The sequence below is a fragment of the Cucumis melo genome, chromosome 1 (genome assembly GCF_025177605.1).
Source record: "Cucumis melo cultivar AY chromosome 1, USDA_Cmelo_AY_1.0, whole genome shotgun sequence".
NCBI classification, from domain to species: domain Eukaryota; kingdom Viridiplantae; phylum Streptophyta; class Magnoliopsida; order Cucurbitales; family Cucurbitaceae; genus Cucumis; species Cucumis melo.
The window spans coordinates 30,694,299-30,766,387 of NC_066857.1; the positions used below are offsets into that span (position 1 = coordinate 30,694,299).

The following is a 72,089-nucleotide window of genomic DNA, read 5'->3' on the forward strand; positions in this document are numbered from 1 at the left end:
CACCTGTTGCTAGACTTGAAGTTGTTCGCCTTCTGCTTGGTATATCTTGTATCCGCAAATTTAAATTGTATCAAATGGATGTCAAGAGCACCTTTCCTGAATGGATACTTGAATGAGGAAGTCTATGTAGCACAACCTAAAGGGTTTGTTGATTCTGAATTTCCTCAGCATGTTTACAAGTTTAATAAAGCCTTGTATAGGCTAAAGCAAGCTCCTAGAGCTTGGTATGAACGCTTAACAATTTATCTGGGTAATAAAGGATATTCTAAAGGTGGGACTGACAAGATATTATTTATTAATAGAACCAGCAGTGATCTCATTGTGGCTCAAATTTATGTTGATGATATTATATTTGGGGGATTTCCTAAAGCACTTGTTGATAACTTCATTAACATCAGAATTCGAAATGAGCATGGGTGGAGAACTATCTTGTTTTGTGGGATTATAGATAAAATAGAGAAGTGAGGGCATATTTATATCTCAAAAGAAGTATGCCAAGAACATAGTCAAGAAATTTGGTCTAGATCAGTCTCAACACAAAAGGACTCTAGTTGCGATGCGATACATGTTAAAATTACCAAGGATATTAATTTGAGTTGATTTATATGATGAGTAATGAAGAGAACGAGATGGTGATTTGCGTAATCACTGTATTCATTAGAAGAGTATGAAGGAGTCGTTGAGGAGATTCACGCATGAAGACAGAGGGAACCTGAAGTAAGACGATATTGAGAAGGGTTACTCACGCATTCAGGGGGGGGTCTGAAGTCTAAAGTTATTTGTCATGTTAAATAGTCATATAGTTGAATAGAGTCTTCTGTTGTATCAATTTATTTCGACTAAGTGTGAATCTTAATAAAATTACTCATTAGGATTGTGCACAGCTCCCTAGACGTAGGCATCATTGGCCGAATTGGGTTAACAAAGTTTCTTGTGTTATCTCTTATGTTATCCCTCTAGCTATTACAACAGTCAATAGCTTTAGTATTAATTGAAGGTTTAACTAATTATCTCACATTGTGTTTTCATATACTTTAATAATTGTCTCATTAAAAACATTGCTAGGAAGATCCAATGGAAAAAACCATAGTTAAGAAAAGAATGTAGTATTTTTACTCTCCCTCGTAAGTACATCACTTGAATTCTCCGAATGTCACATTTCAATGTTGTGCTTAAGCTTTTCAAATGTCGGAGTTGGTAATTGCCTTTGTAAATAAGTCTGCCAGGTTGTCTTTTGAAGAATTTTGTTGAATATTGATGTCATCATTTGATGCTTTGTCTTCACATAAGAAGACTATTGGCTAGTTTTGTACATCATCAATAATGCTGCATGATTTAAAGTAGTTGTTCTTATTTGCTTTATAAGCTGCCGTAATATAAAAAATCTTCTATATGTACTAAGTAACTTGTGTAAGATCTAGCTTGCATGGGTTAGATAACTTGCATCTTCATAATCAACTAGATCACAATTAGATCTATTAGAATAAAATAAATTCACATGAGCTAATAATTTTTAAATTAAACATAACATAGTTTAATTCTACTTCAATATTTTTGGAGAAATGTTTTTTTTATACATAACAAAATTAATAAAGATATTACAACAGGTAGTGTATAAACTAGTAAAGATATAAGTACACTTATTTCTCAAAATCGTGGTTCTTCAAGACCTCAAGTTCTTTATTATCTTTCTGATACCATATGATGTAATTTTTTTTTCACATGGCCAAGTGAATGAACCTCCCTAGGAAAGTTCAATGATATAACTAGTCAGATTTCATTTGCTTTATGGTTTATTTGCAAAAGAAAAAATGTATAATCTCAAATTCTTTCTAGAGAAATTCTTTTGTCTTTGAAATCTCTTCAAAAGTTTCTACTCAAATCATTAAACTGTGATTTCTTTTAAAAGCATATGGACAAATAGAGGTTATTTTTATACCCTCATATCAACAAAAATGTAGTAAGACGATGATACGTCTGGAGTATTTTATAACTCTCTTATTATTCAATCATAGGATTTTATAACCTTTTAATTCTTCAGGGATAGAATTATTAATAGATTCATATAAATGTATAATGACTACATCCATAAGGTGTATGTTAAGCTTTTCATACACAGTAAGATATGTTAGATATCTCATGGTATTGTATCCACTATAGAAGAATATGTACCTCTCATATAACCAATACCAGTTCTTTGCGATAATTATTATGGAACTTGTCCCACTTTCTATTTGTTTTTCTTACAAATACTTTACTTGTATTCTGCATGTTCGACATTCTTTAAATGTCTAACTAGTTCTCACGATTTGAAACATAAGTTTATTTTGATTGGATTGTTTATTTTCACATAAGTCAATCATTTCTATGTTGTTGCGACATTGTTCAATATGTCTAAGAACGTACACTACTAGGAAAATAGGCTTTCTTGACGATTGATTTTTTTCTTGACAGTTTTCGGTAAAAAGGTCAAGAAATGGGTGGTTTAATAGGAAAATTGTTAAGAATTTTGATGAAAAGGCAGAGGGGGGCAATTTTCAGAAATCTTGACGGTTTTAAACCGTCAAGCAATATGAACTTTTTTCTTGACTGTTATAAACTGTCAAGGATTATCTTTTAAATTCTTGACGTTTTTAAAACGTCAAGATTTATTATAAAATCGACATTCTTGACGTTTTTCAAACGTCAAATAATATGTAATTATACTTTACATTTTTAAAAAGTCAATAAATATCGATTAAATACTTGACGTTTTAAAACGTCAAAAATTTTAATGAAAAAGCGGAGACTGAGTAATTTTAAAATTTCTTGACATTTTTAAAACGTCAAGTAAGAGAATTTTCCGTAACGTTTTAGAAACATCAAGATTACTAAATAATCGAAAAAAATAAAAAAATAAAATCTTTTTTTTTTCAAAAAACCTAATTTCTTTTAACTTTTTAAATAAAAAACTAACTTCATTTTTTTAAAAAAAAAACCTAAACCCCCAATTTTCCCTCATGCGCCCCTCACTCCCATTTCTCTCACAAAGACCCAAGCCCTTACACTGTGTCGAACTGTCGAAAACGCCTTCGACGAAAACCCCTCTGCTGAAGAATGCTGTTGACCCACGACTCCTCTGTCGAATAATGCCAAAGAACTCGAAGAACCATGACCCCTCCACCGAAGAACTCAAAGAACGTCGTCGACCCACGACCCCTGGGCCGAAGAACGTCGAAGAACGCCTCTGCCAAAGAACCCCTCCGCCGAATCTGTTGATTCTTCACAACCACGTGTGCCGCCACAATTCCATCTGAAAAGCTTACCCAACGTCGCCAGATTCTGGTAATTTATCATATATATATATATATATATATATATATATATATATATATATATATATATATATATTTTAGGTTGTGTATTTGAGTTTTAATTCGACATGTTTGTAGTACAGTAGCGATTGGCAATATTATTGGATTATGTTGCCACTTACCCTAACATCATTCATCCCTTTCTTCACCTTTTCCTTACTTAAATCTATTTCATTACTCCACAAAATTATTCTCAAACCATAACCTAATTAACACTTAAAAATTTTGATCTATAATTGTAATTACCGTTCAACTTTAGAGGTATTTGTTTTGCAAAATGTCCTCTAAATAATAAAAAGTGTTACATTTGAAATTATGAAAGAAACTAATTAGGTTTGCAGTGTTTAGTCTATTAGCTTGGAAGATGAGGCTCAAAAGTCAATTGTAGCTTTATTGTTTCTGACTTATATGGGATTAGAAAAGTGTAGTAGGTTAGGATAAATGAACTATGATATAGAACAAATATCATTTTGGAGATCTTGTGTGGATATAATAGATCTTGTGTGGATATAATAGATCTTGTGTGGATATAACAGATCTTGTGTGGATATAATAGATTTTGTGTGGATATAATAGACTTAGGGGATAAATGAACTATGGTATAGACAAAAGATATAACGTTTGACATTTTAAATATATTAATCTTTTTTGTTTCGGAGAAAAACAAAAGAGTGAATGAAGATATTTTTGTGAATGAAGATATTTTTGGAAGAGTTTAATGATATATTTTTGTTTGAAGGAGAAAAATAGAAAAGATGCAACAAGAGATGGTTTAGGGGAAAAGCTGACTTAGTTATCCATTTGCAGCAATTAAGCAAAGCAACATTCCTTAGTTCCTATCAGATGATCAATACCAATTGAGACTTGATAGAATTGTAATATGAATTTGATTTATTTCTTCCTTAGATACGTGTCTTAGATTTACTTAAGTATTTTACTGAGTAAAGTGTTTGAATTATTATCCTTGGTGTATTTGTTAGGAAAGGAACTACTTAAGTTGTAGAATTAGTTTGTTCATCCTTATGAATTAGTTGTATTTGTACTCATTATTCCTATTAATTAACCTTTTTTGTTACCACAATTATGTATATAGATTATTTAGTCTTATTAAGCGAATGTTGTTCAATCTCCATATTTGTTTTCTCTTTTAATTATCTCAACAAGACTTTTTCAACTAATTTAATTTACTTTATTTGTCAATAGATTTAAAATTGTGGATAAATCATGGATGCACAAAAGTAGATTATCCAAAGAATATGAGCTGGGTGTGGAAAATTTCATCAAATTTGGATTTTTGAATACAAGTACCTCCTACATTCGTTGTCCTTGTTTGAAATGTGGGAATTGTGAAAAGCATTGTAGAAATATTGTTCGAGATCATTTATATGTTAATGGTATTGATGAAAGTTATAAAATTTGGTTTTGGCATGGTGAAGAACTTCCTAACTCATCTTTCTATGGAGAATCTTCAAAGTTTGACACACATACATGTGAAGAGAATGATTTTGTAAGTGTAAAAGAAATGATTGAAGTTGCTCATAAGGAGTATTCAAAAGACCCAAATGGATTTGAGAAGTTGCTTATTGATGCTGAAAAACCATTGTACGAATGATGCAAAAAGTACACCAAGTTGTCTACTCTAGTTAAATTGTATAATTTAAAAGTTAGGTATGGATGAAGTGATACCAGTTTTTCAAAATTACTTAAAACTTTGAAGGAAATTCTGCCAACTACCAATGAACTTTCAAAGTCATTGTACAAAGCAAAGAAAACATTAGGTGCATTAGGAATGGAATATGAAAAGATTCATGCATGCCCTAATAATTGTTGTCTTTATAGGAAACAATTTGCTAATGCAACTGAATGTCCTGAATGTGGTTAATCGAGGTGGAAAAACGTTAAGGATAGAAATGAAGAGAGAAAACAAATTCCCTCAAAAGTGATATGGTACTTTCCACCCATTCCACGATTCAAAAGGCTATTTAAAAGTATTGAATGTGCTGAAAACCTGATTTGGCATGCTAGTGAAAGAATTGAGGATGGTAAGTTACGACATCCAACAGACTCTCCAACATGGAAGTTAGTAGACTTTAAATAGCCAGACTTTGGTTCTGAACCTAGAAATTTTCGTTTAGCATTGTCAGTTGATGGAGTAAATCCTCACGGTGACATGAGTTCTAAATACAGTTGTTGGTTGATAGTGATGATTATTTATAATCTTCCACCATGGTTGTGTATGAAAAGAAAGTACATGATGCTATCAATGCTAATTTCAGGACCATAACAACCGGGGATGATATAGGCACATACTTAGCACCACTAATTGAAGACTTAAAACTTTTATGGGAAAATGGTGTTGAATGTTATGATGTTTATCGAGAAAAAGTATTCAACTTAAGGTCAGTTTTGTTATGGACAATTAATGATTTTCCTGCATATGGTAACCTCAGTGGATGTTGTGTTAAAGGGTATAAGGCATGCCCAATTTATGGAGATAATACAAATTCTATAAGGTTACGACATGGGAAGAAAATAGCATACCTAGGAAATCGAAGATTTTTAGCAGCGATCTTCCGTACCGACGACAAAAAAAGTCATTCAATGGTAAAAAAGAACTTGGTACAATTCCAGAATCACTTTCTGGGGAGGATGTGTACTTGAAATTGAAAGATCTGGAATTTCCTAAAGGAAAGAAGATACATAAGAACCTATCGATGAACAGAAGTGAAAAGATTTGTTGGAATAGGTTATCTTCCTTTTTTGAGTTGCCATACTGGAAAGATCTTCATGTTAGACATTGTTTAGATGTGATGCACATCGAAAAAAATATTTGCATGAATATCTTAGGTACGCTTCTTGATATTCCTGGTAAAAGTAAGGATGTGTTGAATGCTAAACGCGATTTAGTTGATCTAAAACTTCGACCGGAGCTTGCCCCTATCAGTAGTGAGAAGAAAATATTAATTACTCTTGCGTGTTATACTTTTACAAAGGAAGAAAAACGATGTGTTTTGAAGACTTTGTCAAAAATAAAGGTTCCCAAAGGTTACTCTTCCAATATTAGAAACCTTGTGTCAATGAAAGATTTAAAACTTAATAGTTTAAAATCTCATTATTGTCATGTGCTCATACAACAGTTGTTTCTCATTGCAATAAGATCGGTGCTACCGAAACATGTTCATTATGCAATAACTAGGTTGTGCATCTTTTTCAATTCTGTATGCAACAAGGTGTTAGATGCACAACAATTAGACAAGTTAGAAGAAGATATTGTGGTAACATTGTGTTTATATGAAAAGTATTTTCCCCCTTCATTCTTCACAATCATAATTCATTTCACAGTACATATAGTTAAGGAAGTCAAACTTTGTGGCCTTATATATCTTCGATGGATGTATCCTTTTGAAAGATTCATGAAAGTCATCAAAAACTCTGTGAGGAATAGATATCGTCAAGAAGGTTGTATTGTTGAAAGTTATTTAATAGAAGAAGCTATGGAATTTTGTTATGATTTCATATCTGGAGTAGATCCCAATGGGCTTAGGACTCACAAGTCACAAGATTATTTAGACACTTCAAATATTGGTAGGCCGTTGTCCATAAGAGTTCCATTCAAACCTGAACAAGAACTTCTACATCAAGCTCATCGATATGTCTTGGAAAATACAATTGATGTCCAACCATATATGGAGTAAGTTTATTCATTGCTTTCTTCATTGTTTCATTGACTTTTATATAATTTATCTAACTATATTACAATGTTTGGATGATGACTACAAAGAAAACATATAAAGGCTTTGCAACTACAATATCAGAATAAGTCTAAAAACCATAAATGACTTCAAGAGGAACATAACCGAACGTTTATACATTGGCTACGAGAAGAGGTATAGTGATGAACCTTGTAATTTAGTTATACATGTTATGTGTTGAACTTGAAATAAGAATTCTCATGGTAGGTATCAACTGAGCTTGAAGTTGGAAATACTGAAGTTTTAGATAACTTAAGGTGGATTGCTCATGGCCCTCATCCTTTTGTTATTACATATAGTGGTTATGCAATAAACGAACGTCGCTATTACACAAAATCTTCTGAGAAGGATCGAAGTGTACAAAACAGTGGAGTTAGCTTAGTTGCAAAAACAATGCAAGTGTCTAGTTCTAAAGATAAAAATTCCATCATTGGAGATATGTCATTCTATGGAGTGATACAAGAGATATGGGAACTCAATTGTAATACGTTTAATGTTCCGATGTTTAAATGTGATTGGGTTCAGAATAGTGGTGGTGTTCGAATCAATGAACTTGGTTATATTTTAGTTGATTTAAATAGAGTAGGACACAAGTTAGACTCATTTATACTAGCAAGCCAAGCAAAGCAAGTGCTTTATGTTGAGGATCCAAGTGATGTTAGATGGTCAGTTGTACTCACTCCACCACAAAGAGACTTTAAAAATAGATATAATGACAACGAACTTGGTGATAAAATACTTCGGTATGAAGGAATATTCAATGATATGCCAGATGTCGATTTAAACAATGACTTGGATGACAATATCTCAACGTACGTATGACCAAATTGTGAAGGCACATGGATACCTATATAATATTATAATGGTATGTTTTCAAAATTTCAAACAACTAGACCATAATTTTATTATGTTCATTTATCTCATTTCATTATTTATTGTTTAAAATTTGTATATCATGCTAATTGTTTCTTCATTTTAATTGACAGCCTTCGCATAATATCATATGGACGATTTTAATGAAGAACTTGTTGTCGGAGAGTTGAATGCAACAGTTGAAGAGATTGATACTAGAAATGAAATCCCAAAAGAGTTGAAGTGACGACGAGGACTTACTATTATGTTTGATGTAACTCACATTAGAAGTTTGGGAGACAAGAAGGTAGTGAGGTACAATGAAGACGGAGCACCTATTGGTGAAAATGGAGCCAAGTTAAAGTCTTTCATAAGGTCTGCAACCTATTATCATGTTCCTATCACATATACGTCTTGGAAAAGTGTGCCTACAGAACTGAAAGATAAGATATTCACTACAGTTGAGGTATATATAACTTTAATGTGCTTATTATATTGAGAATGTTCTTGCTGTATGGACACTTGATTAAGTACTTTTAATTATTTAGGCTGCATTCATCATTGATCCAAGATCTAGGAAAAACGTTCTCCAAATTGCAGGTATTTCGTTTCGTCAGTTTAAGAACCGGCTAACAACGAAATTCATCATCCCGCATAAAGATGAACCACAACTGCTTCAAGTTCCACCTGAAAAGAATTCCTTCATTGAGCAAAATCACTGGGAAGAGTTTGTAAGGTCAAGGTTATCTGAGACCTTTCAGGTATGAATAACTTTTATACATGAAAATCATTTGGAAGAATATTTGCTACTTTCTCATTAACAAATACATTTGGATATAGAAAAAAAGACGATTACAACAAGATAGATGATCGAAGAACAAATACAATCATATAATCTCAAGGAAAGAGTACTCCAATCTTAAGGAGGAAATGGTAAGATGTTTAGATGCTTAAGGAGGAAACTCCCATTTTTGTAGTTTGTTCTTTCTTTGTTGCCGAAGAAACTTTATAGAATTTGTTTTAGACCATATCATAAGGGATTAGATTTTTGGGATGTCTGTTTAATATTATTTCCTTCTTGTTTGGTTTGATATCTGGTGTAATGCTCCTATTTGCTTAAGTGGTGGGGTGGGGGGTTGTTTGTTTCTTGTAAGGCTTTGTCATTAGATGGTTTATTTCAAATTTTGTATAGTTTGTGGAGTTTCATAAAAAGTTGTAAGTTTGCTTTATTTGTTTTTGTGGATGCGTTGGCAACTATAGTTGTATAATACAGCCCCTTGATTCTCATGTTCTTTTGTTTGTAATATTAGAAATCTGTGGAATTCTTGTTTCTATAGTTTGTCTCTATAATTTGGTTCATTTGGTTGATGCAAATGTTCTGCTTATTGGGAGCATGTGGGTGACAAATGATCTGATGTCTTTTTTACTTCTCCCCTTCTTCCTTTCTCACATTATGCACTAGTTTTAGAGTTCTATTTGGTTTATTTTGATTAATTAGACTGTTACTTGGAGGATATACTGAACTTGAGTGAATTTTGAATAGATATACATGGCTGGTTTCTGAAAATAGTTTTGAACATACCATGTCTCCATAGAACGGCTGTTGTTTAGCAAGTTGTTGTTACTGTTTGCATTTTTTATTTTTACATAAACAAGTTTGATTCTTTTTCTGGAATCAGTAGCAATATAGCTAAAATGGAATACAAGCTAATATGTTTACCACTTGAACTCCATGTTTTCGAATGAAGAATGAGGGTTCAAATGAAGTTGATATTGATCGAGCTAAAATGTGGAAGAAAGCTTGAGTTAACAAACAAGGACAGTACAACAACGACGACATTCAGCAAGTCGTCCATAAAATAGTAAGTCATTACATGCAAACCACACATTTCAATTATCTATTACATAAGCAAGCATTTCTATAACTTACATTAATTTTGCTATCTTTTTAGGATGAGATATCAATGAATACAGATTCATCGTCTGTGAATAGACACTATTCGAATGATATGTTAACCCAAGCATTGGGTACAAAAAAGCACAATGGTCGTGTGCGTGGGGTTGGTGGATACGTTACTTCGACAACGTACTTTCATTCAGTTAAGAAAACATCAAAAGATGAGGAGAACACTCTAATTGAGAATGAAGAACTTCGAAGGCGAGTTAGTGAATTAAAGGCACAAATTCGCTCAAACTTGTCTACACCATTGTCTGCACACGGGAGTTGTTCAAGGCCAATAATGTTAGAGGGGATTGAAGAGAAGGGTAAGAGAATAGAAGTGGAATCGATCAACAAACCAAAAGAGAATGAAAAGAAAGGGAAAGAGGTGATGAAGATGAATGAACCAGAGTTTGACGTCTTGAAGGTATGTAATCCACTATTAAACTAGAATGTCTAATATTGTACGTCTTACTGAATGTGGATGTTCTTGAATTAGGAGAAAGACTTAATAAAAATGCCTATGAAAAAAGAAGTTGTATGTGGTCGACATCAACTTTGCCATTAGCGTTGAAGTCGATTCTCAGATATGCTGAGAAGGTAATGGAGAAAGATTCCAGCATCACTTTTTCACTACCCGCTGACATTTGGCATTAGTCAAAAGAGTTCTGTGCTTCGAGAGGATATCATTGATCTTTGTAACATGAACGAAGTCAAAACGTTTACATTGGTGACCTATATGATGTAAGTCAATTTTATTTCTTTGCATCTAAATTTATGTATCTCTTTTACGAATTTATATATTTTGTAGATACTTGTATTCATCTGTTCTTGGTTCGAAAGAAAATGTGCAGTATGTCTTCGAGATCCATCCCCAATCTCTTCTGGAAACACACAAGAATCTCGAATTCGAAACTTATGTAGTAGATTGATGGTGTCAAAAGCAAACCCAGTAGTTCTTGCTCCTTTTAATCCCGAGTAAGTTCAATTAGGGTATTGGTTGCATTGACAATAAAATAGTACTTACATTTTTGTATAATTAGGGGTCATTGGGCACTGCTTGCCATAAATGCGTATGAGGATACAGTGTTTTACCTTGACTCTCTAAGGACGACATCCAAAGCAACTACAAGATATGTAACTGACACGTAAGTTTCATCTTCTATATCATGTAGTGCTGTTAATTCTATTGCATGTACAATATTCTAAGATGTGTGCAATCTTATCTTGGCAAAACAGAGGAATAGCGATAAATCACTCGCAAAAGAATATTAATAAAAGCAGGAAACAATCTTTATGGCGAATAGTAAAGGCAAGTATAAATATTTAAATTCATTGTATTTTCTAGATTACTAGCAATTAAGATTAGTCTGTTATTCTAATTTGTTGTTTTTATAGTGTCCACTACAAGTCGGGAGCACTGCGTGTGGATATGTCATGAAGTATATGAGAGAAATTGTAAATAGGGGAAGCATTGTCATCTCGAATTCGGTATGTCATATATGAAACTATTTCTTTTGTGGGTATAATAATTTTCATGAATACTCATTCATTTATTTTGCATGTCTACAGATTGATACACGAAAACCATACTCACAGACCGAGTTAGATGAGGTGCGGGTTAAGTTGGCTGAGTTTTTGGGTTCGTACATATGATCTAGGACTTATTTGTCATCTCTGAAACACGAAACTTTATTTTTTGTGGCTGATTTTTTGAAATGTTCATATGGAGGGAGAGGGAGAGGGGGGTTGATTGATATACTTTTAAGACTTTGTTGAGGTATAGGGTTTAGGTGAATTGTTGATAGGTGAATTGTTCATATGTAGGGGGTTGCCATTATGAAACTTTATGTATTGGGGATGATATACTTTTGGGCTAGGTTAGTTAATTAGATGATGTTTAGTTCAATTCTTAGAAATTTACTGAAATTGTTTATATATATATTGGTTTTGTAAATGATATATGAATATGATGCAAAGTTTTGGAAATGATATGAATAGATGATGTTGAGTTGCCATTTGATGAATATTTGTCGTTTTTATGTAGTTGAATTCTTGAACCAATGGGAGCATAATACAAGAACAATAACATAAATAAATTAAAATTAAAAAAAATGGAAAATTTCTTGACGGTTCTGAAATGTCATGAACAATAAATTTCTTGACGGTTTGCAAATGTCATAAACAACGAAATTCTTGACGGTTTCCAAATGTCATTAAAAAGTATACTCTCGACAGTTCCCCAATGTCATGAAAAAGAATACTCTTGACGAATACAAAATGTCATAAACAATCACTTTAGTGACGGTTAATAAATGTCATGAAAAAATACACTCTTGACGATTTTAAAATGTCGTGAATATTTGTATTGTTGACGGTTTTTGTCATTCATACTCACGTTCTTGACGGTTCTGAACTGTCATTAAAACTTATACTCTTGACGGTTCTAAACTGTCATGAAAAATTGAATACTTGACGGTTATAAACTGTAAACGTTCACAATTCTTGTTGTTTTTTACAACTGTCAAGAAATTTGCCTTTCTTAACATTGATTTCAACGACAGTTTTAAAACTGTCAAGAATAATCATTCTTATTCTTGACAGTTTAAAACCATCAAGAGAGTCAGTTTTTGTAGTAGTGATATTACTTATTTTCATAAACAATATCGTGAGCAACTTTGAAAAACAGTAAAAGATAATCAAGGACCCTTCAGTTATGACTACAGCTAATAATATACGTGATAACTAGTGAGACAGCATAAGAGAATAACACATGAGACTTTGGTAACCCAGTTCGGCCAATATTGCCTACGTCTAAGGAGCTGCGAACAGCTCATATGAGTAATTTTATTAATAGTCACCATAAACATCAAAACATCAGTATAGCTTAAGTATATCCCAATACTATAACTATATGACTTGTGAATTAACATCAGACTCCAGGCTCCCCCTAGAATAAAAAAGACTCCCGTCGACAGCGTCTGATGGTCAGGCTCCTCCTTTCGTTTCAGTCGCAGCCGCTTCAATCACCAATCAGAAGATCAGTCTTCGTAATCAGCACCCAAGCCTTTTTTCTCTATCTTTTCGCACACGTTTCAATCCTCTTCAGAGAACATATATAACCCAACTTGTATCTTCTAAAATATATAAGATCCCTAAAGAAGATGAACTTATTTTATATCTTGGAGATAAATAGAGGGATTCCATAAATGTAGGAGAATCAAATATTCATTGATTATCTTCTCTTAAATATATCATTCTTTTAATTTAAAAGATATTCTTTTAGACAAACTACACTTCAACAGTGATATACTTATTTAAAATTGTCAAGAGAGTCAGTTTTTGTAGTAGTGATATTACTTATTTTCATAAACAATATCGTAGCAACTTTATATGCAAAAATGTTGTCAATTTATTTAAGTATGGTTCCATTTCTTGTCATGACATATAATTTTATCGAGATCTCTTTACCATCCTTTTTTTACTTTAAGATTCTTATGAGTACTTATATTCAGGATTTCTTCTAGAATATCCATGTTCTTAGTTGATCATTGATTGACTATTTCTTCTTCAAGGATCTTTCTCTTTGGAACTCACATTTGCTTATCACACTTCAAGCGCGTAGTATTGACAATTTGTTGCAGTAGGATATCATTCTTAGATGGTATCTTTGTAACCACTATAACTCGATCACTTTCTTACAATTAGAAATGTTCTGTAAATGCATCTACGTTTGATTTGATATCATTTTATTCCAAATGAGATATCTTTTGAACTCCTAGTTCAAAGTAATCTGTATGATGATCAAAATGAGACAATACTTATGCATTTTATTTAATTTATTTTTCCAACATTTTCTTAATTTCTCCCCCTAATGTTGGAAAAATTGTCTCATTAATGACAACTACCAAATTGCATAGTAAATATATCATCCATCAGGAGTTTAATTATTCCATCATCTTAAACATGATCTCATACAGATTTAGAAGCTTTTCTATTCAAACATAAGCTACAAGATGTTTGTTCACTTGTCTCAATCAATTATCAAATGTTTGGGATGCAAATTCACTAGCATTCTTAAAACAAAATAATAAGTATATCTATGACCATTAATAAGATGCACCAACAAGAATTAATAAGCCATGAATCTCTTCCAAAAGCATGAGAGTTTCAATTTCAAATTTTGTTAGTGAGAGTTTGATAATTAACTTGTTGAGAACAAGAGACCCTTGACAATTTATTACATGAAATGATCTTCTAGTTCTTCAATGGATGTCAATCTATATTTTCAATCTTTCTTTATTAACCCAAAATGAGTCTCATGTCAAATAAAATTATATTTGGATCAATGAACTTCAAGTTAATTGTTGCATATATATCAATTACACGAATGTGTGTGTAATATAATTGAGAAGTAAAAGTAGATAAATTTTTTATATATCTACCCACAGAAGATTATATATAATATATGCATATCATGTATTATTCTTATAATCAATCTCTCTAAATATGATATCGATTGCAACATATACCTTTCCAATTTACTAAACTTCTCTTTGATAAATTTACAAAGATAGTAAAGTATATCAAGATTATCAATTAAGACTATCAAATCTTGAAGATGTATTGTTTAGTTTTAAGTATAATATGCAAAGATTTACTATATGCAACACGTAAATATCAATTATTCTTATTCTCTCCAAGAGATTAAAAGGAAATTCAAATATTTCATCCATACATAAATGGGCAAAAAGAATAACCGTCTCGATTGTAAGTAATTTGTGATATCCAAATAATATCATATTTATAAGGTTAAAATAAAAACTATGATCTCTTCGAGAGATACAAATAATTTATCAAAGTTTCCTTTCATACATTACTCTCCTTTTCATCGTTAAGGATTTTAATTTTTTTCAAACAGACTCTTAATGTACGACAAGTACAAGATTATTGTATCTTTTCCAAACATATTTAGAAAATAAAATTCTCATATGGTTCTAATCAAATAAACCCTTTTTCTCTATTAACATAATTTTGATCTAACTAAATATTTTAACATTCACTTCAGGGAATGCTATTAAATTATTTGATCAAAATTCACCATTTTTTTAATAGAAACATATGCTCAATATATAATATAATATTTCAAACATTCTCTATCAAATTGTTATTGTAAGAGAAAAGATGTTTTAATTTGTGCAACTATTGGTGCACGACAAAAACAATGAGCACTAATTGATTTATGCAACTTCAAGTGCATTAAATCAACATTGAGTTTAAGAAGTAATTAACTATTATACATAAATTTCATAAACTTTGACATCAAATATATATAATCACTACACATAAAATTTTTAAGATTCAAAAAGTTCACATGAGAATAATTTAAATATTCAACAATCAAATAAGTTTCGATATAAGCATGACAAACAAAAAAAAATTTCAAGATAATATTGAATACTGTTGAAGTGTTCTTTGTCTAAAAAAATATCTTTATATTTAAAAGAGAAGATATATTTAAAAGAGAAGATAATCAATGAATATTTGATTATCCTATATTTAGGGAATCTCTTTTATTATCTCCAAGAAAATAATAAGCTCCTATTCTTTAGGGATCTTATTAAAGATATAAGTCTTATACATATCTGGATATGTATGTATATATATGTGTTTTGAAGATCGTGAAAGGGTGCGCAGAAACAGTGAGAAAAGTCGTGTTGCTGATACTAAGAACTTTTGATTTATTATTGAAGCGCCCGAAACGAAAGATAGCTTGTGTTATGTCTTCTGAAACATAATGACTACCTAAAGTAGAGATCTGCAGATGAGTAACATACATAATGAATCTGTGGTTGGTTTGATTAATAATAGAGTCACACATATGTTCAGGGGGAGCCTGACCATCAGACGTTGTTGACGGGAGTCTTCTTTATTCCAGGGGGAGCCTAGAGTCTGATGTTAATACTAATGTCATATAGTTATATTATTGAGAAGTATACATAAGCTATATTGATGTTTTGATGTTTATGGTGACTATTAATAAAGTGACTCATCTGAGCTGTGCGCAGTTCCCCAGACGTAGGCAATATTGGCCGAACTGGGTTATCAAAGTCTCATATGTTATTCTCTTCTACTGTCTCACTAGTGATTACTTACATTATTAACTGCAGTCGTAACTAAAGGGTCCTTGATTATACTTTACTGTTTTTTATTTGGTATTAGAGCGGGTTGAGGAATCATGAAGATAATCAGAGAAGGACCATCTGTATCACGTCCTCATGTCCTAGATGGTAAAAACTACTCATATTGGAAACCTCGGACGATCTTCTTCATTAAGACGTTAGATGGAAAAGCTTGGAGAGCTCTTGTGGTGGGCTATGATCCTTCTATGGTTACCGTGAATGGTGTTTCAGTTCCAAAGCCTGAAATTGATTGGACCGATGCTGAAGAGCAAGCATCCATTGGGAATGTCAGAGCACTTAACGCGATATTCAATGGTGTTGACCATAACATTTTCAAGTTAATAAATTCGTGCAGTACAGCCAAAGAAGCTTGGAAAACCTTAGAGGTAGCATATGAAGGTACTTCCAAAGTAAAAATTTCTAGATTACAGTTGATAACATCTAAGTTTGAGGCATTAAGAATGATCGAGGATGAATCAGTGTCTGATTACAATAAGAGAGTGCTTGAAATTGCAAATGAATCCTTTCTGCTCGGTGAGAAGATACCTGACTCTAAAATAGAGCGAAAAGTACTTTGATCCTTGCCTAGAAAAATTGATATGAAAGTTACTGCCATTGAGGAAGCTTATGACATTACGACACTGAAACTTGATGAACTGTTTGATTTGCTTACGTTTGAAATGGTCACTGTCGATAGAGAAAGTAAGAAAGGAAAGAGAATTGCTTTTAAATCCACACACGTAGGTGAAGAGGCTGTAAGTGACACTGAAGCAAACATGGATGAGTCAATAGCCTTATTAACAAAACAATTCATAAACGCCCTTTGAAAATTAAAAAATACGAATGCCACAGGTATGAATGCTCAAACTTCTAATCAGTATCGAAGAAGAAATGATGATGGCACTACCAGGAGGAACAATGAAAATTCTGATAGAAGAAGTGATGGTTATATCAAGACAAAGGAAGGTGACAGAAGGATTTTCAGGTGTAGAGAATGTGGAGGAGTTGGTCATTATCAGGCAAAATGTCCCACATACCTGAGAAAACAGAAGAAAAACTTTCGTGTCACACTGTCGGATGAAGAATCTGGTGATAGTAGAGATGATGACGGAAACATAAATGCCTTCACAATACGAATTATAGATGAGAACTCTGATGATGATAGTGAATGTTCTGAAGAAAGCAAAAATGATGACCTGACAATTGAAAAGCTTGAAGACTTATGGAAAGAAGATTATGAAGCAAGGGCAATACAAAAGGAAATGATATAAGACCTTATAGAAGAAAATGAACGTTTGATGTCTATAATATCCTCTCTAAAGTTAAAACTGAGAGAAGTTCAGAATGAGAATGATTAGATTCTAAAATCCGTTAAAATGTTAAACTCAAGAACGGAGAATTTAGATTTAAAACTTAAGTCTGGACATAATGGTTCTCATAGACATGGGTTGGGATTTGTGGCCTCTGCAAGTAGACTTAAAGCTACATCAGAAATCAAGTTTGTTTCTGCCTCAATGGGAGTTGAACATGAAACGATTCATACAGAGACTGGCATTAGGACTACTGTCAAATATCTTGGGAGAACGTGTTACTATTGTGGTCGAAAAGGTCATATCAGGTCAATTTGTTATAAGTTAAGGCGAGATCAGCTGCAACAACAGAAATACTGGAATAGAAGGCATGCACAACCTCGTACGGTCTGGAGAATTAAATCTGCTGATAGATGTAAGATTGCTTTTACATCCGTTCAGACCACAGATGATGCATGGTATTTTAATAGTGGGTACTCCAGACATATGACTGGAAACAGATCCTACTTTACAAACTTAAAAGACTGTGTCACCGGACATGTTACCTTTGGTGATGGTGCAAAAGAAAAAATTATAGCTAAAGGCAATATAAACAAAAATCACTTACCACGGTTAAATGATGTTATGTATGTGGATGGACTAAAAGCAAACTTGATAAGTGTAAGTCAACTATGTGATCAAGGCTACAAAGTTAGTTTTAATGATGTTGGTTGTGTTATGATGAATAAAGAAAATCATAATTGTATGAGTGGTAAATGACAGACTGATAACTGTTATCATTGGAACTCAAATACGTCAGATACCTGTCAGTTGACAAGATCAGATCAAGCATGGCTATGGCATAAAAAGCTGGGGCATGTCAGTGTGAGAGGCTTGGAAAAGATTATTAAAAATGAAGCAATTGTGGGAATTCCTGATTTAGAAGTAAATGGAAATTTCTTCTGTGGAGACTGTCAAATTGGCAAGCAGACAAGGTCTACTCATAAAAGTCTGAAAGAATGTTATACTAACAGAGTCTTGGAATTGTTACATATGGATCTTATGAGTCCGATGCAAACAGAAAGTCTGGGAGGAAAGAGATATGTGCTGGTAGTAGTTGATGATTACTCAAGATATACTTGGGTCTGCTTTCTCAAAGGCAAAACAGATACTGTCGAAATATGTAAAAGTCTGTGTTTAAAGCTTCAACGTGAAAAAGAGAAGAAAATAATAAGGATCCGAAGTGATCATGGTAAAGAGTTTGATAATTAAGGCTTTAACAGTTTCTGTCTATTAGAAGAAATACACCATGAATTCTCTACACCTATAACTCCACAACAAAATAGTGTAGTAGAAAGAAAGAACAGGACGTTACAGGAAATGACACGTGTTATGATTCATGCCAAAAATTTACCTCTATGTTTCTAGGCAGAAGCTCTAAATACTGTCTGTCACATTCATAACAGGGTAACTATTAGAACTGGAACGACTGTTACACTTTATGAACTTTGGAAAGATAGAAAGCCAAATGTTAAATACTTTCATGTGTTTGGAAGTACATGTTATATCTTAGCTGACAGGGAATACCATCAGAAATAGGATGCTAAGTCAGAACAAGGAATATGTCTTGGGTACTCTCAGAACAGCCGGGCGTATAGAGTCTTCAATAATAGATCTGGGAGTGTGATGGAAACAATCAATGTAGTTACAAATGATCTTGATTCAGCTATTAAACAGATAAATGATGAGGAAGATGAGACTCCTAACATGTCTGAAGCTAGAACTACGAGTACTGTAGAAGTTTCTAAAGTTGATAACCCATCTGATGATCCAGGAAAAAGTTTGGAAAAATTATCAGAAGAAAGTATCACTAAGAAATCAGAACTAATTCCATCTGCTCATGTGAAGAAAAATCATCCAGCAAGCTCTATTATAGGTGATCTGTCAGCTGGGATGCAGACTAGAAGGAAAGAAAAGATTGATTCCATGAAGATGATTGTTGATTTGTGTTATACTTCCACCATTGAACCTTCTACTATTGACTCTGCTCTCAAGGATGAGTATTGGTTAAATGCTATGCAAGAGGAGCTACTCCAATTTAGACAAAACAATGACTGGACATTAGTTTCAAAGCCAGAAGGTGTAAACGTTATTGACACCAAATGGGTATTTAAAAATAAGACTGATGAAGTTGGATGTGTAACGAGAAATAAAGCCAGATTAGTAGCTCAAGGGTATACTCAAGTTGAAGGTATTGACTTTGATGAAACTTTTGCTCATATTGCTCGACTTGAAGCCATTCGATTATTACTTGGTATATCATGCATACAGAAATTTAAATTGTATCAGATGGATGTAAAGAGTGCTTTCTTAAATGGATATGTGAATGAGAAGGTTTATGTTGCTCAACCAAAAGGTTTTGTTGATTCCGAGCACCTGAAGCATGTGTATAAGCTCAACAAAGCTTTATATGGGTTAAAGCAAGCTCCAAGAGCTTGGTATGAACGACTAACTGTTTACTTTAGAGGTAAAAGATATTCTAGAGGAGAAATTGACAAGACCTTGTTCATACACAGGAAATCTGATCAACTTTTGGTTGCTCAAATTTATGTTGATGACATCATATTAAGAGGTTTTCCTTAAGATCTTGTACATAATTTCATTAACATCATGCAGTCAGAATTCGAAATGAGCATGGTTGGAGAACTTTCATGCTTTTGGGGCTTCAAATTAAGCAAAAGAATGACGATATATTCATATCTCAAGAAAAGTATGCTAAGAACATGGTTAAAAAGTTTGGGTTGGAACAAAATGGACTCCAGCTGCGACACATGTTAAACTTACAAGAGATATCGATGGTGCTGAAGTTGATCACAAACTCTAAAGGAGTATAATAGGCAGCTTATTATATTTAACAGCAAGTCGACCTGACATAGCTTATGTTGTGGGAATATGTGCCCATTATCAGGCTGATCCCCGCATCTCTCATCTAGAAGCCGTTAAACGAATTCTTAAGTATGTTCATGGGACAAGTGACTTTGGAATGATGTATTCCTATGATACCACCCCCACTCTTGTGAGATATTTGTGATGCTGATTGGGTAGGTTCGGCTGATGATCGAAAAAGTACGTTTAGAGGATGTTTTTTTTAGGAAACAATTTAATCTCTTGGTTAAGTAAAAAGCAAAATTGCGTCTCTTTAGCTACATCAGAAGCTGAATATATAGCAGCAGGAAGTGGTTGTACACAATTGATTTGGATGAAAAATATGTTGCATGAATATGGCTTTGATCAAGACATTATGACGCTGTATTGTGACAATATGAGTGCAATTGATATATCAAAGAATCCTATTCAACATAGTTGAACCAAGCACATTGATATAAGACATCATTTTATTCGAGAACTAGTTGAAGATAAAGTAATTAAGCTTGATCATATTCGTTCCAATTTACAATTAGCCAATATCTTCACTAAACCTCTGGACGCTAACTCATTCAAATACTTACGTGCTGGTTTAGAAGTGTGTCACACTTAACTTCATGATTAGCTATAAAGACGATGCATGTCTCCACATTCCAAATCTTTAGAAGTGTTAGCGCTGTTTTCGGATTAAATGGATGTCTTTTCGACAGATGGAGAGTTTTTCATTGCATTAATGGGTTTTTAATTTCTGATTATTTGAACTTTCTCTGACTATTTAAACTAAGTTCATCTTGAGTCATTACACATTCTGAAGTTGATACAACAGTTGAAATTTCTCATCGGTTACTCGAATCTTATTCGTTATGGTGAATACTCGCAAAGGGTCTTATATGCCTAAGCAGTTTGAAGATGCACCTAATGTCATTACTTCTTCGCCTCCTCCAGTACAACATGCAAGGGTAAGAGGTCACCGGTTCAAAAGCACTCCTTTTCAGAGACCCTATCGGCTTCCGTCTGAAAAAGTACAGGGAGAGGCCTCTAGTAGGTTGCAGGAATCTTTACGATCTGAGGTTGTGCCTGAAGTTGGTGAGTCTTCCGTTCCTGGTTCTCTTACTGTGCATGCACATCGAGCTTTTGAGGCCATTGTATCGGATATGGATTCGGATGATCAGGATGATGTTCCGTTAATTCGATTGTTAAAGAAACCCTTAGGGCCAATTATATCTGAGAAGCTCCCTTCTGATCCCCCGGATTCCATTCACTCTCAAGAAAGCTCATCAACAGAAAGGGTATTCATTCATACTCTAGGAGGCCTTCGACGACCACCAGCTATGCCTTCAGGTCATTCTCCCTTTGTTCACCCTCCTCGATCAAAATTACTTGCTTCAAAACCTGATATGGTGCCTGCACACATTCCTGGGTTCACTACTGCTGCACATGAGGAACAGGCTGATGTTTCTCGAAATGAAGATCAGTGTGCTTCTTTTGACCAAGCTGACATACCTCCTAAAGACATTCCTCCTCCTACTAATGATCTCATTGCTCCATCACCTGAAGGAAGGCCAGAATCTCCTAAAGGTTCTAAACCTCCAAAGAGAAAAACTCAACAGGCTAGGAGAAATGTCACCACCAAAACAGGCAAAAAGAAAGTTCCTGTGAATATTCCATCTATTCTCATTGACAAAATTTCTTTTCACCACGAGGAAAGTGTTCAACGTTGGAAGTTCGTGGTGCAGAGGAGAATTGCCCACGAGGTAAATATATATGACAAACACCAATCCTGCATGAGTATCATGGATCTTATCCATAAGGCTGGTTTGGAAAAAACTATCTCGAATGTTGGTCTTTTTTATCCCCAGTTAATTAGAGAATTTATTGTCAATCTGCCTGATGAGTTTAATAATCCAAGTAGTCCTGATTATCAGACAGTTCATATTAGAGGGTTCAAATTTGTAATTTCTCCTACTGTGATTAATGGCTTTCTTGGGAATATAGTTGATATTGACTGCTCTCCATCATGCCCTACTACTGAGGTTCTAGCTACTGTCTTATCTGATGGGACCTTGTCTACATGGCCTGTAAATGGAATTCCTCCACTGCTCTCAGCATCAAATATGCCATCCTGCACAAGATTGACATTGTTAATTGGTTCCCTTCCTCACATGCCTCCAGCATATCTGCTACTTTAGGTACATTTTTGTATCAAATTCTCAATGATGATAAAGTAGATACGGGTGCCTTCATTTACAATCAGCTGTTGAGGTATGTTGGTTCTTTTGGGGTCAAGGTTCCCATTGCTCTTCCGTGGTTGTTCTCCAGTCGGTTACTTCACTTGAATGGAGTTGTGCTTACTGCAACTAATGTTCCTAGACCTGAACCTAAGACAATTGCTCTCAGCTACAGACCCTTTCAAGGCAGTCATGTGTCTGATATTGACCATGGTGTGCATTCGACTCGTGGCCCATGTATTTTTGACACTACTGACTAGGATGAGTCTGCTAAAGGCTTCTATGTGGATCGTGAGTTGGCTGCTCGTATTGTTAATTCATTGACTGCTGAATCTCGTGCACTGACTAACTCTATCACTCTATTGTCTAAACGTCGATTAGAGGTTGATGCTCTTCTTCAACATCTGAAGTCTTTGGCACCATCTACTAGTCGTCGGCAGCCATCATCCGGTTAATGACATTACTTTTCTGGTTCAAAGGGGGAGTGGATGTAATGAAGATGTTTTGTGGGATGTTATGAAGTCGTGAGATGTGTCTTTTGATGTTTTTTTTTTTTGCCGAAGGATAATGTTGTTCTGGCTCTATTCTTTTGATGATTGTAGTCTTTGTTTTGTGACAGATGTAGTTTGATAAAATATTTTGACTCCTAAATGAAATGTCTTCTGTCTCACTAAGAACTGAAGGTTGCGGTTGACTGAAATGACTCTGTGGTACTGCTGTTGTTGAACCAGAAACGAAATTCTTTTAGACAAAAGGGGGAGTTTGTTGAAGTGTTCTTTGTCTAAAAGAATATCTTTATATTTAAAAGAGAAGATATATTTAAAAGAGAAGATAATCAATAAATATTTGATTCTCCTATATTTAGGAAATCTCTCTAATTATCTCCAAGAAAATATAAGCTCCTATTCTTTAGGGATCTTATTAAAGATACAAGTCTTATACATATCCGGATATGTATGTACATATATGTGTTTTGAAGATCATGAAAGGGTGCGCAGAAACAATGAGAAAAGTCGTGTTGCTGATACTAAGAACTTCTGGTTTATTATTGAAGTGCCCGCAACGAAAGGTATCTTGAGTTATATCTTCTGAAACATCATGACTACCTAAAGTAGAGATCTGCGGATGAGTAACATACATAATGAATCTATGGTTGGTTTGATTAATAATAGAGTCATGCATACGTTCAGGGGGAGCCTGACCATCAGACGTTGTTTATGGGAGTCTTCTTTATTCTAGGGGGAGCCTGGAGTCTGATGTTTATACTCATGTCATATAGTTATAGTATTGAGAAGTATACATAAGCTATATTAATGTTTTGATGTTTATGGTGACTATTAATAAAGTGACTCATCTGAGTTGTGCACAGTTCCCCAGACGTAGGCAATATTGGCCAAACTGGGTTATCAAAGTCTCATGTGTTATTCTCTTCTACTGTCTCACTAGTGATTACTTACATTATTAACTGCAGTCGTAACTAAAGGGTCCTTGATTATACTTTACTATTTTTCAAATACTTATTCTCATATTTGAAAAATAAAAGAAATATATCACAATTTTTGTTAAGAAGAATGTAATTCAATTAAGAAAACAAATATTCTAATTTAAACTTTCATATAAATTAATTATAAAAACATCTCAATCAAATATTTCAAATATAAGATTAAATTTAAAATTGTGATGTACTAATTTGCAATTTATGATAATAGTTCTTAATCTAAATGCATAACATTTTGTATGCAACAATTTTAAACATATACCACATACAAATATAGATGGTTCTAAGAGTTAAATTTAAATTACATTGATTAGAATTTAAATTTCATAACTTTTTTTAATTATTATTTACTCAAACTTACATAGCAACTTGGAAAAAGAGTATCCTCAACAAATATGAAAAATGTCGTCTAAAATAGTAACCACATACATATCTATACATATACTTCAAATAGAATTTAAGTTTGAATATATACTTATTCAACACATATGTCATGATATACATAACTCATGCACCCAAAATTTAACATAAAAAAGTTTTACCATGAAACTTAGGGGTGTTCAAAAAACTTCGTAACTCGACCAACCCGGACTACCCAACCCAAACCGTAAGGGTTGGGTTGGGTTAAATTATGTTTTGGGCTGGGTTGGGTTAGAGAATTGAAAAAAAAAGATGGGTCGAGTTGCCGGGTTGGGAATTAAGGGTCGGGTTAACCCAACCCAACCCGGTTTATGGGTATATATATATATATATATATATATATAACCGAAATTGAATCTTTTGTTTTCAATTTTTCATTTTAGAAGAGAAGTCGTCGCAGTGTCGCACGTAACTTTCAACCGACAAGCGACAACCCCATCGCCCATCCCCCTTCGCGGCCGCGCATCCCAAGTTCCCAACTTCGCACGATCCCTTTGGCATTCAATCCAGCAATCCCTTCGGCGTTCAGATTCTGGCGGCCTTCACAGCTTCAACTTCCAGTGGTTCTTCAATTTCTTTTCATCTCCCGCATTCTAGTCAGCGTCTCTCCAAGGGTTCTTCATTTTGCCCAAGGTTTGTTCTTCGTTCTGACCTAACTTTCATTTTTTTCTAATTGTTTTGTTTTGTTTTTCTTTTTTTTTTTTTTTTTTTTTTGCTTTGAAAATTACTGTGGAAAAACCCTTGGCTTGTTGCATTTTGGGGTTTGTAAAACCAGTAAAACCAATCTGCATCATCCTGCTCAGTAAGAGAGTAAAAGGATGTCAGATATTAGTAATCACTTTGAAAAAGCTTAAAAGTTCGATCAGAAGTAAGAAAGAAGACATGGTTATTATTAGTAATGAATGAGAATCAATAACAAATGGTTCAGCAACAAATTCACCATTCTCAAAAGAAACATAGAGAGATGTCAAGTAACCTTCAGTATACCACCCTTAACCATAATCTTGGAAGTTGCGTTTGCACTGCCATTAGAAGCCTATAAATAAGTGCTTTCCCTTGTAATTTTATTAATTTAGTCTTTATTTGCTTTGTAATTTTATTAATTCAGTCTTTATTTGCTTTGTAATTTTATTAATTCAGTCTTGCTTCAATCACTTGTAAAAAAGGAAATCATTATAGAATTTTCTCTCAATAAAACCCTCTCTATTTTTTTATCTCTCAATTTTTATCCAAATCTCTGCCAATTTTGTTTGTCATCCATGGAGGGGTAAACTTCTTTGAAGTAAAGGGCTTATGGGTTTGCTTCTTTTTGAGAAATTTCCAATTATTTTCAAGTCTAGTATGTCTTGGTTCTTTAATTTTCTTCAAGAAAGCATGATTTTGATTCTGTAAATTTTAGTTTGAAAATCTAATCCTTGTTTCTTGAATATATGAGCATGCAAGGTTTTCCAATGTGCAAGGCATTGAGTTTTTGTTTGAAAATTAAAGTTGAGTTCTTGAGTTTTTGATTTCTCATGAATTTAAGTGAGGCATGTTAATCTTAGTTAAATGTTGTTCTAAACTTGCAAGAGTCTCTTTGTTTTTCAAGCAAATCAAATTGAATTCAATTCATCATTTCTATGTGGCCATGACTAATAAAATTGAGTTCAATTTAAGATTATTTCTAAGTATGCAAGATATTAGTTTCTTAATGGAATTAAAAAGTGAATTGTAGCCCGAATTTCCTTTTGTTCAATTGTCAATCTTCCACTTGTGAGGTTCTCTTATAAAGAATTCCCGCACAAGAGTAAGAACAAGATTAAGTTAATGAATTCCACAACTTCTAATCGGTTCTTCCAGCCAAACTTAAGTTACTATTCAATATTTGCCACTTCAATAAATTTAATATTGAAACTGCTTTCCACGACATGATAACACAATAAATTAAACTTAGCAGAGATGGGCAGTAGAAAAACCGCATCTTTTATGAATTGTATACAAGGTTATGATATGAAGCTACACTTTTTTGTTTTTCTAATTTTTGGTTTTCATATTTGATTGATCCGTAATACTTTTTTTCCTCTTTCTTTTAACAGTGCCTCAAATATTTATATTTGGGTTTCTTTACTCGTCACCACAGACACGATTTCAGATACTGCGGAATCACCATTGTCTAACTTTATGGTAAGTTAAATATTTTGATGGATAGCAGTAGCGAGAATGCAAGTGCTACCGGTAATAATGAAACGCCTTCTCCCTTCCTCCTCCCCCTCCTAATACAAGCCAAACAACACAACATGTACCACCTTTACCTCCTAAGTCTAAAAGAAATAGACCTAATAAACAAACTTCTTCCATGTGGGATCATTTCACAAAAATGGAAGCAAGTGCTAAAGACGGAGCTAGGTGCAAGTGTAACTATTGTAGCGAGGATTATGCCTGTGATAGTAATAGTTGTGGAACTAGCTCTTTGTGGAAGCATTTAAGAAATCAATGTAAAAAGTACCCGTGCAAAGAAGAAAATAAAGGACAAACTACATTAACTCTTGTACCTAAAAATGATGGGAAGGGGGCCAATGCTAGTAATTTTGTGACTACATTGTTTAGCCAATCAGCATGTAGACTAGCATGTGCTAAGATGATAATTATGAATGAGTTGTCATTCAGATTTGTTGAGACTGAGGGTTTTAGACACTTTTGTAGTGTTGCATTTCCTAAGTTTGATGTTCCATCGAGAGTAACAATAGCTAGAGATATATATCAACTATATCTGGAAGAGAAGAAAAAATTGAAATCATTTTTACTTAAAAGCTCTCAAAGAATTTGCCTTACTACGAACACTTGGACTTCACTACAAAATGTGAACTACATGGTCATCACGACACATTTCATTGATTATGAATGGGTTTTACATAAGAAGATTTTGAGTTTTTGTCAAGTTACTAATCATAAAGGGGAGACTATTGGGAGGGCAATTGAAAGTTGTTTGTTGGAGTGGGGATTGATAAAATCTTCACAATAACTGTTGATAGTGCAAGTTCCAACGATGTGGCTATTTCATATGTTAAGAGAAGACTTAAAAGTTGGAAATCCATTGTTTTAGATGGAGAGCTATTGCATATGAGGTGTTGTGCTCATATAATTAATCTTATTGTAAATGATGGATTGAAAGATATGAATGATTCTATTGCTAGTGTTCGTAATGCTGTGAGATATTTATGATCATCACCTAAGAGAATGGAAAATTTTAAAGCATGTGTGAAGCAAGAAAAAATTCAGTGTAAGGCTTTTGTTTGTTTAGATGTAGCTACTAGATGGAATTCCACATATTTAATGCTTGAACATGCAATTAAATTTGAAAAAGCTTTCAAAATTTTAGAGGAAGAGAAAGAGGACTCAAATTTCGTGGAGTATTTTAAGGAAGATGATCGTGGAAATAAGAGATTGGGGCCCCCAAGGGCGTCTGATTGGTTGGCGGTAAGTGTATTTATAAGGTTTTTGAAAAGGTTTTATGAAACCGCTACAAAAATAATTGGATCTTCATATGTGCCTTCTGATGTTGGTTATAAGGAGATTAACAAAAGTCAATTTTTTTTTAAAAAATGGAGCAACAACAACAACTCTGTTCTTAGTTTGATGGCTATGAATATGAAAACAAAGTTTGATAAGTATTGGGGTTCGCTTGAGAAGATGAATAAGTTGATGTTTGTGGCTATGGTGATTGATCCTCGGTACAAGTTAAAGTACTTGACTTATTGTCTTTCCAATGTTTATGAGAGTGATGTTATTAAGGATGTAGTTGAGAGCGTGAAGATATATTTGTATCGTCTATATGACTTTTACAAATCCCAACACAACCCTTCTACTCAAATTGGTCATAGCACGGATGATCTTAAGCAATCAAACAATGTTACTATGGAAGTGGAGAACGATGAAGAAATTGATCCGTGGATAACATTTTGTGCTTTGAGAGAAGAAGAAAGCACAATGGAAGTGGAGAATGATTTGACTTCTTATTTGTTTGACAAGGATGTAGTAGATAAAGAGGAATTTGATATTATGTATTGGTGGAAAATGAATGGGTACAAATATCCCATTCTATCAACAATTGTTCGTGATGTTTTGGCGGTTCCAATATCTACAGTGGCTTCTGAATCTGCATTTAGTACAGGTGGGAGGATTCTTGATTCCTTTCGTAGTTCTTTGACTCCTAAAACAGTTAAAACCTTGATATGTACGCAAAATTGGATTGGAGGCGGCTCGGTGTTATTAGATCTTCATCCACAACTTGAAGAGTTAGAGACTTATGAGAATATTGAGATAGGTAATTGATTGCTTTCTTTGTTTTCAACTAACATGTATTATGCTAAGTATATTTTTAATTTACTTTTGCATGATTTATTTTGTAGGGAACTCGTCATCCTCTATTATTTTGAACTAATGAATAGGATTTGGAAAAAGAGCATATTGATAATTAGTGTGAGTTTTTACTTTTTATAGCATTATATGTTATTACTTACATTATATGCAATTCTTATGTGTTTGTATTTTTTTCAGAAGAACCATCACCCAAAATCTTCATCGTCGTGACACATTGTGAAGGCCAAATTGGAATGTTTTTTTATTGAACTTTGATCATATTAGTGTATTTTTAGTAGACATTATTTAATTTTGAACTTTTGAATCTATTTTTCAATTTGAATGGACATTATTGACATTCCTATTTTATGTGATTATTAATTTTTGTATGACTTTGAATTTTTGAATGTATTTTTAAATTTTAATGGACATTGCTATTTTGTGTGATTAATTTTTTTAATGATTTTGAACTTTTGAATGAATATTATTGTAGAATCAAATTTGAAAAAAAATATGAAAATTTAGGTTGAAAGACTATAAAGGGTGAAAATTAAATTCTTATCAATATAAAATTTTAAAATACAATATAATTAAAAAAAAAAAAAGACCAACCTGCCAACCCAACCCGACCCAACCCAAATTTTTAGGGTTGGGTTGGGTTGACCCTTGAATATTGAACCGATAGGGTTCAAATTTTGCCAACCCGGTCACTTTGGTTTGGTCCACATTTTTTCTCCAACCCGGCTTATGTACACCCCTAATGAAAATGTCATACATAACTTAAAACCAAATTAAAGATTGTTTTTCATTAACTCTATCCAATTGCAAAATTTTCTATTTAGTATTCTACCAAAGTATGAGGATAAAGTGCATGCAACTTTTGTCGAACATATGAAAATATGAGTAAAGTTTTTCGATTCGATCAAATCAAATTGTAAAACTAATAACAAATGTACCTTAGCAAACAATTTCACAATTAACATATATTGCATACTTTATCAAATGTTTAAATTCATCTTCTTTTAACTTTATGTTTAAATTCAAGAAATATTAATGATGGTGATGAGAAGATTAATGAAGAATACACCAAATACATACATATACGACAAAATCATCAAAATCAAAATACTCACCATATTTGAAAGAAATTCTAAATACCTAAAAAATTATGAAGATAAATCTAGCCGACCTTTAACAAGAATCAAAAACAATTTCTATAAAGCCTTCAAAGTAGTAGAGACTTGTGCCGATAACGTGTTATAAAATAAAGAACAAAGAAACAACCAAATAGAAGAATAGAAAAGAGAGAGAAGAAAATACAATTGAACTCAATTGTGTTGTGTATACAATGATCTCTACAACCTCTATTTATAGGGTTGTGAGAATAATGGTTACAAAACCAAACATAAATAGAGGACAAGAAAATTATAAAAAATTAATAGAAATGTTATTGAATGAATTTGTAACCTAAGAAGGTTATGGACATCTAATAATATCTAGAATTGTAACGACCCAACTCCTTATACTGAGTCGAAATCATTACTAAATGTAGAACAAGTGGTTTAGGTCATAAAATTTAGTAAAACGCATAAGGTTTGAGAAATTTATTTATGAAAATCCAAACAAGGTAATATGCAAAAAAAAAATGAAATTCGTTCTAAAGTCCTACTCGGGCCCTATCTACATAAAAAAATGGCAAATAGTGAAGAATACTCAAACTCGGGTACTAAAGTCAAAAACAAGAATAAGCGGAAGCAGAAATCCCTATGGCTCGCCATGGTCACTTCTGGTCGCTCGCCAGCTTGCCTTTGCCCTTGCCTCGTCCTCTACCTGAAAACATGACATGAAAAGAGTGAGTATAAAATACTCAGTAAGGGACCCACTACTAGTCCCACTAGGTGCCTGTTAGCTTCCTGTCAGAGTCCTGTAACTGGTACCCAAACTCTGGCACATTCCCAAACACGTGCACATGCGCTCCCGTAGGAACGTAACTCTGGTCTTCGGTGCCCCGGGGGACACCTAGGACAATCGGGATGCGAGGACCCCGTCGAGTCACTCGAGTCATATCTATATCCATGCTAGACTGGTGATCCCGTCGGACCGCACAGTCCTAAATAGGTGGTGATCCCGAAGGACACCCATGCAGGTACGACTCTAACAGGTTAAGCTAACAGGTACCCTAATTGCAGTACACATACACACGGCATCATCATATAACATAACAGATAAATCATCATTACACTCTACGTCTCGACACCGTCGTACAGCCATAACAGTTCTTGTCATCACAACATCATGCTATAATATAACCGTATCATCAATCGCATCATACTATCATTAATTTCATGCATCGTGCAGTCTAGTCCTCAACATGCACAATTGAAGGTATATGTGACCTCATAATTCTAAACATGGAGCTAGTAGTAGAAATCTCTTACCTGGAGATTTACTTGGCGAGTTCTAACCGCGAGGCAAATGTGCTTTCCAAGCAACAAGGTCCTAACTGTTCAATATGCCAAAATTCGTAATTAAGTCACCAACGACTAACGGTTCAAAACTCAGTGAAATGACTTACCCTAGAAAGAGGTTGCAATGCTGAGCCCCTACTGAAGAAATCCCACGCTGCAGCAGTTACTTGGTCCAAGACGTCCCTTAAGGAAAATAATTTAATTTAATTCTGAATTAAATTATTTAGTGTCCAAAAACATTGAGTCTTACTGGGAAATGCCAAAATAATTAATTTAATTACCAAAAATTAGATGGAAGGAGCCAAATTAGGCTTGGCGGCTCGGCTGGAAAGAGAACAAGAATCGGCTCGGCTCGGCTTGGCACAGGGATCTTGCGCGTGCGGCTCGGCTTGCGACGGCAAGGAGGCGCGGCTCGGCTTGCAGTGCAGGCGGCGCAGCGCGGCTTGCACGCGGAGAGGGCTGGGCACGTGTGGGCACGGACGCGGGTTCGGGTCCGGGCGAGCGGGCGTGGAGCAGTTTCGGGTTCGGGTTCAGATGAGCGGACGTGGAGCAGTTTCGGGTTCGGGTTCGACGGCTGGAGGCGCGCTGCTGACTACCGTCGACTGATACTGCTCGGCCACTCGACAGGACGCGGCTCACGCGACGGCTGGCGCACGATCCGGCTGGGCTGCTCGGCGACTCGGTAGGACGCGGCTGGCTGACGGATCGGCTGCGGCTCCTCAGCGCCTGATCGGAGCGACGCGACGCGGCTCGGCTGCTCTACCTCGGATCAAAGCGGCGCGACTCGGCTTCGGCTGGCCGACACGGCTTCGGCTTGTAGACGCGTGGGTGGTTCGGCTTCGGGCGACGACTGCGAGAGACGGCTGTGCGGCGGACGCTCGACGTGCGCGGATCGGCTTGGACGGATCTCCGACGCGGCTGGGAGGACGGCGTCGGCTGGGTGGCGTTCGGCGGTCGATCGGCGGCGGCGAGGAGAGTGGCGGCGGCTATGGTGGGAGCAAAGTGGGGCTAGGGTTTTCTTGGGAAGGTGATGAGTTTCACGCCTCCCAAAGCCCTCTTTTTAAAAGAATGAAAAAATAAAAAAAATATTAAATAAAACCCACACAAAATACTTTCTTTTCTTCTTTTAACCCAATAGCAACCCTCCTCTCTCTCTCTTCATTAAAGCCACATTTGACCCTTTCCAAAGCATTAATTAATTTGTTACTTCTCAATTAATTAATTTATTTCATCCTTAGACTTTAATAATTAAAATAATCAACCAAGGAAAACTTTACCCTTAATTAAGTGTAAGGTCAAGATGGTCATATTCCATAACAACTTTTGAATTTTTTAAAAAAAGTATATTATTGAGGTGAACAATGGAACTCTATCTACTGGGGCGTTACAACCTTCCCTCCTTAGGGAACTTTCGTCCTTGAAAGTTCTAATCCTCGAACAGCTCGGGGTACAGAGCCCTCAAGTCCTCTTCTTTCTCCCACGTGGCCTCTTCCACTCCATGGTTCTGCCAAAGGACTTTGACTAGTGGAATTTCTCGACTACGAAGCTTCTTGACCTCCCTTGCCAAGACCTCGACAGGCTGCTCCTCATAGCTCAAGTTCTCGCTGATCTATAGTGGCTCGAAGTCCACCACATGTGTTGGGTCTGCGACATATTTCCTCAGCATGGAGATATGGAATACGTCATGCACTGCAGCAAAAGATGGGGGTAGCGCCAAGCGATAAGCCACGGGGCCAATCCGCTCTAGTATCTCAAACGGCCCTACGAAGCGTGGACTCAGCTTCCCCTTCTTCACGAACCTCAGAACGCCCTTCATAGGTGCTACCTTCAGGAAGGCCATGTCTCCCACTTCATACTCGAGATCCTTACGTCGTACATCAGCATAACTCTTCTGTCTGCTCTGTGCTTGTAACGCCCCAAAAATTAAGATAATTTATTGGGCGTTATTTTGAATCCATTTAATGAGAATTATTTGATTTAGGTGGGAATTGAAATTAATTAAATATTTCTTGGATGAATATTTAATTAATTAGAGGTTTTAGCATGTGGTGTTTGTTAAGTTTTTGTTTAAATGGTAGGTTAAGAGGATTAAGTAAAGTTGTGGATTTTTAGTGTTGTTGAAGTTGAATTTAATTAAATAATTATGGATGTAATTTAATTAAATTGTGGGGTGGAAAGTTTGTTGGAGATTGAATAATTATATGTATATGTGGAAATATATATATAATTATTATGTTAAAGGAAACGATAATTATATTTGTTGAAATATACTTATTTAAGGAAAAGATAGTTGTGTTTTGGAGAAAGGATATTTATTAAAGGAGAAAAAGTAAAATAATTATATTTTGGGAAAATATAATTATTTGTAAAAGGATAATTAATTACTTTGGAGAAAGATAAACAATAATTAATTATTTGAAAAAGGATAATTACTTTGGAGAAAGATAAACAATAATTAATTATTTGTAAAAGGATAATTACTTTGGAGAAAGATAAACAATAATTAATTATTGTGGAAGATAATTAATTATTTTGGAGAAAGATAAATAATAATTAATTATTATGGAAGATAATTAATTATTTTGGAGAAAGATAAATAATAATTAATTATTGTAGAAGATAATTAATTATTTTGGAGAAAAATAAATAATAATTAATTATTTTGAGAAATAATTAATTATTCTGCAGAAAGATAAATCTTGATTATGGAGTGGAGTTGCTATGGTTGGGTTAAGATAATTCATGTTGGAAGTTATAAGTGATTTATTGGAAAAGATTTGATTGATTAAAAGAATTGAGGACTTAAGTTAATTTGATATTTTGGAGGGAAAAGTTGGTTTTGGTGGAATTGGATTTAATTGAGTATATATATATGGATATATATATATATATATATATATATATATATATATATATATATATATATATATATATATATTTAATTAATTATTTGGAAAAGTGAAGTTAATTATATGATGGAATATAATTATATTTGTTTGGAAAAGAAGATAATCCATGAGGAGAGAGATGGTTGATTTGATTGGACGAAAAAGATATATATTTATAAGAGAGAATAATGGTTTAAATAAATATATATTTATTGTAGATTTTGGTGAGAGAAAAATAATAATAATAAAGAAGTATTATTATTATTACTAATGGTTATAAATGCCTAAGATTAAGGCATTTATTTAGGAAAGATAATGGGAATAAAGATATATGTATATTTTTTTTGTATTATATATATATATATATATCCTAAAAGGAAAAGGAAAATGAAATAATAATAATTATTATTATTATTGTTATTATTTGGGTCTATAAATAGCATTAGAATGCTTAAGATGGAAATAAAGGAAAAAGAAAAAGGTTCTTTATCTTCTTCTCTAAGATCTCTACTGTCGTCGACTCAGTTGAAGTTAAGATTGGTCTCTTTGGAAGCTTGAGGATTTAAAGTGATGAATTTTTCATCAAGGATAAGAGGATTTTCCAACCTCCATCTGAGTAACCTTGGTAAGCCAATAAAATTAAGTTAATATTTTATTAATTTAACTTTGGATCTATTTGGGTTTTCTGTAAAATGTTCAATTGGCTAAACTTTTTAAGATCTAAATCTTGGATTTTTCCCAATCAAGGTTGAATTGGTTTCAACCCCAATTTTTAGAAAGTTAATTAATTTGGGAGGATTTTTGGATGTTAGCCAATTGCTAATTTCATTAATTAAGATACTAAGTGTTCCTTTTATGATTAGGATCAAGTTAATTGGAGAATTTTACTGTCAACTAGGGAGTACCTTTGTTTGGCTAAAATCTCCAGGTAAGAGATTCTCCTACTAGACCTTCGAACTGAATTCAAGAGACCGCATGTAATTATGATTATGCATTGATGGTAGCTAAAATGCATAACTTGATGCTACTGATAATGACTGTCATTGTATTGATGTTGATGATGATGACTGAGATTATTATGTTGATGATTGATGATGATGACTGATGTTATGTTAATGACTGGTAGATTGATGTTGATGATTGTTAATGCATGATATATTAATCATATGATTAAGGACGTTAAGTATATTCATGCCATGTTATGATGTTATGTTATGCTACATGCTATGGATAGGGTGTTCTGTTAACTTTGTCTATTAGAGTCGTACCTGCATGGGTGTCCTTCGGGATCACCACCTATTTAGGACTGAGTGGTCCGGTGGGACGCCAGTCTAGCATGTATATAGATATGATTCGAGTGATTCGACGGGGTCCTCGCATCCCGATTGTCTTAGTGTTACCCTCAGGTTCACTACAGACCAGCATGTCCTAGGTGCTCCCTCGGGACACTGAAGACCAGATTTTCGTTCCTATGGGAGCGCATGTTGCACGTGTTCGGGAATGTGCCAGAGATTGGGTACCATTTTCAGGACTCTAATGGGAAGTTAACAGACACCTAGCGGGACTAGTAGTAGGTCCCTTACTGAGTATATGTTTATACTCACTCTTTCTATGTTTAACATTTCAGGCGAAGGTAAAGGTAGAGGAAAGCTGGCGAGCGACAGAGAAGGATCCGTGACATGTCATATGGGACTCAGTTTTGCTTCCGCGTTTATGTTTCAGTGTTTTAATATTCCGTTTTTAATGAAAAATTTATTCTTCCCTCGTTTCAAAAAGTGTCCTTGTCGTTATTTCTTTTTAGTAACGACCTCAGCTTAGTATAAAGAGTTGGGTCGTTACAGTGCTGTCAGCATACGAGCTCGGATCTTCTGTATGGCTGCATTGGTAGTCTGCACTAACTCGGGGCCTAGCATCCTCTGCTCTCCAACCTCGCCCCAGCAGACAGGAGATCTACAGCACTTGCCATACAGAGCCTCGAACGGTGCCATACCGATAGTAGCCTGGTAGCTGTTATTATAGGCAAACTCCATCAGATGCAGATGAGAGTCCCAACTTCCTGAAAACTCTAGCACGCAGGCCCGCAGCATGTCTTCCAAAATCTGGTTCAATCTCTCTGTCTGACCATCAGTCTGAGGGTGGAAAGCCGTGCTAAGTCTAACCTCGTACCTAATGCAAGTTGAAGTCCTTTCCAGAACTTCGATGTGAAATGAGCGTCTCTGTCTGAAATGATGGATACGGGTACTCCATGTAGTCTCACGATTTCTGTCATATATAATTGCCCCCACTTACTGGCAGTATAAGTAGATTTCCCTGGCACGAAATGGGCCGACTTCGTGAGTCTGTCGACCACAACCCAGATCACTGTATAGCCCTTTAGGGTCTTGGGCAGTCCCGTAATAAAATCCATCGACACACTCTCCCACTTCCACCCTGGCACACTCAAGGGTTGTAACAACCCGGCTGGACGCTGTCTAGGTGCCTTCACCTGCTGGCACACCAAGCACCTACTAACAAAGTCTGCCACTTCCCTCTTCATGTTCCTCCACCAGTAGACACTCCTCAAGTCCTGGTACATCTTCGTACTTCCAGGGTGCATGGTAAATGGAGAACTGTGAGCCTCAGTCAAAAGTTCTGTCTTGACTGCGCTGTCTTCCGGCACACACAAGCGTCCCTCAAACATAAGGCCATCGTCAGAGGATATGGAGAAGTCCTCACCTTGCCCTGTCTCTACCATACGACGCTTCTCGACCAAGTAAGGATCATTCAGCTGAGCAGCGATGATCTTTTGCCTCAAGGTTGGCTGAACTGACAACTGAGCCAACTGTGAGGTGACCTCACCTACTGAGACTGCAATCTCGGCTCTCTTAAAATCTCTGAGTAAGGGGGTTTGCTTGGTGATTAGCGCTGCTGAATGTGCAACCTTCCTACTCAGCGCGTCAGCCACTACATTTGCTTTACCTGGGTGGTACAGGATCTCGCAGTCATAGTCTTTCACCAACTCGAGCCACCTCCTCTGCCTCATGTTCAACTCCTTCTGAGTGAAGAAGTACTTCAGGCTCTTATGGTCGGTGTAAATCTGTATCTTCTCACCGTACAGGTAGTGCCTCTATATCTTCAGTGCAAAGACTACAGCTGCCAACTCCAAGTCGTGGGTAGGGTAGTTCTGCTCATGAATCTTTAACTGGCGGGAGGCATAAGCAACTACCTTACCTTGCTGCATCAGGACACAGCCCAATCCCTTCTTGGAGGCATCACTATAGATCACAAAGTTTCCCGACCCATCGGGCACTGTCAGGACTGGTGCAGTCACCAGCTTCTGCTTGAGCTCCTGAAAGCTACTCTCACATGCTGGGCTCCAGATAAAAGGGGTTCCCTTCCTGGTCAACTGGGTCAACGGGCTGGCTATACGTGAGAAGTCTTCCACGAACCTCCTGTAGAACCTGCCAAGCCCAGAAAACTTCGAATTTCACTAACTGTGGACGGTCGAGGCAGTTGGTCACAGCTTCAATCTTTGCTGGATCCACAGAAACTCCTTCACTGGAAACCACGTGGCCAAGGAACGTCACCTTCCTTAACCAGAATTCACACTTGGAGAACTTGGCATACAACTTGTTGGCTCGAAGAGTCTCCAAAACCTGGTGCAAGTGCTCCTCGTGCTCAGCCTCAGTTTTAGAGTAAATCAAGATGTCATCAATGAAGACTATGACGAACGAGTCTAGAAAGTCCTTAAACACCCTGTTCATCAAATCCATGAACACTGCAGGAGCGTTAGTCAAGCCGAAAGACATCACAACGAACTCGTAATGTCCGTACCTCGAACGAAAGGCCGTCTTGGGAATGTCACCGTCCCTAATCCTCAACTGGTGATAGCCTGACCGCAGGTCGATCTTGGAAAAGACAGTGGCTCCCTGCAACTGATCGAACAAGTCATCAATCCTGGGCAAGGGGTAGCGGTTTTTAACTGTCACCTTGTTCAGCTCTCGGTAGTCAATACAAAGGCGCATCGACCCATCCTTCTTCTTCACGAACAACACTGGGGCTCCCCAAGGTGACACACTGGGCCGGATGAAACCTTTGTCCAGTAACTCCTGTAACTGGACCTTCAACTCTTTTAGCTCGGCTGGGGCCATTCTGTAAGGGGCCCTCGAGATAGGGGCAGTGCCCGGCTCTAACTCGATGGCAAAGTCTACCTCCCTGGGAGGCAGAAGTCCTGGGAGTTCGTCGGGGAAAACGTCAGGGTACTCCCTTACCACTGGTTCGGAAGATAGGGAAACTTCTGGCTCTCTAATATCCACTACGCTTGCCAAGATGCCCCAAGTACCCTGGCTGAGTAGTTTACTAGCCTTCATGGCTGAGATGACCTTGGGTATACATACTATGCCTGCCCCCTAAATTTGAAACTAGCCCTGGAGGGAGGGTTAAAGACAACTTCCTTGCCAAAATAGTCTATATTTGCATGGTTAGCTGACAGCCAATCCATGCCTAGAATCACGTCAAAGTCCTGCATGTCTAACACTAGCAAGGTCACGTCTAACATATGATTCGCTATCTCTACCCGACATGCCTTTATTTTTTCTTTGGACAATAGGACCTCCCCAGACGGGGTAGAAACAGACAAAACACTACCCAAAGGTTCTACCTCCAAGCCCACATGCTGAACGAAAACAGAGGATATAAACGAGCGGGATGACCCAGAGTCAAATAGTACAAAAGCATAATGCCCCAAAATTGGGAGCGTACCTGTCACCACTGTACCAGCTCGCTCGGCCTCCTGCTGGGTAGTGGCAAAAACTCTCCCCTGCTGGGAGGCAGAAGGCTGGGGCGGTATCGTCTCAAAGGGTTTCCGAGGACACATATCAGCAGTGTGCCCCGGTTGTCTGCACCTAAAGCAGACTCCACTTCCAGCCAAGCAACGACCTCCGTGGACTCTCCCACAGGTAGTACAAGTGGGTAGCTCTCTCAGAGTCCTCCCGGCTGCTGCAAGCTCCCGTCGATGTCTCTGAAAGACACCTCCTAACCTCAGAGTTCGCTGCGGTATTACGTCAGGCTGCGTCTCCACCTTTCTCTTCTGTCCCAAGGCTGACCCTCTGCCGGCAGCCTTAGACGGATCAGCTCTCTCATGCAGGCTCAAATCCAGTGCTATACGTAGTGCGACAGCATGAGTGGCTGGCCGGAGAGCTCGGACAATGCCCTGAAGGTCTAGCCTGAGTCCTCTAACGAATTTCTCCATCCTGGCAGCCTCATCCCTTACCACATCGGGAGCAAAACGGGACAGCATATCGAACTCGGCGTCGTACTGCTCCACCGTCATATCGCCTTGCTCCAAGTTTAGGAACTCTTGCAACTTGGCGTGCTTCACGTTGGCAGAGAAGAACTTAGCATAGAAGTTCTCCTTGAACTGCTCCCAAGTTATCTTGCTGACGTCGCCCCCCAGCATTCTCTCAGCAGTCTCCCACCAGGCGGTGCCCCTATCCTCCAAGAAGAAAACTGCACACTGCACCTTCTGGTCTTCTGGGCACTTCATGTACCGGAAGATAGTCTCTATGGACGTCAACCACATTTGGGCCTTTGTGGGGTTGTCCATGGATCCGTCAAATGTCTTAGGATTATACTTCCTAAAATCCCGTAAATGTTTAGCCTCGACCGACAGTTGAACTGGTACGGGTTGAGCTTCCTCAGGGGCTGGAGGGACGACGGTCTGGGCCTGAACAGGGCCGGCCTGGTTCTGCTGGGCGGCGAGGAAAGGCGCCAAAGCAGCTTGCAGCATTTCCTGATAACGCTGCTCCATCGCGGCGAGATCCGCCTGGGTGACCGGTGCGTTAGGGTCGACCGCCGGCGCAGCAGGTTGCGCCTCCGGCTGGCCACGACCGGCTCCTCTGCCTCCCCTACCACCTCCTCGGCGTGCACCTCTACGTGGCGGCATTCTCTTTAAAATTCACCAACAAAACTTTTCACCACAAGGACTTAACACACCTATCTCTAGGCTAGTCTATTCAGGCAAAATTGTAATCTTATCAATAGCAAGGCTTTAGACATACCTGGCGAGTGTCGAAGGACCGTATAGCCATAGGGTGAAGCAAAACCAAAACAAAATAATGACTTACATCGTAGGTCAGTCTACAGAACCTAAAACACTATGCTCTGATACCAACTGTAACGACCCAACTCCTTATATTGAGTCGAAATCATTACTAAATGTAGAACAAGTGGTTTAGGTCATAAAATTTAGTAAAACGCATAAGGTTTGAGAAATTTATTTATGAAAATCCAAACAAGGTAATATGCAAAAAAAAAAATGAAATTCGTTCTAAAGTCCTACTCGGGCCCTATCTACATAAAAAATGGCAAATGGTGAAGAATACTCAAACTCGGGTACTAAAGTCAAAAACAAGAATAAGCGGAAGCAGAAATCCCTATGGCTCGCCACGGTCACTTCTGGTCGCTCGCCAGCTTGCCTTTGCCCTTGCCTCGTCCTCTACCTGAAAACATTACATGAAAAGAGTGAGTATAAAATACTCAGTAAGGGAACCACTACTAGTCCCACTAGGTGTCTGTTAGCTTCCTGTCAGAGTCCTGTAACTGGTACCCAAACTCTGGCACGTTCCCGAACACTTAAAATAATCAACCAAAAAAATATTAAATAAAACCCACACAAAATACTTTCTTTTCTTCTTTTAACCCAATAGCAACCCTCCTCTCTCTCTTTTCATTAAAGCCACATTTGACCCTTTCCAAAGCATTAATTAATTTGTTACTTCTCAATTAATTAATTTATTTCATCCTTAGACTTTAATAATTAAAATAATCAACCAAGGAAAACTTTACCCTTAATTAAGTGTAAGGTCAAGATGGTCATATTCCATAACAACTTTTGAATTTTTAAAAAAAAGTATATTATTGAGGTGAACAATGGAACTCTATCTACTGGGGCGTTACAAGAATAGTCTTAATATAAATAACTTAGGTATTTCTAAAATCACTGACCAAACCATAATAATAAAAAAATTTAAATATACGAAAAAGTTAGAAATCAAATACCACATAATATGGCGACATGAAAATTAATTTTACCAAAATGTCTCAGAGTTACAACTTTTAAGCAAATTGTAGATTAAACCCATGGGTCCAAGCAACAAGTACTTGTCTCTATTTTATTGTCCAAGAAGTGTTTTTTCATAGAGGATATTTATTTCTTCACCATTGCCGATGATTTTAGTTTGCAAGTGGGTCCAACTCCAAGTGAAAGAAATGGCTAATTCCCATTGGATATATAATTAGTAGTATGTCTAAGAATCTCCAATTGTTGTTTCATGTGCTTTTTTTAACCTTTTAAATCCTAAACCAAACCATTGCTCCATTTGTATACATAATAAGGAACCAGTGATCTCGGCCAAATCAAAACCAAATTCACTAAGTGGCAAATTTTATATGCAAAACATGGATGCAGAGATCAATGAGAACCAAATCTTATTAGCAATTATATATATTATAAACGCATCACTGATCTAACTGTATAAATAGATGGAGTCGGATAAAATAGGTAGTTTTATCAACTAGTTTTCTACTCAATATTTAAATATTTAACAAGTTGATTATGCTACCTAAATGCTCACGCATGTAACCTTATATTAAGAATTGTAAAAGATATATACAACCTAATGAGATTAAGTTTTAAATAGCCTCCAAAAACCCTTAATAGAACATATTACTTACCATCTTCACAGGTTCATAATGATATCCAACCAAATGAACTCAATCTTATTATGAATGACAAGTTCATGATGAAGTAAAATTTTTAGAGGTATGTGTTATACACATAGGATAAGAAGGACATTTGCAACTTAGAGATGTCTGTTTAATCTGCAGGGACCCACTCCTAACAAAGCAGGAAATTCCCGAATACATGGAGAATGGGGGAGGGAGTGGGGATTGTATTTTCTCCATTGACATTTTGGAGTTGGGAAGCACACGCACGTACGTGCACAATTTATATTTATGTTTATTTATAAAAAACAAAAACAAAAACAGGGATCTCCATGTTTTTTTGCAGAAAAATTTATGGAGATGAAAAACGAGATAGAGAGAAGAGGTGAAGACCTTGAGTGGCATCCCTATCTCCGCCTCACCTCGTGAACATCTCTACTACTACTACTAAATTCAATTTAAGTGTTGAGTAGCTTTAAAAAATTTCAATACTATGTCAAATAAAAAAAATATTTATAAAAAAATATTTTTGATTTTGTTGCGGATAGAATGATTGAATTTTTGTCCTGTTCTATTTTTCTTTATTTATTAACTTTTAGTTATGAGAATTTTTCGGAAAAAAAAAAAAAGAAAAGCAGTTTAGCTTATTTTTTTTAATTTATATAAAAGAACTTGTCCTTTTCGCTCATTTTAGATTTAAATTTTGCAATATTATCTCAAAGAAAGGTCTAGAAAGAACTAAGAACATGTGCTCAGAGACAAAAGGAAAATAATAGTAAAAAATTAGAAACAATTTAATATTGTTAATATAATTAAAATATTCACAACTTGCACAGGTGTGTTCATAATTTAAATAGAGGTAGTATAAATATTACATGGCAGACCCTGAAGCTCCCACGTGTGAAGGACACCACGTAAGCCAACTCTTAAGTCTTGTTCGCTCATTTTTATGAGGACTAACCACGCAAAATCCAACTTCCTATGTTTTCTTTCTTTCTTTCTTTTTTAATCTTTTCTATTTGATATTTAATAATTAAAATTGCAAAATAAAATAACTTTTAGCTTAAAAAGTGAAAATATAGCTTATTAAATAAATAAAAAGTCTTCCTATAAAAATCTCATGCACAAAGTTCATTTTTATTTTGTTTTAGAAACAGGAAATATTTGAACGGTTGTCTTATATTATATTTATTATTTAGTATATAATGTTACATTTTAACTTTTCCTAACTTTTTAGGGAAAAACAGTGAAAAAATCATGCTGCGATAAAATCACTCTTAAAAATACATTTTAATTCTTTCAAACTAACTTTTACACATTTTTAAATATAATTTTTATATAACGAAGTTTGGGTTTCTGGAGGCCTTAAAATGTGATTATATAGGAATTTAAGGTCACAAACAAGTAATTCTTAGATTAAATAAATAATTAAGTATATAAACATTTATTTACTTTCTAGGATTTACTGTACCTACCGGTTTTGATCTAAAAAAAAGTAGTCTTAAAATTCTTGTTTTTGTTTTTTAAAACGAGTAAAGAAACTAATATGAAAACTACAAAAAAAATTGAGAGAAAATCAATGTAATTTTAAAAATCGAACAAATAAAAAGTTGACTAAGAATTGAGTACTAATATTTCAACTTTGTGCTTTTAGCGGGGTCTATGAATGGTAAACAGTATCTATTGTGTTATCTTAAAACAAATAAAGTTAAATCACAAAAATCCGTGTTTAGACTTTTAAAAAATTCCAAACTTTTTGGGTGAAAAGCATATATTGTTTTTTTTTAATTTCTAACAAATTGCAAACCTTTAAATTTTATAAACTTCACATATTTATTAGGTTAATTTACAAATATAGCACAAAAAAAATCTAATGTCCATGTAACAAAAAAGATCATGATAGTTTCATAAATTTCATATTTGCTCGTGAATATTATTGGATGATTCTTTCCTTTTTTTATTTATTTATTCTTTGCGATTTATTCATCTATCTTCTTTTTTGTTTTATATCTTCTATTTTTAAATAACATTCTTCACTTTAAATCTCTTGTTTTATGTTCATTATTTTCGACAAGATACTTTGAAGCTATTTCATAATTGTTTTAATAATCTTTTTTATCTTCCTCATATTTAAGAATATCAAGATCGTTTAAACATCTATTTAAATAATCAACACGATCGTTTACCATGGTCAACATAATTGTGTAAAGTATATTATTTTACTAGACGATCATCTATCTTAAACGATCGTGTAGTTATGGTATATGAGTGTGTATACGGATCCAATGGTCCTTTAGATTATATTATACAATTGTTTATGTATGAAGTTTCATCGCCATCGTTTATTATCCAATTGTTTAAATTTAAAATTATTTTCTTATCGTTTAAAATGAACTACGCGTTCATGTATCATGGTCTAAACGATTGTAGAACATTCGTTTATATTATAGCACACGATCTAGAAGAAGATTACTCGTGCGTGCATTTGGCTGATTAATCACATATTGACATGGGTATTTTTTATATTTTACATTGTGGACGTGTGAGTTTTTTGTATTTTTAAAATTGTTCTATAGTGGATACTTAACCACTTTGTTCTATTTATGAAAAATCTCTTCATTTAAAAAATTTAAATTTATTAATAATAAATTAAAACACGAAATCTAAAGATTTACTATTTATTAAACACAAATTTATAGACCTATGGTACATTTCCTTTTAGAAAAATAAAAACGAAATAGACACAATTCTCACCGTACGAAAGACCAAACTTTATCATAATTTGGGTTAGGGAGTAATTTGTAATTTCATATAAATATATAATTTTAATTTTTGAAAAATAAAAAGTCAGCAAAATTATAAAATATTCCTATTCTCTCAAAAGGTAGTTTTCGAAAAAGAAAAAAAAAAAGGACACTCTATCTGACCAATAGAATTTTATTAATTTAGATTGGGACACCCTCCCCTCTCTTCGGCCAATTTGTGGTCATTTCTTCTATTTCCAGAACTTTCCTCTACAAGTCAACTCTTTTCTTTGACCTCAATCTACTTTCTTTGTTTCATTTCTGAATCCAAATAAATCAAAGTATTGGATGGGAGTTTGATTTTTTCGAAAGTCAACATGAAGATCAGTTTTTGTTTTTTTTCTTCAACGTCCACAGTGATAGCATATATCTCACCTCAATTGAATTTATAATATCAAATTTTGTAAGATAATTTTTTATTTTTATAAGTTTAAATCATAAGAAAAAATGTGAAAGAAAAATATCTTTTTAACTCATTATTATTTAATAGAAAAATAAAGCAGAATACAAACCAACTTCAAAAACATTATTTCTTTTTTCTTGCAAAAGATGCCTAAATAAATAATCCACCAATTAGCTATTAAACATGGATGTTCTTTTTTGCACATGCTGTCTACTTCCATTTGAAAAGATTATCCAAATTCATGATTAATCTAATCAATTAAATTTTTTTTTCAAGATGTGAGAAATCAATAGTGTAACAAAAACAATCCAATCAATCATAATTTCTTCCTAAACTTTTTTCTTTTCAATTTATTACCTTTTACTACCAATAATTTCATGGCAAGCTAAATTTTAAGAAAATTGTTCAATAAAATTTACAATTTCTCTCCATCTTTTTTTCTTTTTTTTTTTTCCTTCATAAAATATTGGCATTATCCAAAGGAAGAGTCTAGAAAGAACTAAGAACATGTGGCAAAACAATAAAATAATGATAATATTATTTATATATTAATAAACTTTGAGTGCGTTAATATTAAAATAATATTTGGGATTAAAATATTTGCAACTTGCACAACTGTTGCCTTGCTATTCGAAATGAAGAAATTGGAGTGAGCGGCTAAAGAGATAATTAAACAACACGTGGCCTTCTTTCAAGACTCCACGTTTTGCCTTCACTCTTTCTTTAGCATTTCTAGAGTTCCTTTAAATCGATGCCACGTAAGCCTCACCAATTTTTACATTTTTCATTACTTTTTTTTCCTCCTTCGTTTGTATTGATATGTGTGATTTTTTAATTAAATACAAAAAAATAATTTCTAGTATTAATTTAACAAAAGCAAACTTATATACATTCAACGGTCATTCATTTCTCCACATTTATTCTATATAAAAGAGAGATATATATACACCTCGTACTTAATTATATATATTGTTCAACATTAATAAAAGTTTATCGACAATAAAGTTGATGTACAATCAAATTTTATCCCTAACAATAATGTAATTACTCTTTATTCTTTAGTACAATAAATTATAACCGTAGAGTGAGAAATCAAACCTATGTCTCTAGTAAAAGAATCATATAAACTATTGTTGAACTAAGCTCTCTAAACACTACTTTTTTTTATTTATAGTTAGTTAATAGAAAATTAAAAGTGACTAGATTAAATCTCCATAATCTTATAAAATAGTGTGAAAATGAATCATTTTAATCCAAGTAGTATAATATGTATAAAAAAGGAAAAAAGAAATAATTGGGATCAAATTTTGTTTTATTTTATTATATATTTAATATAAACAAAATTGGAAATTGGAACCAATGAAAATGTACTGTTATACTATTAATTTTATAAATAAGTGTATATATAAAGGGACCCCCTTGCCGTATCACAAGGGCATTCGTGTTCACCAATTCATAAGACTGCGAGCCGCAACCCCACTCCCCACCTTCTCCTTTCCCATATCATCCCTCCATTCTTTGTTGAACCTTCCAGAACCTTCATTCCCCTCTCTCTCTCTTCTTTCTCTCTCTCCTCCAACTTGCCCAAGAAACTTCTCTCCATTTTTTTATGCTTCAAGGTCTAGAACTTTCCAACTATCTCCATCCCCATTTGGTATTTAAGCAATTGGATTTCATTTTTATTGCTTTCCCAATGAAATATCAGTATCCACCCCCCCCCCCCTCTCTCTCTCTTTTTTATTCTCTCTCTTCTTGTTTGTTGATTGAAGTGAATGAAATTTTTTCGGGGCGAACTTGATTTCTACTCGATTGTTGCAGAGATGAATCCTCTGTTTCCAATCAAGGAAGAGTTTACGGGATCCAGTTCGTCGGATGTCGACGGAGAACGATCGGCTGTTTTGACTCCTCCGGTGCCGATGGAGGGTCTTCACGACGCTGGTCCACCGCCGTTTTTAACTAAAACCTTTGAAATCGTTGATGATTTTAATACTGATCATGTAATTTCTTGGAGCTTTAGTGGAACTAGTTTCATCGTTTGGGATCCCCATTGTTTCTCCACTCAATTGCTTCCGAGATTCTTTAAACATAATAACTTTTCTAGCTTCGTTCGTCAACTTAATACTTACGTAAGTGAATTTCTTAATCCTTCTCCTCTCTTTTGAATTTCGTGTTTTTCTTTTTCCATTTTCTGGAGCTGCTTAAATTTTGGAACAAAGAGGAAATTTCCTTGTCTGTAATACCCTTTTTGTCATTCTTTTGGATTTTATGGGTAGGAATGTAATTTCCTGATTGGGTACCGAGTAACTTTTTATATTGCAATATACTGGAATCTTCTATTGGGAAAGGCAAAGATCTGTTCTGTGGCTTTTACCTCCTGAATTGGGAAATCTCAATTGGTTTGATCTTCATCTGATTCTGTGTAACGGGGTTTCTTTTTTGATGGATCAATTTGGAAATTTCTTCATGATAAAGGAAATCAAGAGAAGGGTTTTTGTCATTGAAGCTTAATCTTGTAAACTTTTGCAGGGATTTAGAAAGATAGACCCAGATAGATGGGAGTTCGCAAATGAGGGGTTTATCAGGGGCCAAAAGCATCTTCTTAAAAACATAAAGAGAAGAAGAACAACAAGTTATCATCATCATCAAACTCTTCAATCACAAGGAGCTAGTGGAGCTTGTGTAGAAGTTGGTCAATTTGGAGTTGATGCTGAAATGGATCGTTTGAAACGTGACAAACAAGTGCTGATGATGGAGTTGGTGAAGCTAAGGCAAGAGCAACAGAACACAAGAGCTTATCTTCAAGCAATGGAGCAGAGGCTTAGAGGAACTGAAATTAAGCAAAAACAAATGATGAATTTCTTAGCAAGAGCTATGAAAAACCCATCATTTATTCAGCAGTTAGTTCAACAGAAGGAGAAGAGAAAAGAGCTTGAAGAAGCCATAACTAAGAAAAGGAGAAGACCCATTGAACAAGCTGGCCAACGTAACTGTGGTGGTGGTAGTGGAAGATTCTTAGGTGAAGGTTCAAACACTATTAAGATTGAACCATTAGAAAGTGATGAATATGGGTTTGGAATAACAGAGCTAGAAGCACTTGCTTTGGAGATGCAAGGGCTTGGCAAAACAAGATATGAAGATGGGGAGGAAGAAGAAGATGAAGAAGATGATGACGATCTTCTTCCACCAGAAGATGAAGATAAAGTACTTGATGAAGGGTTTTGGGAAGAATTGTTCAGTGAAAGGTTGGAAGAAGCTAGAAATGAAGACGAAAATGTGAATGTTTTGGCTGATAGGTTGGGCTATTTGGGCTCAAGCCCATCATAGAAACTCACAATGTGCTTCATGGGTAGAGTTAAAATGAGTCCCTTTAATGAGTCCCTTTTTGAACTCAAAGTTCAAAAAACCAGCTCTCTCACTTGGGCCTTTTGGGGGGTTTTGATCTAAACTAAACCAAAACCCCATTTATAACCTTTCTTTTGGTTTACATATGGCAGGACAAAGAAGAAGAAAAAAAGATCAGTGCTATCAACAGGGACATATAATTAAACAAAACATCCTTACCTCTTCTCTGTTTTTGGCTTAATCTTTCTTTCTAACCCTAAAATAAAATGTTGTTGATGAATTTCCCTTTTACCCCTTCAGCGACCACTTCCTCATATTCTCTTCTACTGTGGCTTTTATTAGGTTTGCAGGAGTATCTAATCTGGTTGGGACTCAGTTCTGTGTTAATCCTGTTAGTGAGGGCCTCAAGATTTTGGTTGGTTTCTGTTTTTTCTAATGTACTTCTCTTTAAGTTTACCCTTTTCCAAGTTCATGTTTTTGTAATAATACTTCCATTTCGATATAAACAAATGTAGATCACTCACTCCAAAGCTCTCAATCAAATTGGAAAAGATCTGTTGCCGAATCGCTTGAAGAATCGAATTACAAGCTGTGTTTCGTGGTTAGCAAAACTCTTCTCTTTTTTGAACTTGATGGGAACGATGAAACAGTTATTTAATATTTTATATGTTCAATCAGCATTTGGTTCATCATGATCTCCTACAAGCTTATTCCAACCAACAAAGGAATCCATCAAGACAAATGCTTTGACTTGGTGGCATCTGTGTTGTGATCACAGATTGAGTTACTTTTTGTTGGATCTGCAATCAAATCTTGGAATATGGATCTGTGATGATACTTAATCCGTCAATAGTGACATGATGATGTGACGATGATTGACGATGATTAACTAATGAATAATGTCATCTAACTTTGCCCGACATGGTAAAGAAAAGTCGGCAGAATCATGGTTTGACAAAATGGAACAAACGAGATTTATTGCATTTTATTGTCCATCCTCTGTTTTCTTTCCTTTTATACGTGTTTAGTATGGTTGCACAAAATTTCTTGCGCAAAGTTTTATAGTCTATTACTAATAGTTAATTGTCTATTAATGACAGAGTTAAACTGTTGTTATAATTTAATTATTAACTTTAAAAATACAGTAAAAGTTGTTTACGAAGGATAACGTGTTTGTGCTTTATAATTTATCTAAATTTTGACTTTGAAATTTGAAGAGAAAAGTTTAATGTATAGTTAATTTGATCTGAATAAAAGTTGTGTTTGAAAATTGGAAAACGAAAAGGAGTTAATTCCATGAGTATTCTTTTTCGAATTTGGTGAATTCTACTTTGTTTTCAAAAGTACTGCTAATGCAACAATAGTCAATGAATAGATGTTGTATGGAACTTATTTTGTTGCGGAAGAGAGTTGGAACTTATTTGTTTAATTAGCTCTAGATCCAACAGTTTCTAATATATTTAGGGAGAAGGTTCAAACACATTGGACTGGTTGTTTCTTCGATTTTTGTTGAACTTTTGTTCGGATTGTTTTGCCTTAGAAATAATAATAAGGGAGAAAATCGTTGGAGGTGACTATATATTTGTTTAAGGTTGCTTGAGTATGCGCTCTGGGCTATTTTGATGATGTTTCGGAGTATGTCTTATAGAATGTCAAGGCGGAAGTTGTGGGTTTGAGTCCCGTCAGTCCCGACAAAATTCGAGAGTCTCAATCCTGTCCAAAAGATCGGGATTAGATGATCAGTTTAGTGATCACACCTATTTTGATGGTGGGTGGCTTGTCTTGTCTTCAATTCTTTTGCAGAAATCATTAGGGTATGGGTAATAAATAGGGCGAGCAAAACTTTGAAGGAGATTCTTTTCTTATTTTCTCTAGTGCATATTTAAGAGGTGCATACTTAAGAGCAATTGGTGTTATTTTTAGGCTTGGTCGTTTCAAAGCATACTGAAATTGTTGTCTTGTGACTGTCAAAGACATAAAGGTAGAGATACCACCTTATGAATTTGCAAAGTTTTTGTTATTGTCAATTTAAGTGTTTTTTTTTTTTTTTTGAGATTTTATTGATTTGATCTACGATGTTTTGAGGATGTATTCTCACATTTAGGAAAGTGTAAAACTTATTGCAAGAGAGTCTCACATTAATTTAGGGTCTCCAAGTGATTAAGGTTTTCAAATGATTATTCTCTAAGTCAGGGTTAATCAAATCATTGCGGTTTATTTATAGATAGGTATATCGTTATAATTACTTTATTTTATATTAGTGACTTTATTTTTTATAGGTATACAACTTTCTGAAGAGGTGATTTTTGTCGAATTGAATTATCGGTTTTTATTTCTGTGATATTTTCAAAAATATTGTAATATCGTGTGCAACGTTATGATCAAAAGATTACAAAATAACATAACAAAACATGATTAAAAGTAATGATTAGTTTTCATTTTGTTTCTTTTCTTTTATTCTATAGGACTTCCCAATTTTGAAACCAAACTCTTCCACCACCGCCACCATTCTTCCTCTTCGCTCTGCTCTTTAAAATTTGTTCGAGATGGACATCCAAATTCAATATTTAATAATCCTCTTATACATAAAAGAAAATCATCAATGGATTTCTTTTCAGTGTCAAAACAAGAAAAGTCATAGATTTTATAAAAATTTGAATAAAAATATAAACAATGTTATAAACTTTAGTAGCATAACATGGGACATGACTGGATGTATAATGATTGAGTTTTGTTCTATTGGTTGAATTTAGGAATAATGATGATTTATGTGTATGAATATATATACATATGATATACTCACTCTGTTTCGGCAACAGAATGTTAAAAAGACATTTTGGGTGTCTCATATATTGCCAAAATAATGAAACAGTGCATATGTTTTGGGACAGGATGCGTACCATTTCTCTTACCTCAATTTTCTTTGCATTTTTATATCATACAATAATATAACGTGGCCCTAAATGTTTCTTAAAGAATTTACATCCCACAACCCTAGCTAACAAAATTTGGTCCCTAAAACTGTTGTTTCCATTATTTTTCATGTTTATGAAAATAATATTTGAAACGAATTAGACCGAATAATTTAATTTATCGTGAATTTTTACTTCTAATGTGGATTTTGTGTGTTTTTTAAGTACAATTAGCTGGTAGTCAATATAGCAACAAATTAAGATCTTGGGTAATTTGGAATTTTCGGATCATTGAGACATATTAATAAACGTTGTTCATAGAAAAGTGTGTCCCTTTGCTCAAAGTTAATTATACTTTTGCTTGGATGATGGAACATTCAAGAGACTTTTAGTTAACCCTTGTATTTTCAAAATTAAAAACTTAAAACACAAGAAAAATAAAACAGAAAAGCTTATGCTTTAAATAAACATGAGGAAAAAAACTGCGAATAGAGTATATTTGACATTTGTTGAAAGTATAAAAACTAAAATTGATGGTTCTGAAGTATATCGACTAAATTGACATTTTAATAATTTATTATAGAAGAAATATTTTAAATGATAAAATTGTTAAAACATATTTATAAATATAACAAAATACCACAATTTATATATTATAGAATATCATCTTCTATCGTATGTAAGTTGTAATATTTTATTATATTTATAAATATTTTGATTCATTTTGTTATATTTAAAAACAACCTATTGTTATATCTTTACTAAGAGAAAAAATAAAAACATAAAAACAGTAATTATATTTGGTAGTAATTTTAAAAATAATAATTAAGTTATAATTAAGTATATAGCAACATTTAAAAAAATTGTAGATATAATAAAGTATCAATGATAAATTTTTCCCGTTGGTAGATTCTTATAGTTTATTCGTGATAGATCAATATTTGTAAAACGATCTATCAACGATAAACTTAATAGATTTTATTATATTTGTAATTTTTAAAAAATATTACTGTATACTTAATTATTTGTAAAGAAAACACGAGTTGTTTGAAGAGGTCCCCCAGATGTAGACATCATCGTTGTTTGGACTTTCTGGGCTTTTACATGGGCTTATAAACTACCAGCCTTTTTCTAGTCAAAACCTTTTTCCTTTTTCTCTACCATGATTCTCACATACCAACAAAAAAGGATAATAAAATAAAAACACTTGATTGATTGCTAAAATAAAAACTCTAAAAACTAAAACAAAAATGTTAAAACTATTTTTTTAAGTTTTAAAAAATTGAGAGTATAGATGATGTAAAAAAGAAAAAAGAAAAGAAAAAGAAATATGTACCAATACAAATAATATTTTATGAAATGATTATCAAACAATAGTTGTGTTATATATATATATATAGATATTTGTGAGGGAAGGTATAAATATAGAGTAAGAAGAAAGAATTGATGTATGGAAGATTTTAGGTTGAAGAAAGCAAAAGTGTGAGAAAAGAGGAGAGGGAATAGAGCAATAAATAAATAGATAAGGGTATAAGAAGGGACCACATAGGAGACATTGACCAAAAACATCCCATGAAGCAACAGACCCATGGTTGGCCCAAATCTGAACTCCCTATCTTATTATTATTATTATTAAATACATTATTCTACACATATATTAATTCTTCTCTCTTTCATTACTTTTTATTCAAATATATCTTTTTGCTCCTTCACTTTTAACTTCTTTCCCTATTTTGTCCCAACTGTTTTCAATTTCCTTTTCTTTTTAGTCCCTTTATTTTTAGTAAATTTCAAAAGACCCCTCAGTCACTGACCTCTTCTTATTATTGCGTTGTAAATACCACCTTTCAATGACAGTACATAAGTTTTCTCTTGTTATACACACATTTATATTATACCAACTTTTGAAAATGCTCAAAGGATTTTTGGCAATGTTTTTTTATTTATTTAAATCTTCTTCTTACTTTTTGTGCAAGTGATGATGATGTGTGTTAAATGTGTCGTGAGCTTTTAGTTAGAATGTAGGTGTGTGTGTGTATGTGTGTAAATTTTGTGTTGTTAACTGATAATAAATAATAAACAAACGAAAAGTGAGAGTTACAATGTGGGATTTATATGGAAAGAAAGTGTAGTAGTGTGAGAAGTTCTTTAAAAAGAAATTAGGGCAAAATATAATTATTTTGGTACCTAAAGATTACACTTTGTATCTGTTGAGGCTTATTATTTTTATTAGTTATATATATTAGACTTTTGTTAAATCTTTAAAATAGTGAACTAAAATTTAACTAACAATTCAAATGTTTAGATAATAACCCCAAAACTAAAAAGAAATAATTATCAACCGGAACTTGTCAAATTCAAATACAAGACAATCACTGTTACAAAATCTACTTTACTTGACATCAGACACTTTTACATATTTGTTAAAAAAACGTCAAGTATTGACCATTTTAAAGGAAAAACGTCAAGTATAGTCTAAAAAAAAAGAGTTTTCACGGAGTTTCTCGAATTATTTTATGTTAACCTTTACTTGACGTTTTTTTCGCATTAAGTATAAAGGACATTTTACTTGACGCGAAAACAACGTCAAGTATAGTTTAAAGAAGACAAATTTTTTACCAAATTTTCGAATTATTTTACATTAGCTTTTACTTGACCTTTTGTGCGGCGTTAAGTATAGTAGAGATTGTACTTGACGGCTTTTTAGCGTCAAGTATAGTGCAGATTTTTCTTGATATTTATTGCGCATCAAGTATAGTTGACATTTGTTTGACATAAAAATAACGTCAAGTATTAAAAATTTTATTTGATACTTTGAAAATTAATGTTTTACAAATATCTAAGTATAAAAATATAAAAATATAAAATATTTTTTATTTCTCTCCTTAAATTAAATAAACTTATTAAAGTAAAGTTATAAAATAAACTTACTAAAACAAACTTATTAAAATAAAGTTACTAAAACAAACAAAGTTATTAAAAAAAACTTATTAAAATAAATTTATCAAAACAAACTTATTAAAATAAATTTATCAAAACAAACTTATTAAAAATTAAAATAAATTTATCAAAACCAACTTATTAAAATAAATTTATCAAAACAAACTTATTAAAAATTAAAATAAATTCATCAAAAGAAACTTATTAGAAATTAATTTAGTAAAAGGAATGTATTAAAATAAATTTAGTAAAAAAACTTATTAAAATAATTAAATTATTTTATTAAAAACAAATTTATTGAAAAATTTCGTTCAAACCTTTCATCTCTCCTCTTTCTCTCCCAAAACTTTCAATCTCTCTATCTCTATCTCAATCTCCGTTTTTAGGTTTGGTTTCCTCCACAAAAGGTCTCCACCGTCCGCGACCACAGTCACACAAACTTCACTGTCCGCGACCATAGCCTAGCTCATCTCCGTTTTTGGACAATGACCCATGACCCATGCAGACCCACGATCTTCCACGACGACCCATGTAGATGACGACCCACGACCTTCCAACAGCTACCTACGACCTGCAAACTCCGACCCACTGTTGTCCGACGACACCCACGCAAACTCCGACCCACTGCAGTTCGACGACGCCCACGTAAACTCCAACCCACGACTTCATCTTCCTCGCTAGTAAATCTCATCTCCTCAGTGTATTTGCTAAACCTATCATTAATTAGTATTATTATTTCAAATAATCTATAAAACACGGAATGTAATGTAATTTTTTGTTTGAAATGAAGTAAAAACTTTAAAAATCATTTTAAAATCCAAAGTAGGGTAGTTGGATTCAAAGAGAGTTGAAGCTTGCCCACAAGTAAATAGATTTGGTGTGGAAACTCTTCTTCTCTTTGCATTTTGAATTTGGAGAATTTTACTTTATTAAATTGGATAAATTCTTAGTTGTCCCCCATTATATTGTTCATCCTCTTTTTCCTTTTTTTTTCAATGCATCTTCTTTATATGCGTTGATAATTAATAAAGTTCAATACTTTTCTCTTGAAAGTCTAATACCTTGTTTAGAACTGTCCTACAATTTTCATAAGTACATTTAGTTCATAATATTTTGATAACTTTTTTAATTTACTTTCTATTATTTTAAAAGTTAAAATTTAGTTTTTTTCAAGTCTTACTCATCATTATCATTGGTTAATGTTAAAATTTGTTCAAAAAAACCAATAAGGAAGGTCATAGTTAACCAAAAAGTTCAATTCAACGATCCAAATCGAGGTTTAGAACTTAATTAAGAGAAAATTGATTGGAACTTATTTTCTTAAGAAAATAAACCAAACCATTACAACACTTGTTAATTTGAGCTTGATTTCGATGTAAATGATCTTACTACTAGAACACTTAGGCTAGATTGGGATTTGTTTGTTGATAGGATAGTAAGTTGCATGAGGTACCTAATTTTGAATATTATAATTTTTTTTTAGATCCAAGATTATCATATTATAAGTATGGATAAATCATGGGTGCTAAAGAGTAAATTATCTAAAGAGTTTGAGTTGGGTGTAGAGAACTTCATCAGATTTGGATTTTTCAATGCAAAAGTAATACTTCTATACGTTGCCTTTGTTTAAAGTGTGGAAATTGTCAAAAACATAAAGCCAATGATATAAGAGATCAAGCTCCCGAGATGATATTAAATACGTAATGAATATGTGAGCTAACTATATTTATGTTTCTTTTTTTTAATCGCTAAAAAAATTAATTTATTTTGATTTATACTATACTTTAGGAAATGTAGGGTATTGACGATTTTTCAATCTCAGAAGAATTTGAAAAAGACCAGAAAAACAACATTCTAAAAAGCGGTAAAGGTAAATATATTTATAAAATTATTTACAATCTAATTAGCACATAATCTAATATGCATTGTTATTTGGTTTTGTGTTGTAGGGTCCTTTACTAGTAGGAACTGTTGAATGTGGATATTATGTCATGAGATACATGCGCAAAATCTGAGTAAGGATACAAGCATTATTATGCGGTATGTTTTTAAACTACTTACATTGTAACGTTATAAATAATATAATATGACTATTTTTTTAAACAAATTGTCTACTTGACATTTTATGTTTTATAGATTGATACAAGAAACTCATACTCACAGCTTGAATTGGATGAAGTACGAGTGGAGTGGACTGAATTTTTAGCTCGGTACATATGATAGACACCTAGATATGATCTTAATTTTGTAAATGGCTAACATATGAGAACGGTCGGGTGACGGGTTTGGAGGGTCCGCCGACGATTGACTGTTCGCGGGCGGAGGACGGAGACGTGCAGACGGTGAAGAACGATCGAGCTGGAGACGAAAAAGCCGACGGTGATGCAAAAATGAAGAAGAAGAAGAAGAGATGGAGGTAGTGGACGGCGGCGTCGGGTGAAGGAAGAAGGAAGAAGAAGAAGAAGAAGTCGGGGGGGGGGGGGCGCGCGGGTAGTGCTAGGGTTTTCCTTTTTTTTTTTTTTTTTAAATATATATATATATATATATTAAATAATAATAATATTAATATAATAATATATAATACAATATAATTTATATCATATTATTATTATTATTATATTATATCATTTCATATTATTAAAATTTATACCCTTCATTTTCTTTTTCTTTTCTCTTCTAAACCAAACAAAATTTAGCACCCAAAATTTTAAATTCCCAAAAATTAACATAAAAAAAAAAGAGTTAAAACTTACCTCAAAATTTTGGGGCGTTATAAGTACTTTCCACTTATTCCACGATTTCAACGAATGTTTAGAAGTGTTGAATATGCTAAAAATTTAACATGGCATGCTAATGAAAGAGAAATTGATGATAAATTACGGCACTCTGCTGACTCTCCAGCTTGGAAGTTAGTCGACAACATGTGGTCAAATTTTAGTTCTGAACCTAGAAATCTTCGTGTAGCATTGTCAGCAGATGGAATAAATTCGTATAGTGATATGAGCTCCAAGTACAGTTGCTGGCCAGTTGTGATGGTGATTTATAATATTTTTCCATGGTTGTGTATGAAACGAAAGTTCATGATGTTATCAATTTTGATTTCGGGTCCAAAGCAACTAGGAGATGACATTGGGATATAGTTAAAACCATTGATTGATGATTTAAAACTTTTGTGGGAAAATGGTGTGCAATGTTATGATGCTTATAATGAGGAACTATTCAACCTAAGAACTGTTCTATTATGGGTGATTAATGATTTTCCAGCATATGGAACAAAAAGTTCAAAACACCCCAACATCGGAATATGGTAGTTGCTCTAAGAGTAAAGTCCAGGAGAAGGTAAAATATTTGTTTCTAAAGTAAAGTTACAATATTAATTATTTATCAAAGTGAAGCTATATCATTTACTTGTGCTTCGAAAACCTTGATGGTTTCAGGAGAAAGTTTTAGAAAACATGGTAAAAGAGAAGAAAGAGATTGCTACTAGTGTACCACCGATATCTCTTACATCAAAGAAGAAGGTCATAGAAGAGGAGGAAGTGATTGCTACTAGGCCATCGATATCAAAGAATGAGGTAAATGTGAAGGTGGATTGTAAATAAACAATTTTAGGTATATGAGTTCTTAGATTGTTACTTACTTCTGTTAGGTAAAAGCTTCAAGGCCGATGACAAAGGAGGTGGAAGTTACTAGTGAACCATCCGATCTACCAATACAATTGAAGTATATTATTAGATATGCTGAAAGGGTAATGGTTGATGGGTCTAGTTTTTCATTTCAACTACCTCTTGAGTTATTTGGTATACCTCGAAAGAGTTACGTTTTGCGAGAAGATGTTATTGATTTTTGCAACATGCAAAAAGTTAAGACTTTATCAATGGTGGCTTATATTATGTAAGTAAATGTTACTTCTTTATGATATAAATATTCACACTTTTTAATTAGTAGTAGGTTGATGTATACAATTAATTTATTGTAGCTACTTATACTCACTCGTTATTGATTTGATGAGGGTTTTAAAGTACGTTTTTGTAGATCCATCTCTTATTTCAGCTGGCCATAGTACTCGAGAGATTAGAGCTCAAAACCTTTGTAGTAGATTAATGAGTTCCAAACAAGATCAATTGGTTGTTGCTTTTTATAATCCTAGGTACTGGATAAGTATAATTTTTTATCAATTTAAACTTGCATTAGTACCAAAATACGAATTACTTGGATATATATTTCATTTAGGGATCATTGATCATTAGTAGTCATTAATCCATATGATGATGTGGTGTACCATCTTGACTCATTGAGAACAAGCTCCCGAGATGATATTAAATACGTAATGAATATGTAAGCTAATTATGTTTCCTTTTTTTAATCGCTAAAAAAATTAGTTCATTTTGATTTGTACTATACTTGGAAAATGTAGGACCTTGACGATTTTCCAATCTCAAAAGAATTTGAAAAAGACTAGAAAAACAACATTCTGGAAAGCGGTAAAGGGAAATATATTTATAAAATTATTTACAATTTTATTTAGCACCTAATCTAATATGCATTGTTATCTGGTTTTGTGTTATAGTGTCCTTTACAAGTAGGTATCATTGAATGTGGATATTATGTCATAAGATACATGCGCGAAATCGTGAGTAAGGACACAAACATTTATTACTGATGCGGTATGTTTTTAAACTACTTACATTGTAACGTTATAAATAGTATAATATGTGAGTTATTTTTTTAAGAAAATGTTTGCTCGACTTTTTATGTTCTACAGATTGATATGAGAAACTCATACTCATAGCTTGAATTGGATGAAATACGAGTGGAGTGGGCTAAATTTTTAGCTCGGTACATATGATAGACACCTAAATATGATCTTAATTTTGTAAATGACTAACATATGAGAATGCCCATAACCTTTTTTGTGTAAATGTTTTGTTCATAGCCATTATACTTATATATATGAGGCAATAGATGCAAGGGGATAGACTTTAGTTTTGGTATACAACACATGTTTTTGATTATATAAGGATAGCTATTATTATTGATTTTGGAATAGGTCACATATAGGAAATTTTAGTTGGTTATATTTGGATTAGAATTCTGTGATTGTTGATGATATTGCTGAAAATAATGAAATTATTGTTGGTTTACTGGTTTATTTGTCATTTTTTTTTGTTGTTTAATTACTGGTTGGAAAGGAATGTACCTAATGCAGGAAACAGAAAACAGAAAATTTGTATATTTAATATATTAGTAAACAGTATACATAACGTTAAATATATGACAATTTTTTAGTGTCAACTATAAAATTTTACTTGACGTGTAAATAGTGTCAAGTATACGATCTTACTTGAATCAAATATAATATTTTACTTGACGGTTTTTTAGTGTCAGCAATACAATTTTACTTGACGTGTAAATAGTGTCAAGTATGTGGTCTTGATGGTAGATTACTTGACGTCAATACAGTGTCAAGTAAACGTATACTCAACGTGTTATTAGTGTCAAGTAAATGAATACTTGATGTGTTTTGAATGTCAAGTAAAGGTATACTTGACGATTTTTTAGTGTCAAGTAATCTGACTATGCTTGACAGTCGATTACTTGACGATTTTAAAAACATTAAGTAAAGGTTTACTTGATACTGTATTAATGTCAAGTAATCCATTTTCTATAGTATAACTACATTTTATCTTTGTATTTGATTATTTATCGTTTTAATATGGTTTAAAAGGAAATATTCTAATTTTGATTTTTTTTTTTTTGATGTTTTAGCTTTAAAGTTTTGGTTTGTTAAGAAAATTGGTGTAAAAATTGAACTATAGAAGAAAAAGAACCATATCCATATAAAAAAATCTGAGGAAATCTACATAACGTTTTTTAAACGAGTTTCTTATAAACCGAAGAAAACTTCAAACGAATTGATTATCATGGTAAGCATGTTTTATTATTATTATTTTTCTAAATTAAGAGTTATTTAGGTAAGGGGTCTTTTAAAAAATATAACAAAACGGCAAATTATTTACACTCTATACAATTTCAGAAACGAAAAAGGCCCATAGGCCCACAATACGAAATACCAAAAATACCCCAATAAACGCGCGATTAATCGTCCGCGCGCGTCCGACTAATGTTAATAAACGATTATTAGACGACATTGTGTAGAATAATATATAATCGATACACGATCTTGTAAATTACCAAATACATAAACGATAAAAAATAAACGTTAAACGATAACAAAATACTTTAACGATTATCTTTAACGATCGTGTAAATTATCTTTAACGATTATCTCATATGTGCGTCTGATCATGTTTGAAAATATAAACGATAATCATACACGATTTTGTACATTACAATAATCATATATATAAACAATAAGGTAATAAACAGTAAAAGATGACGAAAAAGTTTAAGTATACATGATCATGTAGAGAAGTTTCAACGATCGTTTATATAAGTATAAACAAACATTTACAGAAACTCCAATAACTTGTAATTAAAAAAATGTCATCAAAATGAAGGGGCTATAAAAAAGTGAAGGAACTTGCTCATACTTTTTCGTTCATCGTCTTCCTCGTCAATCGTTTATATCCTGGTAACTACTTCAACAGAACTGTCGCGGTCGACGATCTGACTTGCATACAAAGAGGTCTGAATCTATATTCATTTCGATCTATCTCCATCATCTATATATATCTACCACGATCTATATCACATACAAAAATGTCTGAATCTATATTCATTTCGATCAATCTATATCTATCACGATCTATCCCGCATACAAAGACGTCTGTTTCTATACTGATTGTATATATTTCATTGAATAATTTGTATTAGTCTTATTTTTTACAAATAGATGGTGAGCAAGAATCAATAAGCATCATGTAGCAAATCAATAAAGTGTAAAGCAAAGACAGAAGAAAGAAAAATGAAGAAAGAAAAAGGAATAAATGTAACAAACTAGAATGTGAATATCTGTCTGTACAACGTTGTATATTTGTTTATCTTTTTCTTTATAGCGCTCTGTATTTATAAATTTGTTAAAACTTACCCTTGTTTGAGATATACTATTTATTATGTCATTCAACAGGTGAAACACTATCCAAATGACATTATTATGAAAGATGAACAAAAAAACCTTAGAATTACTGTATACTACAGTTTAGAAACATTGAATCATATCAAGTCAAAAATAGACCAAAGAATTCTTTCTCGAGTTTTGACAAACAGTCTTTTTGGCTAGTTCCTTAACATTAAAATGGCCAAAATACCCCACAATTCATGAATTTTCTATTAAGAAAACAATGCCATACAGAAAAAACTATTGTCCTTGCTTTCAACTTCAATGGACATATAACAGAATTTGGGCTGAAAGAATTTTGTTTTGTGACTAGACTAAAAGGTCACAAATTCCCTGAGTTAAATCTAGGAGAAGAAAAGAAAATGGTCTGAAAAATACCCTTTTCCGTCATGATGACTTTATAACAAGAAGAGATATAAAAAGAACTTTCAAAGTGTTGTGCAACGAGAGAGACTCATTGAAAGAAAAACTAGTTAACCTCTATATCTTAGAAGCATTTTTAGTTTCCAAGCAGCATCACAACCACATAAATCTCCTACATCTAGATATATTGGATAATGAAGAAATCTTCAAAGACTATCCATGAGGAAGATTATCATACATCCTAACATATGAGTTCTTGAAAAAAGCATCCTACAGTGACAAGGATGTTATATACTGTAACGACCCAACTTTTCGGACTAAGCTGAGGTCACTACTCAGTACTAAGACTCGACCACACAACACAAAATTTATAACGGACCGGTTACGATTTCTTAAAACGTTAGAAATATTACAAAAAAAAAGTATCGGGCCCTATTATAAATCACAGTCACAAAAGTTTCAAATAAAAAACTCAGGTCATCAACTCAAAATCACAAAACCACATATTCTAACAAAAAAACATCAGCGGAAGCAATAAGAAAACCAGACGCGTCCATATGGCCTTCACGCATCCTTCCTGCCTCTCTTCGGTCTGCCCCTCGCTGTGCCCTTACCTGAAAAGTTAAAGAAGAGAAAAGGGTGAGTATAAACATACCCAGTAAGGGACCCACTACTGGGCCCGTTAGGGGACAACAGTTAACTTCCTATTCGAGGGTACCCTACATAACAGTCTAGTGGTTCCGTAGAACGCACATATCAGTCTAGTGCTCCCGAAGGATGCACACATCAGTCTAGTGCTCCCGAAGGATGCACACATCAGTCTAGTGCTCCCGAAGGATGCACCTATCAGTCTAGTGCTCTCGAAGGATGCACATATCAGTCTAGTGCTCCCGAAGGATGCACACATCAGTCTATCAGTCTAGTGCTCCCGAAGGATGCACATATCAGTCTAGTGCTCCCGAAGGATGCACATATCCGTAAGGCACACTACCCCATAGATGAAGCTAACCGTTACCCCTCAGTCCATACTAAACCGTCTACAACAGTCACACCCCAACGACATTCATATTACAGTTCCGCCATAGGCTTTGTCAGTCAGATAGTATAGATTTAAACAACTACACCCTCAGTTGCTATACGCGTCACCAATTCGCACACCATTAGGGAAAACCCTAGACCCAATCAACTAACCAACCAAAACCGGACTCACTGTCCTTTCCCGTCCAAACTCCATGATTAACATCCAGACCAATGATTACTACATACTGAACCGTAACTTCAAGGTCCATCAACATAAAATCCCAATCTACAATTAGCAGTCACAGTACCTTTACATCAGACAAAATATAATAACAGTGCTTAACAGTCAACACACATACAGTTATTCAGTACAGTCACTAACGTGTAATCCCCTGTGGATTACTACGTTTCCAGCCTCGATCCGAGGTCCAGTAGTAGGAAAACCCTTACCTGAAACTTGGTTATGCCCCTCGATCGAGTCCACGCTCAACGGATCCACCTAAACGAAAACACGAAGGTTTTAATCGATGATACTAGTTGAAGTCATTTTAAATGGTCCTAAGCAACATCCGTTGACTTACCCAAGGAAAAGAAAGCTATCTCCAACCAAGCCTGCCGCGGAACCCGAAAACTTGAACGTCAACTCCTTAATACCTTCAAGGGATAAAAGGTAGGACCAGATCTTATTTCAAATATTCAAACTCGAATTGGATGCAGCAACATTAGGGAATTCATCAAAACAATCCTTACCGAAAACTCACCGTGACCCGGAGTGGAGGAAGGAAGGCTTAGGTGGCTCGGCTCGGCTTGGCTCACTCTCGGCTCGGCTCGGCTTGGCCTCGGCTCACAGCTCGGCTCAACTCGGCTCGGCTCAGCTTGGCCTCGGCTCAGCTCGGCTCGGCTCGGCTTAACTCGGCTTGGTTCTCGGCTCGGCTCGCGGCTCGCGGCTCGGCTCACTCGGCTCGGCTCGGCTTAACTCGGCTTGGTTCTCGGCTCGGCTCGCGGCTCGCGGCTTAACTCAGTTCGCGGCTCGGCTCGTGGCTCGGCTCGCAGCTTGAAACACGGGTCGGATTTTATTCGGGTTTTCGGGTCGGGTCGGCTTGAAAACGGGCAACCTCAACGACAACCTTCGGGCGTTCGACGACGGGGATGTGTCGCGGCTGGAAGGAGTCCGACGACTGCTCTGTTTTCACGCGGCGGAGGACGACGGCTTGACGGCGGACACGGTCGGACGATTTGAAACCGAGAGGAGATCCGAAATGGGAGGGAGCCGCCGCGGACGAAAATGCTGAATTTGAAGACGTTGCCGACGCCAGAGATGGAAACAGGGACGGAACGCGATGGTTTGATGGGGATGGAGGCGACGGCGTGCACTAAGAAGAGATGTGGACGGCGGCGCTGAAACGGAAGGAGAGAGAGATGGCTGCGGCGCGCGAGGAAGACGAAACGAAAAAAGATGGATGGGGGGGGCTCGCGCGCGTTTTAGGGTTCAATTTATAAAAAAATAAATTATTATTATATATATATATATAACTTTTAATTAATAATAATATATAAAATATTATTATATATATATACATTAACTTTTAATAATTAATTAATAACAATAATAATAATACTAATAATAATAATAAAAGATAATATTAATATTAAATTATATATAAAGGTTATAATAAATAATAATAATAATAATAATAATATAATTACTATTATAATATTATTATATAAATTTACAAATATTAATTCAGAATTTCAGAAATTACTCCAAAATTTAACATTCCCGAAAAATTATATAAAACGTAAGAAAAGTTTACCTCGAAAATTTGGGGCGTTACATATACCTTCAAGGGTTTCCCCTAGCTTTAGTCTATTGGGCTTTTGAGAAAATACCAAGACTTTCCAATTTAGATGTTGGGTTTGGGAGAAAGATTGCATTGGAGCGCCACCAATTGTAACATGGAAATGTTTGGAAACGAGTGACTGGAAGACTCTAAACATCGACATTTTTAAATTTGAGAATGTATGTAAATTTAGATCATGCTTTGTATATGTCTATCTAGATAGACAATGAAAGATTTCTATCCATGTCTATCTTGAATAGATGATGATATAAATCTATCACTGTTTATCAATACCTTTGCTACTTTTTCACTAATAATCTAATATCATTTTATTTATAGTTCTCCATGACACCTCTAGAGTCATCAGAAGAAGAGTCTTAAACAATTTTGAGATATTTCAAAAATGTTGAGAAGCAGGAAAGAAAAGAAAAAGCAGAGCAATAGAAAAAAAGAGAGAAATAAATGAAAAAAAATGAAACAAACAAAATCTTAAATAAAATAAGAGAAATCAGAAAAAAAATCAAGAAAAATAGAAACGTGACAAATATTATTAAGACAAGGAATAAAAGAAATAAAAAGCATGCTGACAATAGTTATGACAAGCTTGAATGTTCCACCACCATCAACTAAACTTCAACAACAACAGAATGAGAAAGAAATTGCATATACAAAAGTCGTGGAGAAAAATAGACCACCTACTTGTAGTCTTGATCTTCTTGATGAAGATGAAAAAGTTAATACAATGGTGAAGTATGCAACAACACATTGCCCTACGGTTAGTGCCTTATTCATTATGTAGTCCTTTGTTTTGTTTAATGTTCCTTAATTTCCAAATAAAACACGATTATCTTGTTTCTTTTTTATTACAGGAAACTGTCATTTTGAGAACACAAAGTAGTTTGAAAACAATAACTACAGATTTAGAAACACCCAAAACACAAATATTGCTGCAGGTTTAATTCTTTTTCAAACAATAAATATAATTTATATCGTATAGACATATATAATTTATTTGCCTGAATGTATTTTCTTCATGTCTCTGATCATTCTTACTTTATGTGCTTGCAGATAGAGGAAGAAGACAAAAAGAACAACTGGTTTATTCATTTAGGAGCACAAAAAACACATGTATTCACACAGGTTTTAATTTGTTTAATATACAACTGGTTTCACGATCGTTTATATATATTAAATGTGTTGGGATTGATGCCCTAAATCTCGTGGTCTTGTAGTTTGTAATTGTATATATTATACAAACTTTTTATTTATCTAATAAAATAAATTATTTTATTTTATTTGACATTTAGTTGTATTAACACATAAAACCAATAAACTAACATCCAAGGTTATCTTCTGTAACCTAAACATGTATGTGGAGACATACAAGTGGATCATGTTTAAGTGATAACCTAAATGGTCTGTAGTAAATGGATAAGGCTGGATACCTTATCCTGGTGACATTACGAATACAGCCTACTTTGTAGTTGTTACAATTGTTCTAAAGTGCTACAAATGATTTGATCCTAATCATTCATATCGAGACATTAGAGTAGGGGTATTCTATACAAAGAGTTTGTAAAACCGGACCATGAAATGAATAGTCTCTTTTATTAACACCGTTACTAGTTAAGACTACATTTCACCAAGATGACCATACGTGACTTTACCTGAATCCTGAGTGAGTTATGAACTCCTGCCTGTGAAGGGCGATCTTTTGATTTGCATGGGTGAGAGTGACCTAAGTCGCCAACTTAATATGCCTACCATTTTGGGAACACAGCTACACAAGAAAGAATTCACTTCTTATCTATAGATAAATTAAGTAGAGAAATTACTCTCTTAAGGGCTGATTCTAGGGCTTGAACAATGTGGCGCCACACCCACTCTTGGCCTGAGAGGAGTTCATTTATAATAGGATTATAATTATTGTTCATTAGAGGAATCAGTGGTACTTAAGGAGTTAGATGTAATTATATGAGCAAAATGGTAATTTTTGACTTAGTTGTACTTACGGGCAATTTGTGAATGGTCATTGCACTATTGATTGGTTATATCTAATGGATACAAGAATACATCAATAGTAAGAAGAGTGCAACTATTAGTCTTTAATGGAATGACTAATAGTTAATGAATAGAGATTAGTTTAATTAAAGAGTTTAATTAATTAATCCCATATCATTGGAGTTTTAATATGTAGGTCCATAAGGTCCTCTTGTTAGCTCAATAAGGATAAATGAGAATAAAATTTATTTTGGTTTAATTTAAATTGTTCAAATTGTTTATAGGGAATAAATTGCATAATATAATGTATTTGATCAATTAATATAATGTATTTGATACATTATAATATAAAGTTTTTATGAGAGAAGTTAATATTTGAATATGATTCAAATAATAATAAATAATAATATAAATAAAATTCATAAATAAACTATAGGTTAAAATTAATATATGGATTCGATTCATATTGGAACTATAGATCATAAGAGAGATCTAAACCATTGGTTATATTATATATTTTATAATATAAAATTTATATTATATGAGATATAATATAGATTAAATTAATATTTATTTTATTTTATTCTAATTAATATATATATTTTAAATAAATAGAATAACTCCCTACATGGGAAAGAGGGAGGAAGTTATTTTGATAACTTTCCACTCCATATCAATGGTTAAGATTTTTTCTTAAGAAATAAAGAGGAAGATTCATTAAAATATGCTCTCTCTTTTTTTTTTTTATTAATCGATCTCTCTGTGTTCCAAAAGAAAGTGAATTCTCTCAAATTTTCCTCACCAAAATTATAAAAGCCAACAACTCTATTTGATTCTTTACCTGGAGAATAATGGGGAAGACTTCGTGGTGCTCTTGAAAGCTTAGAAGAAGAGTTCTTTAAGATTCTACAAAGGTTAGTTTCTTTACACATTTTCCTCCATAGAAGCATGCTTAGGCTTTTTGTTTTTCTTTGAATTTATTGGTTTTACAAATTGAATTTCACTTGTACAACATTCATACGCTTCCGCTTTGGGAATTCCATTCCTTCGAAACGATCGTTTATTTATATTAAACGATTGTTTATAAATATCACACAACTATTCGTTTAGTTTACACACATTTTAATTCTTTGCTACTCAACTGGTTTCATGATCGTGTATACATGTTATACAATCGTTTATGTATTTTACACAATCATATACACATATTTAAATGATCCTTATATTGCACGACTGTCTACATTTTCTTGCACAATCATTTTGACAGCATATTCTCTTTTTACATTCAGATAATTGAATTTGAAGATGGAGAAAAAGAAGAAGAAGTTGAAAATAGGAGACAGGAAGACAAAACAAAACGAAGCAAGATTCAATTGAGAACTATTGTAATTGTTGAAGAAAAAAAATAGAAAAACAAGGGGAAGAAAATACAAAAGATACAACAAAAGGAAACCAAAAGTTGATTGAAGAGGATGAGGTTGATAATAACGAAATTAAAAAAAAAATAAACATTGATAGCAGTCAAGAGCATGCACCACAAGAAGTGGAAACAAAAGAGAAATTAAAGAAAAGAAAAAGGAAAATAAGGGAGATAACCAATCTCAACACAAAAAGAAAACAGCAAGAAAAACGAAAGAAGAATGTCAACTCAAGAATACATTGATACTGCTCCATCCTTCAACCTACAAATTTCTCTATTTTAGAGATGATTTATAGTGTTTGTAAAGCTTCAAATTTTTAAATATAACTTTTGAAAATTTCTTTATTTTATACTCGAGAAATCTGTATTCCATTTCACTCTTTATATCCTACACTATCTTGTAAAATGTATAAAGGGATCAATTACATTTATTACCACGATCGTTTATATTCAACAATACTTCGTTTAATCGTATAAATACATAGTCTCTTAAATAATATACTTCACGATCGCGTAAATTGTACAACATCATCGTTTAACAACATCTTATAAATGATATCTTACATGATAGTCTAATTATACAACATCATCGTTTAACATTATATGTTCTTGTCATCGTTTAACAATGCAATCAATTACATCTTTTAAAAGATCGTTTTGAATTAATTACACGATCGTTTACATATATATATATATATATATATATATATATATATATATATTAAACAATAAGGAATGCGATTCCACATTTTAAAAAAGGCACGCGAATTTACAATATTGCACATTTGGTAAAAACAACCAATATACGTACCGCCTTCTTCGTTTTTCATCACTTTACAATACGCAAACGCACTGATCACTTAGCTTTTCATCTCAAAGATTTTCTATTCCATTTTTCTCTTCAACGTCAAAAGGTATGTTGCTGAACTTTTCATACTATAATGTTACGTTTCGTCTTCTTTATATTTCAAACGTTTCGACTTCTGTCTTGAAAACTATTGTTCTGTTGTTAAATTCTTATTCTCAAGCATTTCAGATTCATTTAAACTTTTATTCTAGAGATTGTTAAATATTTCAATTTATCATTACTTGCCGATTAATTATATGACGAATGTCTTTCTGTTTAGATTAAACCATCTATTACATTAAGTAAACGATAATTTAATTTTAGGATTTATGGTTTAGTGTTTTATAAATGATCGTGTACATAAGGAAAATATATTATGATCATTATTTTCAGGATGGCCGTACCTAGCGACAAGTACTTTTCTGCCACTGTTTCATGCCAAGTGCACCAAATTGGTAGTCTTATTAAGGATAAACTGACCAAGGAACAGATGCAGATGTTCGACAAAATAATTTTTGGTCTATTATTGAATGTCAACATGGTCTCCAACGACCAGTTGATCCATCATTTCTTGCTGAGACAGATACATGAAGAAGCCAACGCAAATGTAATCTGTTTTTTTTGTTTTAGGGAAAAATGTCTATTTCACCCAAAATGAATTCAACATCATAATCGGATTGTGGCCAACCAATGTAACATTGGAGAAAGATTATGATAATAAGCGCCTACAAAGCCTTCTATTCAGATCAGAAAACAAGAAAATAATAACGTGCTTGGAAGTTGAGGAAATTTTCAAGAATTTTGAGTTTACGAATGATGATGATGTTGTGAAGGTTGCGTTGGCTGTTTTTCTTGAAACTGTGATGGTCGGGAAGGATAAGAAAATGCAGTTTGATATGGATATTTTGGGAAGAGTTGATGATGAACAAGTTTTTAAGAACTTTAATTAGTCAAATTTCTTCTACACTCGTTTGCTCAATAGTTTGAAGACAAGTCTACAAGGGAAAAAAAAAGCATAACGAGTTAAAGAAGGTAAAAAGTTCCAAAGCAGTGACATACTACAACATCAAAGGCTACGTACTTGCTTTTCAAGTGATTTTTATTTGTTTATACACTTTAATTAAATCACTAGAAGAAATCTAGCCTTTAATGTCGGTTGGAAAAAATAAAAACGGAGCTTTAATGTCGATTTTCAAAAAGCGGATGTTTAATGTCAGTTTTAAATCGACATTAAAGAGGGAGCTTTAATGTCGATTTAAAACCGACATTAAACATCTACCTTTTGAAAAGCGACATTAAAGCTATGATAATTTTTTTGTTTTTTTTTATTTTAGAAAAAATTAAACATTTCTCTCTTTTACTTTACCCTTTCTCATGCCACACGATTTCTTCCTCATTTTCAATTTCTTTCTCTTTTCAATCTCATTTCACTTTCTTCCCTCTATTCTTTGAACAGCCGCCGCTGTCACCACCACCGTCATCCCTCGTGGCCAGCTCATGACCAGTCGTCGTCGAATAGTCCTTTAGACTAGTCTTTTCTTCGATCGTCGTTGTGCTTGCCACCACCATCAGGTAAGTTTACTTTGGGTCGCTCTTCTTTCTTCGATTTACCTCAACCTTTCTTAGTTCCTCAACCTTTGTTTAAATAGTTTCTTAAGACAGACACACCTAAGCTCACAACCACTGCTAATGCCTACGCTTCTTTTCAACTCTTGAATTAATTAAACGCACTAACTACAAGTGGAGTTTGCATTTGCTACGATTATCAATGTCTTTTACTTTACTAATTTCCCATGAATGGATGCTGGGAGCATTCAACAATACCATCAGAAACTTCTATTTTCTCCTTTGGAGGTATTTTGGTCTCCCTATCCAACCCTACTCTTTTCATTCTTTTGTCTTTTTAATTTCATTTCTCATTGTTATTCTTGATTTCAACCAGTAAACAGTTGATATCGAGACCAACCTTTTCATTTAACCATGTTTTTTTGTGTTTACTCTAATTTTTAATGCCCACAACATGTTTGATGAAATGATTGAATGATGACATTGATTTTTCTTTTGGGTCGTTGGTTGTTAATAACAGTTCACTAGTCAGATTGTTTGATATTTTAGCTTGTTGGTCGGTTATTTAATATTTTTCTATCAAATGGGATGATACTAAAAAAGATGTAGAGGTTGAGTTTAATATTTAATATTTTGCTGATTGGTTTATAATTGCACTATTTCCATGTGGTAATTTGTTTCTTGAAATGGTTAATCTCCCATGATGCCTTGCTTCTAATCTAGTATTATTTGACTTAGTTTAAATTAATTTGATTTGATGTTTCCTTGTTGTGAATGGTTTTACAAGAGGAAACCAATGTTTTTCTAGGGATTTGAATTCCTTTGTTGATGTAAATTTCTTGGTTCATTTCATTTATGGGATGAAAGTTCATAGAAACCATCCACTTGATGGGATTTTTTGGTTCATTTCATTCATAAGATGAAAGTTCATTCATGGGATGGTAGTTGTTTAGCTTTTTTCAAAGAGTTTCAAAATGTTTTCTTTAGTTTATTTTTTGAAGAAGAAACTTCTCATTAACTATAATGAAAGAAAGAAATTGAAATCAAAGAGCAAGTATTTTCTTTTGGACATTTATTCTAAGATTAGGGTTTATGAGATTGGTTACCGTCAAATTTTCTCTAATAGTATCTATTTTGAAACGTAAATTTTCTTGGGTTCTGCCACCTAGAAATAATGTGACCTAACATCCATTAGTGATTTGCTGCCAAGCATAATTCATCCATAATGGAAACCATGGAACTGGAAATGTTTAAATTCTATTAGTATTTATAGAAAAAATTTCTATCAATCAATGATCTTAAAAAACTAGATAACTGCTTTGAAGGGTCTATATATATATATATTTTAATGCACCTGGGTTTGTGGCGTTTTGAGTTATTGTTGTGATCATTGGTTAATTATTTGCTATATATTTTTACTACACTTGATGTGATCCAAAATCAAAATTATTAGTAGCAAACAATATTTTGATCTGATTTTCTTCCGATCTATGAAATCGGGGCAAAAAACTTGAATGTCGCTTGTAGGCTTTCCAACATTTTCACGTTATTTTTATAACTTGAGGCCCTTCTGCATGGACACTCGATACTGCTCATGCTTTGGGTAAATAAATAGGCATTCTCATTAGTCATGATTAATGCTTGCATTTAAAGTTATGTTATACTTTGAAGGTCTTGCTAAAATATCTTTATGTTGGATCCATTTGTTTTTTC

At 33.9% G+C, this 72,089-nt stretch overlaps 3 protein-coding genes across 6 annotated transcripts; all 3 read left to right on the forward strand.

Moving 5' to 3' along the window:
* Nucleotides 1–21,155: 21,155 nt before the first annotated feature.
* On the forward strand, nt 21,156–22,975 carry LOC103492876 (uncharacterized). The gene is made up of 4 exons (XM_051082585.1): nt 21,156–22,046; nt 22,152–22,357; nt 22,465–22,733; nt 22,797–22,975. The coding sequence occupies exons 1-4, from the start codon at nt 21,156–21,158 to the stop codon at nt 22,973–22,975; spliced, it is 1,545 nt and encodes a 514-aa protein (XP_050938542.1).
* Nucleotides 22,976–27,654: 4,679 nt separating this feature from the next.
* Nucleotides 27,655–28,749, forward strand: LOC127148531 (zinc finger BED domain-containing protein RICESLEEPER 1-like). The gene has a single exon (XM_051082589.1). The coding sequence runs from the start codon at nt 27,655–27,657 to the stop codon at nt 28,747–28,749; it is 1,095 nt and encodes a 364-aa protein (XP_050938546.1).
* A 17,726-nt stretch (nt 28,750–46,475) lies between these two features.
* LOC103492645 (heat stress transcription factor A-6b-like) lies at nt 46,476–49,368 on the forward strand. 4 transcript variants are annotated; one of them, XM_017045634.2, is made up of 5 exons: nt 46,476–46,697; nt 46,862–47,169; nt 47,570–48,800; nt 48,901–48,986; nt 49,064–49,368. In XM_017045634.2, the coding sequence occupies exons 2-3, from the start codon at nt 46,864–46,866 to the stop codon at nt 48,365–48,367; spliced, it is 1,104 nt and encodes a 367-aa protein (XP_016901123.1). In that variant the 5' UTR covers nt 46,476–46,697; nt 46,862–46,863; the 3' UTR covers nt 48,368–48,800; nt 48,901–48,986; nt 49,064–49,368. The 4 variants fall into 4 exon arrangements, with proteins under 4 accessions (XP_016901123.1, XP_008451318.1, XP_008451314.1 ...); XM_008453096.3 differs by having other exon boundaries at nt 46,482–46,662; XM_008453092.3 differs by having other exon boundaries at nt 46,482–47,169.
* The last annotated feature ends 22,721 nt before the right edge of the window (nt 49,369–72,089 follow it).

Coding starts and splice junctions, on each gene's coding strand:
- LOC103492876 (XM_051082585.1), top strand. CDS start 21,156: ATGGTGAATACTCGCAAAGGGTCTTATATGCCTAAGCAGTTTGAAGAT. Junction 22,047..22,151: donor AGAGGAGAATTGCCCACGAG/GTAAATATATAT, acceptor TTTTATCCCCAG/TTAATTAGAGAATTTATTGT. Junction 22,734..22,796: donor TGTGTCTGATATTGACCATG/GTGTGCATTCGA, acceptor AGTCTGCTAAAG/GCTTCTATGTGGATCGTGAG.
- LOC103492645 (XM_008453092.3), top strand. CDS start 46,816: ATGAAATTTTTTCGGGGCGAACTTGATTTCTACTCGATTGTTGCAGAG. Junction 47,170..47,569: donor TTCGTCAACTTAATACTTAC/GTAAGTGAATTT, acceptor AAACTTTTGCAG/GGATTTAGAAAGATAGACCC.
- LOC127148531 (XM_051082589.1), top strand. CDS start 27,655: ATGGAAAATTTTAAAGCATGTGTGAAGCAAGAAAAAATTCAGTGTAAG.